The sequence below is a fragment of the Raphanus sativus genome, chromosome 4 (genome assembly GCF_000801105.2).
Source record: "Raphanus sativus cultivar WK10039 chromosome 4, ASM80110v3, whole genome shotgun sequence".
In the NCBI taxonomy this organism is placed as follows: domain Eukaryota; kingdom Viridiplantae; phylum Streptophyta; class Magnoliopsida; order Brassicales; family Brassicaceae; genus Raphanus; species Raphanus sativus.
Genome location: NC_079514.1, coordinates 33,827,858 through 33,882,488, shown reverse-complemented (window position 1 = coordinate 33,882,488; position 54,631 = coordinate 33,827,858). Strand labels below are relative to the sequence as shown.

The window sequence follows — 54,631 nt, the reverse complement described above, 5'->3', positions numbered from 1 at the left end:
CTTCTATACCAATGGATCCTAGCATCAAACTTTCTCTTGAAGATGGTGAGCTTCTCTCTGATGTGGAGTCTTATCGACGTCTTATTGGAAAACTCTTGTATCTCACTTTCACTCGACCCGACATCACGTTTGCGGTACACAAACTGTGTCAGTTCACCTCTGCTCCCCGCGTTCCTCATCAGCAAGCTGCATACAAAGTCCTTCGCTACTTAAAAGGCTCTATTGGTCAAGGCTTGTTCTACTCTGCACAGTCTGACTTAAAGCTCTCCGCTTTTGCTGATGCAGATTGGAGCACTTGTCCTGACACTCGCCGTAGCGTCTCAGGCTTTTGTATGTTCATTGGGACATCTTTGATATCTTGGAAGTCAAACAAACAAGATGTGGTGTCCAACTCTTCTGCTGAGTCCGAGTATCGCGCTATGTCTGATGCAGTACGAGAAATGCTATGGTTTCGCAATCTTCTTGAGGATCTTTGGATCGACATCTCCGAACCAGCTCCTCTCTACTGTGACAACACTGCAGCTCTCCACATAGCCAACAACTCTGTGTTCCATGAACGCACAAAGCATGTGGAAAGAGCTTGCCACATAGTTCGGGAACGAGTGAAGATGGGGCAGATCAAGACCCTGCATGTTCGGTCTGTGAATCAGCTTGCTGACTTGCTTACTAAACCTCTCTATCCTAATCCTTTCCGACATCTCTTAGGCAAGATGGGCATTATTAACATATATGCTCCATCTTGAGGGGGAATATTGATATGTAATAAATTGATTGTCGGTTCTGTAAATTCGGTTTAGTAATTGTACATTGATACCCGGTTTGTTCCGGTTAGGAAGTTACAACTGTATATAGTCATTTGACTACGTTCAATAAAATCAAACAGAAAGTATTCCTATTTTGTCTTTTCTCTCTCTCGTCTCTCTCGCCATTGTTACGCTCAGAGAGGTTTCTGTTCACCCCTTTGTTCACTAATAGTAATCGACGCGAAGAAGATGAAGTGAAGCTCCGAAAGGTATTTCGATTATCTAAACTCCTATAGCTTCATCCATTAATAGAGGAAGGAATCAGTTTCTCTCTTACCGTTACGGAGCTGAGAGCTTTTAGTAGCTCTTAGGGTTTTAGCTCGTCTTCATGTTTCGACACGTGTTTATTATATTTGCAGGAAAGGTTATCACCGTTAAGATGATAACGGCGTTAAATTTGATTTTAGCGGTGATCGTAATCGGAGTCTCCGTCTCTTCTTCTTCTCCGGAACGTTGTGACGGAGCATGCGGCGGATCGATCCTGCCATATCCTTTCGGATTCTCACACGGTTGTCCGATCCGATTCGACTGTTCCTCCGCGGCGGCGGGGAGGAAGCAAGCGAGGATCGGAGGTTTCTCCGTGCAGAACGTGACGGGAGACAGCGTGTTCGTCCGCGTCCCGCACGACTGTCACCGGAGCGTGGAAGACATGGGACCTCTCTTCGGCGAGCATTACGCGCCGACGACGTCGGACAACAGCTTCCTCATGGAGCGGTGCGCGAATGCGACGACCGATGGGTGCTCGATCAAGCAGAGGTTTCTCGAGACGCAGCTGAAGCTGCAGAGCTGCGAAGCTCAGGGAAACGTGAGCTGTTTCTCCTCCGCGGATACGAACAACTCGAGTTCGAGCAAGTTTTTCAGCATGAAGGATTTGAGGAAGAGCTCGTGCGAGCTGTTGTTCTCTTCGATTGCTTTTGAGTCTGTTGGTGCGAGTTTGGGGATAGCGCTTGAGTTTGAGAGGGTTAGGTTGGGTTGGTGGCTGAAGGGAGGATGTGGAGCTGGAAACTCAACTTGCTCGGCTGATGCTGATTGTGAGGAGGTTGATACTCCTGATGGGAGTGCAGGACACCGGTGCTCGTGTCCCGTTGGTTACCATGGGGATGGGTACATTGAATCTCCTTGCAAGAAAGGTTAGTCAACTTCAAGTCTTCTCTGTTGTGTTTAATAACAAGCTAAAGATGTCGTCTTTGAGTCAAGTATGATGTTAATATTATAGATTATTAGTTCTTGGAGTGATTTTCTTGCCTCCACTTAATGAAACTCGCTGGGAACAATCATATGAATTGAGGTGGGAACAATATGTGTATAATGAAGCTTGTTTAGTACTTTGGGACCAAAGTTGGGGTAGCTAGTTAAAGCTGTCGTTTTGAATCAAGTATGATGCTGATATATATAGATTATTAGTTCTTAGAATGATGTTCTTGCGTTCAGTTACCCATATTCTTAGAGATTTTTGTGCTAACTTGCTTCCACTTTACTCTTTGTAGCATTACCGAAGTGCCGTGGTTCGAGGCTTGTCTGGGGACACTGTAGATCTAATCTTGCTATTGTTGTAGGAGGTAACTGTCGCTTTAGTGTTCATTATAATGGTCATTAGTGAATCTTTGACTCTGTTAATTGATTTGGTACATAGGAACTGTCGGTGGGGCATTCTTGCTAGCTGGCTTGGCTCTTTTGTTCGTTTGTAAGCAGAAACGGTCTGCTTCTTTGAGAAGCCACTTAAGTGCAAAGCGGCGTCTTTTGTCTGAAGCTACAGGCAACTCGAATGTCGCTTTCTTCCCTTATAAGGAGGTGGAGAAAGCAACGAATGGTTTCTCTGAAAAGCAGAGGCTAGGAACAGGCGCATATGGTACTGTCTATAAAGGGAAGCTCCAAAACGATGAATGGGTTGCTATCAAAAGACTCAGACACAGAGATTCAGAGAGTGTTGACCAAGTCATGAATGAGATCAAGCTTCTTTCCTCCGTGAGTCACCCGAATCTTGTCCGGCTCTTAGGATGCTGTATTGACCAAGGCGACCCGGTTCTCGTTTATGAGTTCATGCCAAATGGAACTTTATCAGAACATCTTCAGAGAGAGATAGGGGACGGTCTTCCATGGACGGTGCGTCTCACTGTTGCCACTCAAACAGCTAAAGCAATCGCGTATCTCCACTCTGCAATGAACCCGCCAATCTATCACCGTGACATCAAGTCCACCAACATCCTTCTCGACTACGATTACAACTCCAAAGTTGCAGACTTCGGACTCTCTAGGCTTGGCATGACTGAAACTTCCCACATCTCAACGGCTCCTCAAGGGACCCCTGGTTATCTCGACCCGCAGTATCATCAATGCTTCCATCTCTCTGACAAGAGCGACGTCTACAGCTTCGGAGTCGTTCTTGCTGAGATCATAACAGGGTTGAAAGCTGTTGACTTCACTCGTCCGCATACCCAAATCAACTTAGCTGCTCTTGCTGTCGACAAAATCGGGTCAGGCTGTCTCGACGAGATCATAGACCCGATTCTCGACGTGAGTCTAGACGCGTGGACTCTCTCGTCAATACACACCGTGGCTGAGCTTGCTTTCCGGTGCTTAGCCTTCCACAGTGACATGAGACCGACGATGACTGAAGTAGCAGACGAGCTTGAACAGATACGCCTCAGTGGTTGGATTCCAAACATGGGTTTGGATTCGCCGAGTGGGAGCGAAAGATCAGCAACAGTTAAAAAGGCATCAGCAGGAAGCAGAAGACATGTTGTCCCTCCCAAGCAACCGGATATCCTCGCTTTTGTCGAAGAGAAGGACGATAGCTCACCAGTGTCGGTTCAAGATACTTGGTTAAGTGCACAGAGCTCACCTTCTACAAACACATTGCTTGGTAACATTCCCAGGTGATAATGAACTCAACGCACTTTTTACCACTTTATAAATGACCTTTGTGTAGCTTGTCACATCATTCAGTGTTCATAATGGTAAGTAAAAGAGGAGATTAACGGTGGATAATACAGTTTTATACATAAGTAAAAACGATCTTGAAACAGGATCTTTCAGTCAGTTCTTCATAAAGTCTCGTAAGAATGTTATAGTCTGAGATTCTAAAGTGCTAAAGAAAATAGAATGAGAGGATTAAGTGACAAATCGCCAAGAAGAACTAGAACCCGTTCATTTGTCGGATTATCAACAGAGAGGTTCATCATATTTGCTTCCTAAGGTTTTTTCACTCGAGTACCATGCGTTGATGATCACATAATCTTTGATTGGAGAATGAATCTGTTAACTTATATTCGTCAGCTGAGGGTTGCCGGAGATTCAAAATCCGACGGCGTCGTGAGTGATAACATACCCGAGTGCCGAACCCGAAGATAATGCTTCTCTGACTTTGTTATTCAGTTGACATAATGGCTTATGACAATTAATTTATGTTTACTGACTTGAACTAATACTTACCCAAAGAACAAAGAACAAGTAAACTGTTACGTCTTGAACTCTGGATAATCTTGATTGGAGAATGAATCTGTTAACTTTATTTCTTATTTTTTTCAGTAAATAAGTAAACTGCAGTTTAAATTAACTAAATTTCGATGTTAATAAAATGGTAGAACAAGAAACTGACGGTGGATAAGAAGAGACTGATGAGTAAGTTCCTGTTACCATTTGTTTCATAAGAAAAACATGACGTGCAGATACCGCCACTTTCTTCCATACGAAGAAGAGGAAGAAGAACCAAAGAGCAAGGCTTTACAGTTCAGATCTTTGGGTATTACCTTGGTTTTTCAAACTATCTTTTCGTATACACTTCATTTTAGTTGTTATCAAATTAAGATTATATCTATGTGTATCTATATATATATTTTTTTTTGTCAACATGTGTATCTATATATATAAACTTATATTTTTCAGTGTGTGATTTTTTTCTCTGATTCCTCGCAAAAGAATAACAAAAAACTAATAAGAATAAATATAAAATATCATTTCACAAAAACATTATGGTCAGATAATTTGTGCTTCTTTAGCTACTTTATTATTTATTGGTTTTATAGCATTGTTTCAATTAAAAGTAATATATATTCAAGTTTTGGTGTTATCATGAAATTCGTTTAGTCAAACAAAAAACTTTACTAGTACAAAGAGGTTGCTAATTTCAGTACGCAGAGAGTTCGGATACCTGTTCTGATTTGAGTCAGGTATTTTGGATTTTTAAATATTTCAGTATAGAAGTCTAAAACCCATTTGGGTATCTTTTATATATTGGATTGAATTTTGGTATTTTTACTTTAGATACAGTTATTTCGTGTTGGATTCGAATATTTTAGATTTGAAAAATAAAAATTTCCATTACTCAAGTTTATTATACTTAAAATTTTACAATAAACTTAACTAATTTTAAAAAAATTTAACATGTTAAACAATTAAATATGTTTTGAAACAAAATGTTGAAAATAGGAAAAAATGATTTAGTTTGTTTTAGAGAATTTGAATGAGAGTTTTGTTAGTGCACGAAACAAAAAACTTGACATATATTTTAAGTGAATAATGAATCGTTTTGTTCATAGCTATAGCCTATATGTATATTTGATTTCGAACCATGTACAACATCAATAAAAATACAGTAGAAATTCTATACACTAGTATTCGATAAATTAATAAACAACATAAATTAATAAATTATTTTGGTTTTAAATTGGATCGGTTCAAAATTTGACATTAATAGATAACTATATGTATATAAATTTTATATAAATATAAACCAATCATTAAATTGTTAGTTTTATATTCACAATAGAATTATCTTTATATTTTTCTTAACATTTAATATATTTTAATGAGATTTAGTAAAATTATACCTAAAAACTCATGTAAATTCTGTGAAACATATTTTATGTTCCCAAAATAATATAATAAAACTAATAAAAACGTATATTTTCAAATGTTAATTAATGTATATACACCAAAATCAAATATTTTCCTTAATTTATAAAATATATCTTAAAATAGAAAAAAATCTAAAAAGGAAGCTTGATAACTTGATAAATTAATAAAATATCAAAGTTCCAACATTATTAATTTATAGAGTTTTATTTTATTTTGAATAAAATAAGAGAAATAAAGTAGAAATATAAGGTTAAATATACATATATTCGGTTATTTTTGGATATATATTTGGATTTAGATATTATCCATTCGAGTTCATATATCCAATAGAATTCAGATTCATATTCGGCTATCGGGTGAAATGCACATCACTATAAGTACGACACATTTATTGGAACCTTACTTTTAACCAACTTGACAAATATTGTTCAAACTTCAAACTAGTGTAGGTGGTTTTACTTCATCTTATTTATAATTATTCTCTATATATAATGTAAAACCACCTACACTTTTTGTTTGATCAAAAAAAAGTGTAGGTGGTTTTACATTATATATAGAGAATAATTATGATGACAAAAAAAATAGAGAATAATTATAAATTTCACTTCATCTTAAAATATTTCTGATTTTTTTTAAAATTTACATGATTAGACAAAATAAAATTTAAACAATAAAATTAATCAATTGTAACTTGATTTACTGTTCATAACAATTTTTTATTTTATTATATTTAGATTTAATTAATTTTATACTAATATAAAGATATTGTTATATCAAATTCATTTTAGTTAAAAGATATATATATATATATATATATATATATATTTATGTTTATAAATATTTTTTGAAAATCTAGTAAATTTTGTGTATTTATTTTTTTTAGTTAAACTATATAATAATCAAATAGGTTTGATTTAATAAAACAAACCGACTGTTAGTCCTTAAACCAGTATACTAAATCACACTTAAATCCAAATAAATTCAAAAATTTACAAATTCTAGTAGTCATCTTACATAAACTAATCCATTTACGTACAATTGCAAACATTAAAACAAAGGGAACTTTCATTATTGTATAACACACATATACAATTTAGAATATAACCATGCATATAAAGACATAGCAAAAATATGATATATATTTTATGTAATATTACAATATCTGTCTATAATTAATCACAATTTTGATTTATTCTTTTTTTCAAAATGTTTATTTCTTAATTTTCTTCTTTCTCTATCGCTTCATTTGATCTATATTTTTTTACCAATATAATAATCAAAATCCTTATGTAGTCTACACATTTTACATTTTTTGACAAAAAAAGAAAATATATTTTTCTTTCTTTCAAACAACTAAAAGAAACAATTTTATGACAATTTTTTTTACTTTTAAGTTTAGAATTTTTTTTCATGTTAAATTTTTTGTAATATTTGGTTCTGAATTTTATTCGTGTAGGTATACATTTTTTCATAAATCATACTAGATTTGTTTTAATATCTAAGATTTAAACTAGAAATGAAGCAATCATGTATTAGGAAATTTATTTGAGTTTATTATTTTCATAACTTTTTTAATTTTCGGATATTAAATTTTTAAACATAGTTGGTAAAAAATTCGTTAACATAAATTAAAAATTTAATGTAGATTTTTGAATATACTTAGAGTTTGGCCTTTTAGGCATGTAAACCATTAATATTTTATTTTATAATTAGATTTATAATTTCATATAAATAGAGATATGTAGGAATCAAAATAGAATAATCCATTTATTTAATTTAATCTGTCTCAAATTATTTAACATAATTTTAATATTTTATAACTGAAATGATGGACTATAATCTGTATTTTAGGTAGTTTACTAGATTTTTACTTTTGATAGGTCAAAAATAAATGATGACAAAAAGTCAAAGTAAATATTTGAACGTTGATTACTTGAAACAAAAGAAGTTCCATCAAGAACATCTCCAAAAGACATGGTATAACTTTAAATATGAAATTTTGCTCTTTACTTCAAAACTTTAAATTTTTGTTTTCATTTTGGTCTCTAAAATTACAGATCACATTTATAATTCTTAAATAATTTTTTGTTTCTTTTTTAATCCTTGAATTTTTTATATTTCATAAAAAAATCATTTTGTATAAATTTAAATTTTACAAATAAAATTGAATAAAACTTTAAAATAAGGATTGAAATATTTTAAAACTAGATCTAGACAACACTACAAAAGAAACTAAACGAAAAAAATATTTTTGAAAAAAATACATGAAGAAATAACTATTACACAAATCTAAATATTACTACAACAAAAATAATCACGTAAGTTTGATCCAAACCTCAAAAATCTACAAAATATTTTCCAAACAAATTTTATGTAACCGAAGTGGTTGTTGTTGTTGTTTTTGATATTTTTGTACTATTATTTCTTGTTCGATGGAATATATTCACGAGTATTAATATCATCAATAGAAATTAATTCTTTTATGAATATTTTGTTTTCCTCTTTTACTTTCTTGTTCAGATCTAATGCGTTTACAAGCTCATCCGATTGTTGAAATAGGATGATTTTAATACTTATTAAAATCATCCGATTTCAACAACTTTTAGTTTGTAAGCTACAAATTTAAAATAAAGAGAGTTATTTTTTTTTTGCTTTGAAATACACTACTTGATCATATATGCATTATGGAAATATTTTATGGAATAATATAGTATTTTGTTTGAAGTTTAATATGAATTATGTTATTTTTATTTAAAATTTTATATTTTAATATAACATTTATTAATTAATATGTTGTAATATTTTTTATATGTTTTAGTTATATTTACAAAAGTTATGAATTTAAATTAATTATGACAAATATAAGGACTATAATATAAAATATAAATAATTTTGAAATTAAGTTTGAAGTCTTGTTTTTAAATAACATGACCTTTAAACTTTATATATAGAGTTTTGGAAACTTTATAATATAGTGTATTTTGGAGATTGCTCTAAACCTTATAATCTAACTGAAAACTTGACATTGATAGTTGTATTTTTGTATCATTTGTTTATATATCTTAGATAAAATCTTAGAGAAAAAAAGAAAAGTTGGTAATTTACTTTTTAAAAATTAGAAAAAAATAAGTTGGTATCATTCATCAGTCATCACTACACCAGATTGGGATATTAGGTACGATTTCTGGATATTGGTAAAATATAAGTTGGTATCGTCACCGGTCATTTTTTGATAAAGTGTATATGCCACTATCATTAGGCTGAGGTAACATTTTCTGCTGATACTTATCGTAATCTTTTTGAAACACTGATAATCAATCAGAGCGTAGCCCCAAAAATAAACAATAAACATTACCTGTTTACATATATATAGTTTTTTAGTTTACAAAAAAAATATATATATATATATAGTTTTTTAATTATATATATAGTTGCATTGCATGCTACTAGTTAAATACTTAATAGTTATATAAAGTTCAAAAAACTCAATAGTTGTAAACTAATATAAGCCAACTATTCTATGTACAATCTAAAATATAGTCCATTTACCTTGCAATTCCTTCATCCCTTTTGTCAAAAAAAAAATTCCTTCATCCTTGGATACGAACCTCTCGCGTCACCTCATAAGATAATTAAAAGATATAATTTTTTGTAACCACGTTTTGCATTATACATATTTATGTGGGGAGTTGATAATTCCTTTAGCACTAGTCGCAATTGTTCTCAGTATCTACGAAAGGGAAGAGTTTTTTTTTTTCAGCACTAGCCGCAATTGTTCGAAAATCATGAGATATTAACATAGATAAGACATTGTGTGAATGTTTTTATTTAATTTAAATTTTAGTCACATAACAGAATTATATCAACTAAAAGGTGAGATACTCCTTTAAAAAAAATATGCCAATAATGAAAGAAATGAGTTTTCCTAGATCCTTTTAAAACTTGGTTTTCTTTTTCTAAAATAGAACCTCGTGTAACGTTTTACAACAATCTGGCTAAAAGAATAGGGAGCAATAAATCATAAACTACTACACAATTGGTGTATCCACTTGGACCGGTCGTGAACGGTAGCAACCTAACCTGTGCACTTCTAAGATTCTCTATGTTTTGTGTATAACTTTCTCGGAAACTTTAAGAATATATGAGATGTATCTATGTATAATTTCTTTAACCTCGAGTTAGATATTTATATGCTTTTGATATACGCCCTTCTTTTTGTGGATCCTATCAAAGATAACATTTGCAGACAATCAATCATTTTGAGTTGTGTTATTTCAGGTTTGTAAAGCTTTTTTCTTCTTTTTATTGATATTGATTCCTCACTGTTTGTACATATCTTACTAAAAGAAATTGAAATATACCTAATCGTTACCCTTATTCATAATCCAAGGGATTGATGTATGGCTAATGGAAGATATTTTCTTACTAAATAATGAATAAACGATCTGACATATATGAAAATATCTAAGATTAAGTCATCTTAAAGTTGTAACACAGCTAAATGAAATTGACGTCTGTACTAACCTTTAGTTAAGTTCCTAACTCCAATACTATCTATATACGTCAGATAACATCTTGTAGCTACACGAAACTTACAACTCAATTATTAAATTTTTGTAGATTGCATTTCAAAATTTTTATTATGTGTAGAAGTATCGGATAGACATAAGGTTAAACGTAGCTGTGAATCCTCGTTACATATACCCTTTTTTTATTGGTCTTTAACCATTCGATGATTGTAAGAAATTAAATATATCTATACATAAAATATATATATATATATATATATATATATATCTATACATAAGCCCGAGAGAGTATATAGTGATTGAGTTTTTTTTTGTAATTATGTTTTGGCTAATATGAAATAACCCTTGTAACTAATAGAACAATACGCTTTCTCAAAAAAAAAAAAAAATAGAACAATACGCGAGATATATACAATACTGATCGAAAATATAAAATTTAGAAATGGCAGAGAATTGAGACTAAATGCCACAATCTATTTATTTACAAAATGACAAAGAGCAGGAGATATATAGATTACAATAAATCTAGATTAAAGTTCAACAAAAAATCTATATTAAAAGCTTCAAACTTCTCAAGTCTTGATCGAGTGGCCAACACCGGGACTGTTCCCTGGCGCGGTGGGCCGGAAAGCATCAACGCCGTATAGATCATTCCTCTTCCTCGTCTTGATGGTTCGTGGTAGACCCTCTGATTCATTCGAGTTATCATTGTGATAATGATGATGATTATGATGATTATGATGATGGTGGGGATGATGATGGCTATAACGTTTCTTGCATGAATAATCTGGTGGATGATGACACCTCAAACGACTTCCCTGCGCCTCGTCGATGAATTCGCAGAAAAGGAGAATACAAAGGAAAAAGTAAATCAAACGAAGGGTCTTTGCCATATCCAAAATAAATAAAAATATATACTATGGTTACTTAGGTTTAAAAGTGTTTGAACGCAAGAAGTATATGAAAATAATAATGATTATAGTTTTGAGGTTGAAAATGTGGCTATTTAAAGACAAATTAGACTTAGGCGGTTGATTCCGATGTTTCTAAGTTATTGATGGAAAACGACCGTAACTTTACTGTTCTTGGAGCATGCAAGACCCCATGATTGTAACTTTGTAATCGACGACCTATATTATATATATATATACCACCGAAATATTTTATTCTCGCGCGTACTATTACTATCTAATGTCTGATTCATTGGAAACAATAACTAGTGTTTGATTTAATTTGAATGACATATTGTGCTTAGTTATTCGATGTATGAATCTAGATGTTGGTTTACGCATAGTATTTGATGCTATATATATATATATATATATATATTGAATTATACAAACTATTGGATTAGCGTTCCAAAACAAAACTATGGGATTTATGATATCTGATTAAGTAATATTTAAGGACAGAGTGTACTTCAATGTTTTTAACAAACTACTAGACTATAGCCCTTGATTAATGATTGTAATCCAAGAGTTATTTATATACATAGATATTTTATTCTAGTACAATTAGGACAGTATATAAACTACAATATTAATATTTAATTTTATTTAACTTTTAGTAGTATATGATTAATATATGGCATATTGTTCTTAATCTCCTTTGCGATGTTGAAAAATGAAACTGATAAGTTGAGTTTATAATTGTAGGGTTGACGTATTGTAATTCAAAGTTTATGAGTATTGAAGCAGTTTAAACTAGCTAGTCACCAAATGACCTTTGAAAATAGTAAATAATGTTACCTACACGAACAATATACTACACCACACATAATCATATATATACACTAAAATAATATATTGGAAATCATACGGACTATATGAATCACATGATAACATCCGTTTCTTATATGTTCTATCTTTTTAATACCATAATATAGTTTTGATACTATAAAAATGTGTCTGATTTGGAATTTGACATTATCCAACAAAATTTCACTGAGAAACAGACATAAAACATATCTAAATGATCAAAAAACAAAATTAACACATATAGATCAACTATGAAGAAAATGCAATTTTATACATCATAGAACATGGGATAACATGTTAAAGTATATTGAGCATCATGGAAAATTAGCGAGTTACAAATACATTATACTTTTATGATTATCGAAGTTATATGTTGTTACAGTTAGTAAGATAACACATAGTAGTTTACAGATGTTGTTATGTAATTCAGATAATTAGTGTAGTTTTTAATACATTGTTATTTTTAGATGTGTAGTTATGTGATGGCATATTGTTAGTGTAGCTAGTAATTATTTTCTAAGAGAAAAATAAGTTTCAAAATGATCTAGATACATAAGCCCTGAAAAGAAACTATCTCTTCATTTTTTGTAGTAATTCATATACTTTTTCCAAGAAGTTTTAGACCAGAACAGGTTAAGTTAGTTACGTTATCTTACTGTTACATGAGCTCATACCCTTGTTTTTGGACTTTATTTTTAAATGGTCAGTTGCATATGTGAAAAGTGGAATCGAAACTATATGCAAGAATCAAGGCTTAAGCAGAAAGAAAAAAAAAACTATATGTAAGAATATCGTACTGAATGAAATCTAGTGTTCTAAGAAAAGAAGAGACATAAACATGTGAAAACGGAAAATGAATGGTAGTTTTGCAAGTGATGGTTTGAGATGCACACTCTATATATATTTGTTATTTTTATTATATGATTTATGATATTAATTGATGGTTAATATGAATGTTCGCAAGCCCCTCCGCGATAAAGTGTTCGATATTCATGGAAAGTTGTAAGCATTTGCATGTTAGGTTTGCCTCCCTGTAATATTCTCTTTTCCCTTCTTTGCTAAACTAGACTCCCATTAATTTGATTTTGAGGGTTAGTACGTATGTGCTATTATTATTATAATTTTTGCCATCTATTATTTTATTAACGATATTTGGCCCAATTGAACCAAATTCAAACGATACTACAACACATGCCAAAGTAAAAGACCCAAACGACTAAACACCAAACCTGAAAAAGAAACCTAAGAGAAACCCATTACATTAAGAAGTCGACACACCCTCCACGTGTTCGACATCACCGCAATCCAAGAACACACGTCTTTCCGAAAACCCCTTCTTCTTCCTCCAGAACCAGCACATCAACACGACGACACACCATCGACAGCGGAGTCGGATCCGGGACGAGACCATTCAACCCAAACAACCAAACTAAAGCTCGTATACAACAACGTATACGAGATTCATAACCTTGTTGAATCTACGAATTCATCAAAATGATTAAAACGCTTTCAATCGATTCTCCAACTCCACATACTTGCATGCGGTTAGAAATATCAGAACGAGAGGCAGAGTAGCATATGTGTTTTTGATTCGTAGATCAAAGAGTGAGATAACCCGAGAGACAAGCCGGCAATAAGCGGTACTGAGAAAACCACCTCCTTCCGGAAACAAAAGTGGGCGAAGCGCAGACACTGTCGGAGATGCTGTTTCCCGAAGAAAAAATTGGACGACCACTGTATATTAGGTGCGACGCCGAGACCAAACATTTATCTAAAACCAAGACAAAACAAGTAAATAAAACTATAAATAAAAACCGGACCGACGGTGGGTAGGGTAGCTGAAATCGCCAGCCGAAATACACAAATCACGTTGGTAGAAATTTTAGAGAGAAGACGGAGGAAATAAGGAGAGAGGTTTGTTGCCTTTTTTCAAGTACGTATGTGTTATATATTCTTTAGTTTTTAAATTCAAATTTTAAATATTTCCTGAGAGTTTCTCTAGTATTATTAAGAGGTCAAGGTACAAAAGGTATTTTTAAATACAAACGATAGTGCTAGGCTGCTAGCTCAACAGGGAAACAATGCTTCTAGTCTTTGTATATACACATATATACTGTATCAAATGTTTATAATCTTTATATATTCGGATAAATGTGATTCTAAGAAAATGTATAATGGTAAATTCTCACAAGAAATACTCTAAAGATATCCAAGTAATATTTGTCACAAAGCTACTAATTAAAAATAACTAAAATATTAATATTTTTATGTTTTCAAGAGAATGATGCTTCGGTGTTTGTGATCGAATGGTGATTAATTTGATGGTAAAATTTAATATGGTAAAACCACTTGGGTTTAAGTTTTAGTCACTGGAGAACTAAAATTTCAGCATTAACATGGATAGGAGATCGATACATGGACCGAAAACGTAGGTTATTAATAGTACGATGGCCAACATAACAATCAATTTTAATATGTTTTGTTCATTTGTATAAAGCAAGACTAACAACCATGTCAATGACGGCTTTAACTGTCAGTCTGTCACAAACATGTAAATGTTTGCTTGGAGGAACTCAAAGATCCCAAATTAGCTATTTCATCCATTCACATAGGCACGGCCATTGTTGCGTGCAAAGCCGGTCCTAGGAAAACCAGGACTAGAAGCAAAGTAAAAAAATGGCTGCTTTAAGGGAGATACGATCCTGGATTTAGCTAGGAGAGTCTAGAGTTTTTAGATTTTACCACCAGACTGAGAGAAAATTTTTAGAAAAATGTGACCAAAATTGTTTTTATGATAAATGTCAGAAGCAACTGATAGCTTGGCTTGGTCCAAGGACCGGTTCTGGTTGCGTGATACAGACCTCAGTGGAAGAATGTGACATATCGTTTGTTTCTTTGTATTATGTGATCTAGTCTTAAAAAGTTACAAAATGGACAGTAATTTAACCCCCAACGTCTAAAACGTTATATCACAGATTCGGATTCTTATTTAAGCAGTTATGTTACAAATTATAACAATATATTGTAATCTAATAACTAGTATGATTTACAAATAATAAAATTCACATTATTTAATTTCTATGATATATTTAACTAATAATATATTTAATATTTAAAATAATAAATTAATGCTTACTTTATTTGATAAATAATAATGTAACTTTTATAAACAATAAATAATTATTATTTTAATATTTTAATATTTTAAACGGTTTACAAGTAATTATTATGGTTTTGGAAGGTTGAGCACCACCTAATCAACTAGCTCAGACGATTTTATGAAACAGTGAATATAGGAAAGCAGTTGAGGGAATTGTCGTGTTAAATAGACATATATCAACAATCAGATTGTAATAGGAACATCTGACCTTGACACCCTTTTAAATCATTCCACACTCGTAACGCGGGAGTGATTACATTCACATAGCTGAGATAATCCACACAGTAATGAAGCAAGTTTCTCTCCTGGTATTGACACATCAGATTTTTAGAGACATGTGAGAGAGACATGTCAATAACTGAAAAAACTTGAGTATCCAATCAAATTATTTTATTAATACATGTAGATTTTGTTATCGACACATAAGAGATCAAAGAGAACCAATTCATTAAACAATAACTTTCTGGGTATATACTTCTATCGACTTATATAGTTTTCTTATATTTTACAACAGGCTGAGATTTGTCTTCTGCTTTACTTTTTTTTTGATATTGAGAGAGAGATCAGTTTGTCAATGAGGAACGATGCCAAAGATGAAGCATCTTCTTCTGAGGAGGTAGTCGTGTCAGCGGCGGATCCGGAGAGCATCAAAGGTTAGACAAATCGACTACTCACCCACTCCTATTCGTAGCTCATTAGAGACCAAGCCAAGCTTACGAACTTATCTCTTTCAATTGTAGTTTGCAGAGAGACTACCTACCATCTCCGGCGAATCGGGGAAGATAATGGCAGATATAGTGTTCGAGTAGTGGGTGCTGGTCAGATGGGTTCAGGAATCGCACAACTCGCCACTAACGGCCTTGATGTTTGGCTTATGGACGCTCTCGAGTCACCGCAACTATCTCCTCTGTCAATCGTTTCATCTCCAAAGGCCTAATCACCAAGTTAAAGATTCAATCAATAATCTTTAAACAATATACTTTCCTCCTGAGAATCTAGATATACAGTTAGACATGATGCTTTGTTCTGCATCTAAATAGTCTGAGCCAAAGATAGATTAGTTTATACTGTGTTCTCTTTATTTTCCATAAAGTTAGTTTTCTTTATTGATTTAGATCACTTCAGGATCTTGTGGAGACTCTGCAGTTGTTCTTATGATAGTGTTAAGTGTATTTCAGGATTAAGTACAGTGAAAATGGTCAGAGTTTGTGCAATCCATTAACACCAGAGTGATTTGTACATTGCAGGAAGTAGGTGAAGATGCTATGCGTCGTCTACGTTTAACATCCAACCTCATATTTTCATGGATGTTCACCAGATTAAGAAATTCTGTTAAGTTGATCAATGTAAGTGGTATATGTGCTTGATCGCCTACCTCTAGCTAAAGTTTCACTGTCCTTTTGAAAAAGATAGATATCTGCTGCTATGAATTGGTGTTTAACACTGATAGGGTTGATAAATTATACTAAGATATAATACATATAATTTTGCCCAGAAACATTTGGTAATGGAATATATAGTAACTTTTGGGTAACTTTGGTTGTGGATAGGTAATTTGTTCTCGGCATATCGTATACTTGTACTAAAACTATGAGCTCTTATTTATCTCACTAGAATAACATAATTTCTCGATTGTCAAACTGGTCATTTATTATTTTCATTTTTACTACTATTATCATGGTTTAGAGAGTTTTCCCTATGGTTCACAAGAATAGTTTCTGGAACCAACACATCTTTAGAGTAATATGAAATAGAGCTTACAATCGCTTTGTTAATATAACTTCTACCAAATGTTTTTAGAACTTCAAGAATGCATTTTAACTTAATGGATATAGGTGAAAGATTTATGTAGTACATCAAGTCAGTTGAACACGAACCAGGTCTACTACCAATCAACTAAGAAATGCAGATAAAGATTGTTCGTAAGCACGGCGTCCAAAAATGTTTTTTTTTGTTTTTTAGCAATTATTACGACTGGTGAGATATCAATGTAAATGATTTCTGAAATGTGTTTAACAAAGTCAAAAGAAAGAGAGTCCGGTTTAGAGAGCACTAGAGAATACTAATGATAGCGTTACTAGGGCTGGGCGTTCGGGTACCCATTCGGGTTTCGGTTCAGTCCATTCGGGTTTCGGGTTTTCGGGGTTAAATATTTCAGTCCCATTCGGATATTTCTAAATTTTGGTTCGGGTTCGGTTCGGATCTTTGCGGGTTCGGTTCGGGTTCGGATAACCCATTTAAAATGTTTTTAAATTTTCAAAATCCATTATATACTTAAAATTTTCAAAATCTATAAGAGAGATAATATATTACATATAAATTTTCATAACATATATGTCAAAATATCTTAATTTAACATATAAATTGGTTTTCTTTGAATATTTGGATAAAAAATCAATAGATATTTAACTATTTTTGGTGTTTTCAGTATACTTTAGCTATTTAAACAGTTACTTTTGACTATTTGCATATATTTTTCGAGTATCTTGGAAAACTTAAAGGTATCTTATATATTTTTAATATTTTTAATATACATTATATATAAAATAATGTATATATTTAAGTATATAAATTTATTTCGGATACATTCGGGTATCCACAATACTTAGGTTCGGATCGGGTTCGGTTTCGGTTCTTTAAATACCAAAATTTTGAACCCGTTCGGATATTTAATCAATTTCGGTTCGGATTCGGTGCTACTTTTTTGGATCGGGTTTGGTTCGGTTTTTCGGGTTCGGATTTTTTGCCCAGCCCTAAGCGTTACTATCATAAAAACAATGTATGTATAAGTAGGCATAGCCATATTTCCCGGACCCAAAGTTTCGAACAGCTACCGATCCAAAACAGCTACCGATCCAAAAAATCGAGTTTTAGATCAGATCCGAATATTATGAAATACTTGATTGAATATGCTTTCATTTATGTTTCGGATATCAAGTCGGATCGGGTATCACCCGAGATCCGAACGACTACACGAACTTTAGTTCGTAGACTCATTAAATAAAAGGAGATTTTAGTTTGTTCAAGACTGGTTTTATTTTCTTGTGAATTTATTCAAGTCTGCTTTTATTTAATTCTAGAGTTTTGATATTTATAAGTTTTATTTTCTTATAATTGATTCGAGTATTCAAATAAGTCTGGTAAAAACACTCATTTTAGATCTATTCAGATAAAAATAGCTAAAACCAAACTGGAATCGATTTTTCTACGGTTATTTTGGATATATCTGAAATTATTCAGATCCGACAAGTACCGAACCGAAACCGCGCACCCGGGCGGGTTTTGTTTTTACTTTTTTATAAATAAATAATCATTTGTATTAAAGATAATATATATTTTAAAATTTATCCATTTAAGTAATTATTTAATATGATACTTCTAAATACAATAATTTTATAGTTTGCATTGTGATGTCATCCATATTTTTAGAATGTAACATGTATATCCGCACAAATATATTTTTTTGGAACCGTGTAACCGTACAGATGTTTATTTTCATTTTTTACGACTAAGTTATTTTTTATAATTTATTAAAATATATTTATAATTTATATGTATTATATAATTGTTTTATTTTTTAAAACATAAATTTTTATTTGTTACATAAAAAATTATATTTTGTTTTTATACCATCAATTATATCATCTATATTTCTTATCATATTTATTTTATCATATTTATAAATAATTATATTTTATTTATATTAAAATAGACTACCAATAATATATTAACAGATTAATTTGTATTTTATTTATATGTTATAAAATTGATTATTTTAGTTTTTATTTTTATTCATTAAATAATGGGAAATTTAACTACAGATGGTTAAAAAATATTATGCTAAAATTTTAAATGAATAAACTAATTACCAATATATATTATTAAAATTATGAAAATAGATATTACAGAAATCATGGGTACTCTCTGATTTTAATCACATATTTCGTATCTATTTATTATATTAGTTATAAAAAGTTTATAATCAGTCTGAAATTGAAAATATATATTTATATTTCCGTTTATAAAGGAATGTAAAAAAGGAAGATACTAAGGTGTAAACTTAATTAAATTTTATAGTATCATTTATTGGTAAGCTAGATTATAGGAAGTAGTTTGGATTAAAAGAAGAATGAATTCGATTTTTAAATAATTAGTCATTTTTCATAATCAAAGATAATTTATTTAATTTTTTTTGGTATTGAATTGTAAATATTGTGTAAGTTTAAGAGTTAACCTAAACTTAGATAAAATAAACATAGCTACTAAAGAAACACACTCAAAATAGTTTTGGATTTATAGTTCAAGCCTTTTGGTTAATTCAAATTTTCAAAAATCAAAACAGTGCAATTTAGTTAATTCTAACCACAATAGTTATGATGTGAATTCTAGGTTGCATGGAATCGGAAATGAATACGCAGAAACGAGACGTTTTGAAACACGGAAACATGATTTATTTTTTTAAGAATGATAATGTTAATAATTAATATGTATATACATATATAATTAACTGATATATGAGTACAATTATTTTTCTGTTTAGTATATCAAAGAATAAAAATTGACAAATAACAATTTTATGTTAAGTATATAAAAATGAAAAAAATATAATAGTTAAACATCAAAATCATATCAAAATTTTAAAATAGCAGATATCCAATACTTAAATATTGAGTAGCTTAACTCAAAATAAAGATACAAGTTACAAAATTTGTTTTAAAAAGCATTTTTCACATTTCCAAAACAAAATTACAAGCTTCTAAAGTGGAAACGCAAGTCTCCATTCAGTTTTTAAAATACAATTTTCAAAAACGAGTTTCTAATGAGTTTTTACGAGTTTCCAAAAGATTTTGATTCCAAAACTTTTTTGAAACGTATCTATATCTGAATTTTCATGCAACCTATGTGAATGTTTAAGAAATATTATGTTTACAATATCGGGAAATATTTTATTTATTAAAGATCAAAATAAATTGTAGTGATAATTTTAATTTTATAGAAAAACCGCGGCGTAGCGCGGGTGATTATCTAGTTGTATTAAAAATGTGAGATAAGCAAATCCCAAACGATGATATTGTTGGGGATCAAAGAACAAGAGGCTTTTTGTGGGGGCAAGTTTGTGATTATGTTCGATGAAAATATAAGCGGGCTTATGTTCAAAAAAAAAAAAGTATAAGCGGGCTTTCACTTGTGAAGACATGTCTCTACCATGTGTTACTTTGAAGTTTTCCATACATTTTATATGAAAACTTGTATATTAATCATAAAAACTTCTAAATCAATCTTTCAAGCATTCCAATGTAGGTAAATAATAGTCACAAGTAAGAAACTTATCAGCATCTATGAAAATCTTAGTTCCATATCATCTATGGTAAGTGAACAAAGCATATCCTATACTCCCTCGGTTTTATAAAAAGTGTTATTCTGACAATTTTTTTTGTTAAACAAAAAAATCATTTTAGAATTCTAATTTAAACTATACTGATTTTCATCTTAATATTAATTGCAAATTGTATCAATTTTATAAATAATTTTTATTTATCTCAAAACTATTAGTCAAACAAATGTAATTTAATTAAAAACTCTTTAATATGTGTGAAAATGTCAAAGAAACATTTATTAAAAATAGAGTGAATATAAAACAAGTATACAGAAACCAGTTTTTTTCTTTCAAAACCGCTGTTAGTTTAGAAATAAGCAGCATTAATTCAAGAGGAAAGAACTAAACTATACAAAACCAACTTTTTTACAAGAATCAAGAGAAAAGAAATGAGCTGATGGTGTGACTAATCTACTTTGTTTTTGTTTTCTATCTTCAAGAGAATCTGATGTCTTTGTTTTCTATCTTCATTTTGTTTTTACAACTTGAAATCTACTGTGTTTAATTTGGCATGTATTGGCATTTGGTTCGGTGAAATCGACCATTATAACTTATAAGTTTTTTTTTTTTGAAACACAATTATATTAAACCATAAAGATGTTAGGTGACAGCCATAAAAGCTTCAACCTCCACCAAACTGAGTTTTGCTAGTTTATCAGCATTACAATTACGTTTTCTGGAAATCCAGACAAACTTGATAACATCAAAAGAGCTAGCCAGCTCAAGGATATCTGAGACAATACCATAGAGTTCAGGTTGCATTCCTCCTGCATTAACAGCTACAATCAACTGGTTGGAGTCCGATTCACATATCACTTTCTTGACTCCTTTTTCTTTGCATCGCATTAGAGCTTCTCTCAGAGCCAGTCCTTCCGCCACTAGAGCTGATCCCACAAATCTCTCATAGCCTGTGAACGAAGAGGACCCAGTTGAGTCTCGAAGTGTCCAACCAAATCCTGCAAGGTTCGAGCTTGCTCTCCATGCTGCATCTGTGTTTAAAATCGGGCACTGCGCCGGCGTGGAAGAAGGAGTCGTGTTTATCCTCTGTTTTGAGGGTAGCTTCGGGTCCTGAGCATTCTGCCATTCTCGTGCTAAGGTCACAGCTTTTGTCAACGTTTCCTCCTCGGTATAGGACTTGCCATTGAAGATTAATTGATTACGGGCAATCCAAATTTGCCAGATGATCCATGGCGCCAGCTGAGTTGTGACGACACCTGTGGGAGGTAAGCATGACTTTCCACACAGGTCAAGCCAAACATCATTCAAATCTATCAATCCGCTATACTCAAACTCCGTTGCAAATGGGGTAGATGCCCATATTTTCTGTGCAAAAGGACAATGAAGAAACAGATGATCTATAGATTCCAATGCTCCGCAGCGTTTGCAACAAACGTCAGAGGTGATATGTCGAGCTGCAAGGGCTTCTCCTACAGGTATAGCTTTGTGAAACAACTTCCACAGGAACATCTTCACCTTTGGCGAGGTTTGGAGGTTCCACACAGACTTGAACCATTCTATTTCCCCTGCATCTTGAGTATGTTCTTCCATGTTTGAGCGCAACTTAATCGCCGTGTGGTAGCCAGACTTTGTAGTATATTCTCCCGATTTAGTGCCCAACCATATCAGTTTGTCGGGAGCTCCAGAGATACTTGGCTTAATGGTCAGAATGGTATCCTCCCATTCAGGGAAGACTGTTTGGATTCGTTCAATGCTCCAGTCTCTAGTACCTTCACGAAAAAGCTCTGCTACGAGGATGTTGGCTGAGGGTTCCGCAGCGGGACCAATTGGTTGCTTCTGTTCCGATACACTCAGCCACGGTTCCTGCCATGCTTTAATCGAGAGGCCGTTGCCAACCACCCATCCCATGTTTGTGTTAAGCAAATCTCTTCCAAGAAGGACTCCGCGCCATCCGTGGGAGATCGATTTCTTCTCTGTCACGCTTAAGAAGCTCTCCTCATTGCAGTATTTGCCCATAAGCACTCTGGACAGTAAAATCTCCGGGTTATGTTAGATTCTCCAGCTTAACTTACCTAAGAAGGCATCGTTAAAAGCCAAGAAGTCTCGGAACCCAAGTCCTCCAATTGCTTTCGGTTTCGTCATCGTGTCCCAAGAAGTCCATGCCATTTTGTGTTGGCCCTCCTTGTCATCCCACCAAAATCTTGTTACAACAGTTTGGATCTGTTTGCAAAGTGATACCGGGAGTTTAAAACAGGTCATAGCATGAGAAGGAATAGGCGATAAAACACTCTTAACCATCGTTAACTTTCCAGCTTTGGAAAGAAATCGGTTAGTCCAACTCTTCCCTTTTTGCCTGATTTTATCTACTATGGAAGTGAAGAGATCCCTCTTTCTTCTTCCAAAGTGCTCCGGTAACCCAAGATATTTACCTACACCGCCTTCATTTTGGATACCCAACTCGCCCTTCACCATTAGCTTCAGTGATTCCGGAGTTCTTCTCGAGAAAGATATAGACGATTTGGTTGCATTAGTAGTCTGACCGGAGGCTTCTTCATACTGTCGTAGGATCTTGCGTAAGGCTTGGCTGCTCTTCTTATTTGCTTGGATGAAAAACATAGTGTCATCAGCGAAGAGGAGATGGTTGACTCGGGGGCATGCCCTTGCAACTCTGATCCCTTTAAGAGAACCCTCTTCACTTGCTCTATTACATAGTCCCGAGAGCACTTCACTGCACAAAATGAAGATGTACGGTGAAAGAGGGTCTCCTTGACGGATGCCTCTGCTCGGTTGAACCCTTCCCCTAGGCGAGCCGTTGATAAGGAAGGAGTATGTAACAGTCGATATACACTGCATGATTAACCTGATCCACTTGTCATCAAAGCCTAATCGTGTGAGTACTAGCTCAATGAACTCCCATTCTAAGCGGTCATAGGCTTTACTCATGTCCGTTTTGACCGCCATAGCGCAACGTTTCTTTGCATCTGAATTCTTCAGGAAGTGCAGCACCTCATGTGTGATCAACACGTTATCGGAGATAGCTCGGCCTGGAACGAAGGCTGACTGATTCTCTGATATAATAGAGGAGAGGATGGGCTGTAATCGTCGCGTCAGTAGCTTAGAGATGATCTTGTATTGCACATTGCAGAGTGCAATTGGCCGGTAGTCCGCCACTGCTTGCGGGCTCAAAATCTTCGGTATCATCCTAATATTTGTCTCGTTGATTCGCGGAGGGATAATTTCTGAGTCGAAGAAATCTTGTACTTCCTGTACTATATCCGGTCCTATAGTCTCCCAATTTGAGTGGAAGAAACTAGCGGAGAAACCATCTGGCCCCGGGGCCTTATCAGCATGAATTGAGAAAGCTGCATCTCTGATTTCTTGAGGGGTTGGTCGGCTAATGAGCCTACTGTTGTCATCATCTGAGACCATACGCTGAAGAGCATAGGTAACTGTTTTTCCTCTTTCACCCGCCACCGTTGAGAACAGAGAGTGGTAATAATCGACAATGACTTTTGTGATATCGCCTTCTTTATACACCATTTCGCCATTGCAGCTTTCCAGTACCGCAAAAGTATTAGCCCGCCTTCTATTTTTTGACACCGCATGGAAGTATCCCGTGTTACGGTCACCCAGTTTTAACCAAAGTAACCGGCTTCTCTGTCGCCAATATTCCTCCTCCGCCTGATAAGCTTCATTCAAGGCGTCATTTATCTTCTTGATTAGTTCTTGGTCTCCTACTGGGCTTATCATTGCTTGTTCAAGCTCATGTTTCTTCCGATCAATCACAACTCTGCTGTTCCGGTACTGGGTTTTACTCCATTCCACAATTGCTGATCTAGTTGCAGAGATCTTCTCTCTAATGGACGTGTGCCCAGAGTTTTTCCAGGTATACTCCACCAGCGCTTTGACTTCCATATTATCCTTTAGTCTGCGGTCGTAACGAAACATTCCTTTGCGCTTTTTCCTCTCAGGTTCCAAGATGGTAACTAGGGGTCTGTGGTCTGAGCCTTCATAGTCCAAGTATTGACTGCGTGCTGTTGGAAAAAGTTCCGCCCAAGCGCTATTCACTGCTGCTCTGTCCAGCCTGCATCTCACCAAGTGATCACCTCTTTGACCTCTCCAAGAGAGGAAGTCTCCCGAGTGAGGTAAATCGTATAAGTCTCCTTCTGAGTAGAAAGATCTCAGATCAACAAAGGATCCTTCAGGTCTGGCAGGCCCTCCTTCTTTTTCTGCATTATTGAGGATATCATTGAAGTCACCAGTGACAAAATATGAATCATCTCTGGTATTCATAAGGGACACCAATTGGTTCCAAAACAGCCTTCTGGTTACATCATTAGTGTCTGCATAAATAAATGCTCCAAAGAAAGACTTTCCCTCATACTCAATACAAGTGTCAATGAAATTTGCATTGGAGGTAAGTATGTGGAGTTTGATGTTTTGCTTCCAGAATATTGCCAAGCCACCCGCACCGTGACCCGTTGGCGGAATGAGATGATAGTGTTCGTAACCCAACTGTTGCGTTTTGTTGAGTACGAAGAGGTCGGGATTTTTTGTTTCCGAGAGGAAAAAAATGTCTGGAGATACAGTGCGATGAATCTCTTTTAGACGTCGAACTGTCTGGGGATTCCCTAAACCCCGACAGTTCCAGCTCACTATCTTTAAGGACCGGGAATGGATGGAGTTTGAAAATCCATCCTCTTCCTTCGAGATGTTGGTGGGATCATCTTGCAAATAGGTCTGTTCTCTGAGCTTGTGGCAGAAGTTCCTGCTTGATTCTTTCCTCTAGATGGTCCTACGCCTGCCTTAGTCCTCGATGTATTTGGAGATCTTCTCACCGGAGATGGTTTGGGCGCAACTCTGCGCTTACGTGATCCCGAAGCAACTGTTGGGTTTGATTTTGTGTGGACATTTTTACTTCCCGGTGGACGTCCTCGTTTCTTCCGTTCTCCGGAGGATGGGTCCATAGTGTCAGCATCTCTTTGCGTTTCTGCGACTGGTCCTAGACGTCTAGCAACTGGTATACGCTCTGAACTGGGAGGGAGATCACCAGTGGGAGGACTTAACTGTTCGCCATCAGCTCCTGGGGAGAGTAGGGGTCCAAGCCGTTTTGTAGCTGGGATTCTTTCCTGAGAAGCAGCTTTTCCTAAACGCTGAGTCGCTGGGACCCGTTCAGGTGTAACATTGCTCTGTTCCTCAACTTGTCTTTGGGATGCAGCTATGATAGACGCTTGAGCAACTAGAATTGCAGTTTCTTCCACTTCTCCCTGCTCCTCTGCTTGTCTCATTCTTTCTTTTCGTGCTTCCCTTTCAGTGGGGTCAGCGCTTGAGGTGTATTGTAACATAGCATCACGCACTTCTCCTCTTGCCTTTTGAATGGCATCTTCAGGCAGTATAGAAGAGTTTTCTTGTAAGGGAATCCCCTTTTCACAATGACCAGCTTTGTTTCTTATGGAGCTTGATGTATTATCAGGAACTAATGCTGCTTTCCTTGGGATTTCTCTGTAGAAGCTTCTTGTGTGCGAGTTGGAGTGAGACCTTTGGTTATTTGATTCTCGTTGTTGGCGGTAGTAGCGTTCGTCCTTACGGGGCTGATCTTTGGAGTAGTAGGAGCGTCTAGAGGGCTCTCTTTCTTGCCATTCCTTTGGTTGTGCTTTGTAGGTTTTTCGCATTGGTATATCTTTAGGGTGCCTAGGAGGTCGCCTCTCCTGTATGTCAGCTCTATTGGAGGCAGAGAATTGGAAGGCAACACTTTTAGGTTCATTAACCGGTTCATCTCTCGGCTCTTTGACAGAGGGGTATGAGAGTTGTTTACTCTGTTCTGCCTCCACGGAAGCTTTGGAGGCTCTCTGTCTTGCCTTTTCTTCTAAGCAATCGCTTATATCATGATCCAATCGCAGGCATGTAGAGCAGTGCTTCTCAAGCTTTTCATACACTAGAGTTGCAGTAACTTCATCTCCATTGGAGTACTCAATGACCGTCGATTTTATCAGGGGGAGGCGACCATTAACTTGTGCTCGTAGCCTCATGGATAGAGGAGTAATTTCAGAGCATATATAGTTGCCTATATCATCTCCGATACTACGTAAGATTCCTTCCTCCCAGAGGTGGATGGGAACTCCTTGTACTTTGATCCAAAATGGAATCATAGAAGGGAATGAGTTGGAAAGAGTAGGTTCCCATCTCTGGACTATAACCATCCATCTAGCATAATGGTATGGTCTTTTCTCCAGTACTTGTAGTAGATCCTCTTCGCGCTCAAATTGAAACTGAAAAAGGCCATTTCCAAGATCTGCTCCAACTGGTCTTACATCAGACTTCCAGAGGTCTGTGAAGAAAGAGATGAGCGGCCAGATCCGTTGGACTGAGGGATTTGTGATTCTTCCGATCAAAGTAAGTGAACATTTGTCCATTAAAGCGTTGTTTGCCGGAAGTTCTGCTCGAATCCGAGCTGTTCTTGGCGCCTGTTGTTCATCTGAACAGATTTGCTTTCCTTTTTCAGCTGCAGAAATTCTTCGTTGCATAGTGGAAGCAGATTGGTCTCGTGAGACGAGATAAGAGGTAGCTTAGCGTTGTTTCTTTTAGAGGTGAACCACCGGAGAGATTGCCTTCCGTTCTATTACTTGGGAGGCAGTGGTTTCAAAAGAGATAAAGGACATGAACCCCTGTATCAAAATCTGTTGGTAGGCAAGAAACGCCTTTCAGTGTAGCAAAGAAACGCCCGGTTTGACCTGCAAATCTTCATTCCGGTTATCGACAGGAGCTGGAGACGGCCGGCGGCGGTCCCTCCGACCACGGGTCGGGGGAAGAACCCGGTGGTTAATTGGCCAAGCTCGTTGACGGTCTGCTGGATAATACTAAAACAGGGAACAATTTGAACTAGCAGGCGAAAAAGCAGAGGAATCAATCCATAACAGGTAAAGAACTGGCGGGTAAAAGGTTGGAAAGTGACTTTTCAAAACGTGCAGAAAGCCCTTCTCGAGAAGCTCGTCTGAGAGGAAAATCGCCTAGTTATAACTTATAAGTTAAAGCGCTTTATTAAGTCTTTAGTCCACTTTGGAATCAACGTTGGGTCGGACTGTGTTGGTTTGATCGTGTCTTTTCTTCCGTGTGGATCTAAATTTGCAAATTTGCTTCTTACTCTCATGTATCTTCCACTTTAGCCTTTTCGCTTGGTTTATGACCTCTATGTCTTATTAGACCAGAATTTATGGGACAAAATTTACAACACAGCAAACTTGTATATGAAATTATCTTGTAATTATCTTCCAGCTGATGCGATACAATAAACACTATTAATCATTACAATGGATATGTGTCAGAAAAATGTTGTATATGAAGTCATCTTGTAAACATCTTCCAAATGCAATACAACAAACACTCTTACTCATCGAAATGTAATGTATGTAAGAAAAATTTAATTAAAGTTTCCAACCGTGCACCTTCTTTAATTACACTGCATATATGTGAAGCCCCAAGTGTGCAGTCGAATCTAAGCTTTATTCTTTCGTCTCCTGCCTTTTCGGAAGTGTCTTGTATGGATCCACTTGTCTTCTGTACACCACAAATTCTTGATGCCATGCTTAAATTAATAAATTAAATAAAATGTCTCTCTCTAGGTATATATATTGCAAATCCTAATGATTATAACAAGAAAAGAATAAAGAGTGAAAATAAAAACTTGGCTACTCGAAACTAAGAGGAGGCCATAGAGGATGTTGGCGTTAAGCAAGCCCAGGCGCCACCATATAAATAAGCATTAGGTTGATTTTCAAGGCTGTCGTGCATCTATCACCGTTAAATTTTTTAATCAAAAGCAATTAAGTACAAAGTAGAATTTCATAATTCAATAGTAGAGTGTGTATTGTGGAATAAATAAGCATTAAGTTTGTTTTCTTCTCTTCGGATATAGTTCATGTATTCTTTGCCAGTAATAATAAAATAACTCAAGACATAATCTTGAAGTATGTGTGATCTTTGTTTTCAGCAAGATACATATATAGTTACTATGTACGTAGTTGCGACTTGAGACTATATATTGTTCGATTTTGTTGTCACCGTACTATATAGTTAGATAAAAATGTATAAATGAAGAAATACACGATATGAACTGTGTTATTGACATAATTATGTCTCTTTTTTAACCCGCCGACATAATTATGTCTAATATTAGTTAAGACTACTATACCTTTGCCAAATATTGAAAAAGAGTAGTACTAGCATGATGCTAGTTGATTATCCCACTAGTTGTTGCAGCCTACGAAATATTTATAGCGGCTAGTGAGGGAACCTTTTAATCACTATTCGAATCTCACTCACCATCTGAATCACTTTATTTGTCTATCTTATGTTTATTTATTATTAACTTTAACACTTTTTGGTCCAATATAACTTGAGACCAAGTTAATAAATCCCAGGATATTTGGTTTCGTTTTGTAAGGTTAGCTTTCTGAAATTAAATAAAAAATATACTATGATAGAATTAAAATAAGTTTTTTGTTTCAAAATATCACACAAAAAAACACATTAAAAGGTAAAAGACACATATATTTATAGGGTTTATATTTTAGTGCTTGGGGTTTAGGGGTGAGGAATTATGGTTTAGATTTTGGTAGATAGGGTTTGTGAGTTAGGGTCTAGAATTTTTTTTGGGTGGTAAATATATATTCTATTTATTAAAAAAATAAATTTTGAAAAATATATATATTAAAATGTAATGTGTTATAAAACATTTTATATTTAATTAATCTTATTTGTGGTTTTAATCATATTCTATTTTGTGATTAATAAAATTATGCTATTAAAGAAATTATCTTTTATATATATATATATATATAACTTACCAAAAAATTTCAAGCTCAAGTTGAGCCTTCTTATAATAAAGAAAAAGGTCATGATGGAGCTTTCATGTATTTTACTATTTATCTATCATCTTGAAAGACTTCAACATCTTTTTCATCAACAATACCCTTACTTTCTGTTCATTTTCATCAAATATTTAATCAAAGATCATTTCCCAAATTAAAAGAAATATCTTAGTAAGTATTGACATATATATTATGAAGGTCATCACATAAAGTATATTATTTTCTTTTTACTTGTAAGATTACTAAATCAATCACTAATGAGGGCCTACTAATAATTCATCTTTATAAATATTATTGTAAGATACATTTAACTAACTTTCATTAAATCATAGTGAAATTTACTCATCGGTCTGAAAGACGAGTTTGATTATACAAACAGAGTTCAACGCAAAAGTAGATACAATTAAAAAAGTAATATAAGACATAAATATTTTGGAACAATTTTGAAGTTAAACGCACTTGCCACAAGTGTTGAGTAAGAGATGTGAAGTCAGAGAACAAGGTCTCCACTACTAAAGCTGAAACCATAAACTGACGGTTTGATTAGTTATATCTGATGATACCGTTCGTAGTGTCTTTGTTCTTATTTCCTGGTACGAACGTCTTCAGTGACCTTAAGAGTAACTTCCTTCTCGGCGAATCTTTTGTTTTTAAATTGAAACTATTGTCATGTCCAAAGATTTCCGTAGACCCACGGGGATACATAAGTTAAGAAAATTACTGTTGTTTACTTGATAGAAATATCTGACATCATTTACTTAATTTGTGTTTGTGAATACTATTGGATTATGTAGTGGATATAGCAAAGAAACTGCTGAAAATACCAATTTTTATTTGTTTCACTGAAAAAGGATCTAATAGAGATTTGGAGCAGAAACATGAACATCAAAAAGATAAATTGTACATTTGGAATTTACTAAAACATAATGGTTGTTTCTAAGAAAAAATAAACGTGAAAGTTTATACGAAACACACATTTTCTCATTATCATACATGCGTTCATCAATTATTTCAAATTTTATAGTCCGGTATCCATAAGCACATCGTTCAGCTTGTTCTTATTAATATTTATTTTCTAAGCAAATTTTAACTTAGTTGAGATTTCTTTCCAACATATGAACCGTTTATTATAGATTATGGAATCTCCAACAAATTGAAAAGAAAAGTAACGAACACACTTTTGATGTGCCTTCCTTAGCATGTACATTTATGTGTCTTAAGTGTGTATATAGGAAATGTACTGTCATTTTCAAACTTTATAAACGTATATATTACAGAAATGTAGATTGTCATATTCGAGACATGGTGTTCTATGTCGAAAATTAACTATTTTAGAGATTATTTACAACGTAACGGTCGACTTTGAAAAGTAACTAAACTTGGCGCACACATTTTTAGTTTCCTGGTCAACGTTTCGAGAGGAGATGCAATTGAACTTCCCTGCTCGAGGATCTTACAAATGTGACATCACCACTTGCGTTAACAAATCCTTGCAGCGGTTAAGTTATGTTTGGTTACATTTGATTCAGTCATGATTGCAATAACAGAAAATGTCTCGATTAATAGCTTAGGTCTAAAGTTGAAAATATACGAGTTAAATGGGGGTATATTAAAAACACTGATCTTAACTATATATTGCTTTATAGAAAAAAACTAAATATTATTGCAATAACCAGATCACACTTACAAGAAAACTGAATATGAAGAAAAAAAACCTGAATATGATGAAACAGTACATAGATATACATAGATGATCCACATTCCATATTCAGAAAAAAAAAACCAACAACAAGAACAACATCAGCACAATCTTAAGTATGTTCAATAAGGGACCAAATATTTTTTTTTTTTAAAACACTGATTTATAATCACATAAACCATGTTATTGTCCCTCTCCGTTAGTTGTGTACGGAATGTCCAATACCAGGGCTATTTCCAGGTATCGTGGGCCTGAAGGTATCAATCCCGTGGCTAGGTGGTGGCTGCAGTGGCTCAGCCGATGGTAATACCGGCACAGAGCCATCAGCGCCTATTTCTTCAGCCTTCGCAACGGTGGACTTAGCGAGTGTTCGGCCTTCAACGGAACATAACTCTTGTTTGATAGTCAAAAGCAAGATAAATGCAAAAAGGTAAACATTAATTCTCGCCATTGATAAAATATTCCAGACGAGAACTAGAAAAATAAATTTTATAGTTTATAATATATACTCGAAGGTGAGTATGTTTGTGTATTGACGCATGTAACCAGCTTAGGCCATTTGGTCTATTTATAGAGATGAAATTTGCGTATCACATGGGCGCTAACACTTGAGAAGTTAAATTATATTCCCTCCGTTTCATATTATTTGTCGTTCTAAGTTTTTGCACACAGATTAAGAAAACATTTAATTTTATATATTTTCAAAATAAAAATACTATTACCAATACACATCAACCAATATAAAAATAGAATAGAGAATATTTTCAATAAATTTTGCATTGAAAACCGAAAACGACACTTATTTTGAAACAAAAATTTTGCTCTAAAACGACATATAATTTGAAACGGAGGGAGTATTATATATTTTTTTTTTTTTTAACTCAACAACTACTTTCATTAACCAAATCATTAACCAAATCATGATACAAGAACATACTTGACCACAATAGACTTTCACCACAAATGCATTGAGTTGGTCTAGTATCATCCTAGCTCACTTGATTGGAACTAACATTACCTAACCTTAACTCAATGCATATTGGACCACCATGAGAATGAAATCAATACACGACTCGGACTGATTCATCTCTTCTACCACACCTAAATTGACCTCATGGTACATCAAACGTCTACTAACACAACAGAATTACAGACTTCACCGAAATAAGATTGGAACTGCTAAGGATCCTAATGATCGACATTAAAGCTCATGACCCAATAGCCTCTTCACCAAAGTGCATAATCGGGACCTCCTCATTCTCTTGGTCTTCGAACGTTGCGACCCTCAGCCTAAAACGGACACAAGATCCGAATGAAAATCGGGTTTCGGCTCCGTAGAACGCCGGTCGGTATAGCTCTTCGGACTTTCAGAGAAGTGAGACACACACCAAAAGATAAAACTTTCAGCACTAGGGTAATGTGTCACCACCATGAACCACCGCTATAATATCTTCCTGTTGACCATTTTTATCGGCGGGAGTCATTGTTCATGTGTTCTCCAAAATCAGAGAACGATACCCTGTCCATCCGCCGTCGAGTCTTCCTCCGCTCGCCTCACCGTCTTCTGGAGACGTAGAATCAAGGAGCAGAGGGCGTCTCCCGAGCCACGCGCAGAGGGAGTATTATATATTTAGTTAAAGAGTCCGTGTGCTTTACAACTATTAAGTATTATATAATTAAGAATATATTTAATTATTTGTATTTCTTAAATAATAGTTGTCCTTTCGTTATTTAAACTTAGTTGTCCTTCTGGATATCCCCTATAGATCCTATTTGTTGAAGTTTCATAATATATCAGCAAAAATTTACGTTTTGATTACATAACTTTTTTTAAAAAATTAAGTAATCATTGATGACAAAACTGACATATATAATCAGTGACTATCACTGAAAACGTCAAGGCCATGCTGGACTTTGAAGATGGATCATGAACTTCAACAAACCAACTGGCAGTCATCGGATGGTCACTGCATGATGAACGTAAACAAATTATCAAAGATTGGGCGTGTGGGCTCTACGAACGTTGGCGGGTCGGGACATTACTAGGTTAGTGTTACACATTAGCTCAGATATGGACACTTCTGTCTCTATTTATGCTTCCTCTCAAACTCGTTGTTTATAGGTACCATAAATTATCGCTTAGTATCTAAATTTCTATTTCTTACTGTTGTATGATTTTCATCTGGGTTGCTCTATAGGAAATAAATAATATTTTTTTTTGTTTTCCTCTGAGGTTTGCTCTATAGAGATGAATAAACGACCTAACTGCTATTGGTTTACATATACCATAACTGATTGCTTCATATTTTAAACCATTTAACAACTTAATTATATTCTCTACATCATTTGGCAGTGTTATCAGTAAGAGAATTAACACGAACTTTGCGTCAGCTCAACGCTCACCAAGTTCCCTTAGTTTGATCTTCTCGTCAGTAATTTACATACCTTGACCAACTCTCAAATTAATTCTCATTAGAATGCAATGATAATCCAGAAATGTACAACACTTCTGTCAAAATAAAAATTAAAACTGAAGCATCATGTCATAAAATGAAAGAAAAGGAACTGAAAATCCGACGAGAAAAACTTTTCTTTAGACTCAGCAAAATGTATGGATTTGTAAGTGTTCTTCCAAGGAGTAGATAACAAAAGATTAATGATGTGTGTGTTTTTTTTTGACGAGTTCAATGTTGGTTACTGCAAGCCTCTGCAACTAAGCAACCTTCTTGGGTCTACCAACAGAAGGTGTAACATTCTCATCTTTCTTGGAACCTGAAGCTTCAGGTTTTCTGGCCCAAGCAGGAGCTCGATCTGGCTCATACCTATAATCATAAAACAGTTCTTCTCCAGCCAATATCCTCTCCTTTGCAAAAATACCCACTCTATGATCTCCAGCAACCATAATGACCTTAACACAGATATAGAGAGACTCTCCAGTAAGATTTTGAACTCATCATGAGATAACCAAACCAGGTTTTTTAACTTGCTTTTTTTTACCTTTGCGTAACAATTAGGTTCAGGGGAATGATTGGCAAATTTCAGTTTGTCTCCTTTCCTATAAGCATCTAGCACAAACTGCAAGCAAAACCAAAATAAATGTTATGTGGTTTATGGCAGAGTTGGTTTTGAAGAGACAACCTAGACAGAGAGAGAGAGAGAGACGTGCCTGATCATTTAGATTGAAGAGAAACGAGGAATTCTCGCGATCATATATTTTCCCTCGTTTATCTGCTTCTTTATGTGAGATCAGCTCTCCTGTGTATTCCCCTAGATATTCGTGCTTACTTACACTGTTCTGTAAAAAGAAACAAGATTTGTTCTTAAACAAGTCCAAACTCCAAACATAGTTCCCATCTCAAGATGACTTCTATTCTATATAACAAGTTTTTCATCTAAATTTACCTTTAAGAAAGCTCCCCAACCAGAAACATCAGATATTCCAAGTAAAACCTGAAGTCACAAATAAAAGAAGAAGCAAACTCAGCAATTTCATAATTTGATGGATCCTCCTAGTTGTGCACTTGCAGCGCAATAGATATTTACTCTTTGTTGTTGTTTCAGGAGTAATTTCATATTCCTGCATTCATAATTATCGCCTCTTTGGCTAGGGACCCCAAGCGTACCATCCCCACCACTGCATATTCAGATTTATTCAAACACTGTATTAGCGCCATCTACATATATCTAACAGAATAAGCAGCAATCTGTTCTTCTAAGCAACCAATCAGCAACAAAAAAAACACAAAGCGTTAACATTCACCACTAGACTTACATGACCCAGCAGTTCCTACAAACATCAGGATCACATTCCCGATCTGCAGCAAAGCATGGACATTGACGGCTCCGACACTGGCTTTTGGCACAATGACAACCTCTAAACCTGTTCTTGCAGCTCTTTGGGCAACTACACAGGAAACAAAAGGATGTGGGTGATGAAAATGAAACTCAAGGCTACGAAATATATAGATGTGGATTTAACATTTTACCCGCAGTACTTCTCGCAGCAAGTCCCGTTAAGCAAACAAGTACACTCCTTCCCGCAAGCAGTTTTGCAGTTGCATGGATTAAATTGACGGCACGGCTGGTCTTTCTTATCAGTACTCTTTTTCCTAATTGAATGATATGCTGCAGACTTCCACGTATACTTCAACCGGCGCACTTTGCCTCTTCTACGTAGAAATCTTGACCTTCTCCTCACTTGGTTATTAGTCTGGTTCGTCCGACAAAACTAAAGTATTAGTTTCTGACGAGAACTAAATGCATTATAATAGGAACTTATGTACAACAATAGCACTATACCATATTTCCATTGATATCAAACTTGGAAGAGCCGTCGGGATTCAACGCATCACCTCCGAAGAAGGAAGCTTTATTCTCCGAGCAAGTCATGTATTGGAAGACCTCCCAACACGACTTGAGACCACACAGAAGGTTCCTAGCAATCATGCAGCTACAAAGAAACAAATAATTAATAATGACTATCCTCTTGCACATTTAGAAACCTGGCATATGTTACTCACCTATTCATTCCAAAAATCTCAACACCTTTTTGGAAAAGGCTTTTCTCAAGTGGTCTCCACGATTTATCTTCAGATACTCCTCCAGGACATACATTTTCACCCATAAACTCGTCTTTCCTTAAACTCCCATCGCTACAAGGTTCAGATGCAACCGCATTTAACTGAGAAACAGGATCGTCACTCTTCACAGAATTCTTGGAGTCTTCTACAGGAGTGTCGTTCTTTCTTGAATTCTTAGAGCTCCCAGATTTCACATGCTTCTGAGAAGAGGATGTAGCATCTTCATTTTCTTTATGTTTTGCATCGCTTGCTGAACGACTCCCAGTGGCGATGGAGTCGGTATCGGAAGCTTCTGACTTCTTTTGCCTCTTTTGAGTCCTACGAGAAACTCGCTCAGCAACTCTGTTGTTGTTGTTCCTCTTACGACCTCCACGTCTCCCACTAGCTTTGACCTTTGATGATGATGAAACTTTCTCAGGATTGGTATCCTGCTGAACGCCGTTCTCTGAGTCGCTTGTTTCCGGCGTGCATTTTTCATTAGAAGACGCACTTTCGCTAGGGAAGGTCTTTGGTTTCTTCCTATTAGGTTTGCCGGAGAACTTGGATGTGGTTTTAGTACCCGCACCATCTGATGAAGTGCCAGTTTTATCTTCAGTGGTGCCATTTGCTGGAATTCTATTAGATTTGAGAAGCTGAAAGATCGAAAACAATGATTATCATCAAGTCAGCATTTCTAGGAGATGAGCTTAGCTACGTGGATAACGCAATTTTTACCGTTTTATAGCAGTTTGCGCCACAGGTTAGATTTTCATCCACAGGAGGAGTCCATGGAGCTGGTTTCTCAGCCTAAACATCCACAAAATAACAAATAAGTTACAATAAAGTTATAAATAAATATCAATCATTTGGCACTAACTCACAGGAAATATAAGATCCTGCGAACACCCGTGCAGCCGGCAATCAAACACCTGCATAGACGCATAACACTGTCAAAAGGAGACAAATTCTTGCTAAGGTATCAAAGTAATAACCACTCCAGAACTTAGCCCCGACTAACAAGGCATCGACGGCAGAACAGGTTGTCGAAAGAATCCAATGCTCCATCCATATCTTTGTTAAGAAGAGAACTCTCTGCTTGATTATCGCCACTCTCTGATACTTCTTTTTCCTTCATAAGGACTTCATATCTTGCCTGTACAAGATGTTTGGTGTTCATATCTCTGCAAAAAGCCAATTGGGAAAAGGCTGGAAGAAAACTAAATGGATTTTCTTTAAACGATGCATCACTCACTCTGTTGCCAAATCCTACAAATCGAAGTGCCATGGATTCTAAAAGAAAATAGGACGTGATAGTTCGTACCAGGAATATACAGGGAAAAGTTGCTGATACCTTTATTTCACTAGAGCTTCTGGACAAGAAATTTGCTAGTTCCTCCAAGACAGAGTCTGAAAGACCTAGTTGGTCAAGGGTCATGCTGAACATAACATTAAGAGATTAAAATGCTAGTACACAGCAATGACGAACGATTAGACCGATGTTATTCTATACTATAGACTAACCGAATAATAAAATCTTCAGGCTCCACAAAAGCTCTTTTCTCATCTTCCTCGTCAATCGCCTCCTCTTCACTATCACTGCAAATGAGTGCTTCCCCGCCGGTTTGGTCATAATAGATCCTCCGTCGACCCACTACAGACTGGTCTTCAGTCATTCTTTGATTCCTGCATCATTTCAAAACGTAATATTAAACGTCAAGATATACCACAACAAGAGCTTGTGTCTAAAAGTACATACACACCTATCAAGAAAAACCCATGTGGTATAAGGCGACAAACGCTTAACATCAGGCATCTTAATCGGCCGCAAGGAGATTTTAACAGGGACACTGGACCCTTGAACCATGGTGGTTGAACTGGCGTTTCCATCTTCCAAGAAACTGCTATGGTTGTTGTTGTTGTTGTTCTTATCAGCAGCATCACTCGCACTGAATCCGCTTTTCATACCAGGGGAATCTCTCTGCCTCTTAACCAAGAGATCACTACCGTCTTTATTATAGCTACCACCTCCTCCTCCTCTTTCCATACACGACCTCATGGTGGATTGAGTAACACCACGCAGATTCTTCTTGTTCTCATCAATCCTTTTCTGGTTCAAAGACGAATCATTCAAATCAGTAATAGAGAAACACAAAAAAAATGAACATTCAATTTAAAACAGTGACCTTAATTGAGAAGCAACGATCAGCTGAAAGCTTCTTCTTAAGCGAATCTATGACTGCTGCTACTTCCTTAGACGCTGGAGCTCTCTTCTCCGCCTGAGATTTCTACAAAATGTGAGAAACGGAATCTAACAATCTAACAATCAAATGCAGCAATCTCTAGATCTCACAGTCAATGCATCAAATAACAGAAAGAGTAAGTTTCTATTTCGAGAAAGAGAGAAGAGGCACCACCGTAGAGTGCTTGTGCGGGTCCGATCTGGTGGCGGAGGAAGAAGGCGAAGCTCCCGACGCCATTGTCGAGGAGCCAGATCGGAACCGAGGAGAATGCGGGTTCGCCGGGTCAGGATCCGCGGGAGAGGAGGAGCTAAACCCTAAGGAAGGTTATCTTCGATTTTTATTTAATTTTTTTTATTTATCTTCTTGGTCGGATTAGAAAAATGAGATTGAAATTGTTTTCAGATGCTTTCAAAAGAAGATTATTAATAAGTTGTTTTGAATCGGGAAGCGTGTAAATTATAAACTTTTTTTTTTGTTTGTTTGATTTAAAAAAAAAAGTAAATGAATAAAATATAGTTGGTGGGAAAATAGTGACGTGGTAGGTCGATTTGAAATATCTACTGTACATCGGGTAAGTGGTTCGCCGGCGACGGGACGGTGCGGATTTTTATTTTTGCTTTTATCAAAAGAAGACGCTGCCCATTTTTAAACAAGAAGAAAGAAGCATAACCTCTCTTTACGTTACTGGGCTCAGAACTTTCATGGGCTTTTCAAATCCTACTTACTAGGCTTCATTATGGGCCTACACTTTTATTGGGCTTTTAGTCAAACCATTCTACTTTGTGACTTGGAATGAAGCAAGGTTTGCTACCTCATTGGATCAAAGATTACTTAAGTGTATTTTTTATACACTAGGTGTTTTGCCCGCATTTGCGGGCTTAATAATTTTCTAAATTACTAAATAAATATATTATCAATTCGAGAACCATTAAAATAAGTTATTTTCATGCTTTTTATATATTTAATAATTAATTAAATATTAATTTTATATAAAATAAAGTTTTCTTATTTTAATAAGATATTTTTAAAACTATACATATGTATTTATATTTATTTTTAAAATATTTTGATGTAAAATATTTTGGATCACATAATATATAATTTTTTAGATAATGATGAGAATCAAATTAATGAAATTCATTTTTAATTTGTGAGCAATTTTATATTAACAAATCTAATCTAATTATTTATTAAGGGTAATGAAGATTTTAAATGCTTTAAATTTTACCGTGAAAAAAGGAAAATCGTTTTGAAAATAGTAATATAAACTACTTGTTTTTCAGTTATTTAAAATTAATATTTTTTTGGATCACATAATATATAACTTTTTAGATAATAATGAGAATCAAATTAATGAAATTCATTTTTTTAGATTTTGGATAAATCTTACTATTATTAATTTTAATCAGTTACTAATCAAATAAATTTTTTATTTTTTATTTTTAGCTTAATTATATATTTTAAGTCACTTAATATTCTCTTTTCAATTATTTAAAACTAAGAATTTTATTTGATTAATATTTGGTTATATACTTTATGTTTTCAACTTTACATTTTTAAAAAAATTCAGATAACAACACAACATTAATATATGAATTATATTTATATTTAAAAATATTTTTAGATTTTGGATAAATCTTACTATTATTAATTTTAATCAATTATTAATCAAAAATAATAATTTTCGTTTTTATTTTTAGCTTAATTATATATTTTAAGTCACTTAATATTCTCTTTTCAATTATATAAATTAAGAATTTTATTTTATTAATATTTAGTTATATACTTTATGTTTTCAACTTTATATTTATGTTTTCAACTTTATATTCAAAGAAATTCAGATAACAACACAACATACATATAAGAATTATGTTTATATTTTAAAATATTTTTAGATTTTGGATAAATCTTACTATTATTAATTTTAATCAATTATTAATCAAATAAATTAATTTTCGTTTTTATTTTTAGCTTAATTATATATTTTTAGTCACTTAATATTATCTTTTTCAATTAAATAAAATTAATAATATCATTTAATTATATTTAGTTATATACTTTATGTTTTCAACTTTATTTTAAAAAAATTCAGATAACAACACAACATACATATAGGAATTATATTTATATTTTAAAATATTTTTAGATTTTGGATAAATCTTACTATTACTAAATTTAATCAATTATATAATCAAATAAAGTAATTTTCATTTTTATTTTTACCTTAATTATATATTTTATTCATTAAGGGTAATATCGATATTAACCACTCTAACTTTTAACGTGAGAGCTCCGTCGCGAAAAATTACTTCGCAAATAATAGTATAGATAAGCTGCCAAAAAAATCTACGAAAATGACAGTTTAGTTTTCATAGTACGAGGAACATAAAAAGAAACATATGATCAAATGGATTAAGGTGACATATAATCGTGTTACAGGTGACACCCATCTTCTTAGGTGGCAAATGGATTAGGAAGCTTGATGGTCTTACTTCTCTTTTTCCTCCCCAACAGCTTTCTCCACAGGCTCTTACCTCCTCCGCTGCTCTTTTTCTGAGGAACAACCGCGAAGCAGTTCGATTCAGAGCCTTTGCTTTTCTTGTCAGAGAGAAGAATATGTTCCAACGCCTCGATGGTTTCACTGTAAACAGAAGAACTGCCTCCCTTTCCCATTTTATCTGCTGCTTGAGGTTTCTTCTCCTCCTTCTTGGATTCTTCTCCATTGTCCTCATCCTCTGCCTTCATCTGATCCAGAAGAGATGATCTTTGAGTGGTCAGTCTCTTCTCTGGTTTTGTCTCCATTTGTGTCAGGTTGTCTGTTTCTTTTGAGTTAGTCAGTGCTTTGAGCTGCTTCCCCAGGTTCAGAATCGTCTCTTGACACTCTGCTAACTTCTCAGAAGCAGCAGTGATCTCCAGTTCCTGAATCATCAAAGACAATCAACCTCTCATTTGTCAAACATGTAAGAATCTGGAGATCTTGTGCTGGTTTACTTACAGTTCGCATGTTTTGTTTTTCCTCCAGCTTGGGCTCGTTCTCTGAAGCACTGCAACAAGAGAATAACATCAGAGAAGATTTATAATCTATGATTGATCAAAGTCTTCAAACGTTTGCAGACTTACCTTGCTGTCTTGTCCTCCTTTGCCTCTTCTTCAACCATCTTGTGATTGTCTTCAGAGATCTGACCAAGTAGTCCAATATCAACTTCACTTCCACTCCGGGACTCATCCCATTCAAACTGCTTCTTCATCTCTTCTCTCATGCTTGAAACATCTTGTAGAGAGAAACAATGGTTCACCATCCATTCCACCACACAGCTCAACTCTTCTGCAAACTTCTTCATGTCTGCTTTTCTCTCTATCAGATCATAACAACTCTGAAGAAATCTCTGCAATACGCTACTCAGCTCTGTAGTCTTCCATTGCAAGACACGAGCTGTGTAGCCTGAGACATGCCTCTCATCTTTTAAGCTGACTCCTTCGATAACTTCAACAATTCTGCGAACTGACTTGCTGATCTCACACTCTGTCTCTGGTGCACCACCCTCCACAGCGAGAGTCTCGGTCTGTTTCACACCTGACAGAGCTTCTTTGATCTCTTCAAGTACTTCATCAGTGCTCCTCTGCGTAACGCTCTTATGCTCCACGATGGCTTTCAAGACGGTATGAAGAGATGGATGTAGCTTGCTCGTTGAATTTGACTTGATGTCTTCATTAGATTCGTTCTCTACCGGACCTCCAGTAGCTGAAACTGAATCAGAAGAGAAGATAGGAGAGCTTCCAGGAGGTAGTGTGCTTGCAAGTTTCTCCATTTCAGAAAAGTCATCCATCAGTTTCATCTCCGAAGCTTTAGGTGTTCTAACCAAACTCAAACCCCTTTGCTTCTTGTTCTTCTTGACATTCTCCACCTCTGAAGCCCAAGAATCAGAACAGCTAACTTTATCATCATTCTCAAACTCTGAGAACACTTCATGGGAGACATTGCTGCTCCTGCTCGGCTCAACGTTCGTTGTTCCTTTAGAAGATTCCTCGAACTCTAGTAGCCTAGAAGCTGTCCGAGAATACATACTTCTTGAGAACTGAAGCTCGTTGACTTTCTTGTTCAAAGCATCCCTCAGAGTCTTGTTCTCTTCTTCCAGTAAGAACAACTGCTCAGTTAAGTTATTATTGATCATCATGGTGCTGTTAGAGCTTCCGTTGACTCTTCCCCTTCCCAACATCTCTACCTCACTCCTCATCTTGGACAGAGCGGCAGGTCCCGGTAACCGTTTCCTGACGAGCACACGCAACCTCTGACACTCTTGTTCCAGCTTTGCAACTTTCTTCACATTCTCCAAGTGAAGTTTATGTGACGCTTCAGCAGTTCGACGACTAAACTCTCTCTCTTCGTTCCGAAGCTCGAGCTCTTTCTCCACCACTCTGACTTCATATCTCAGAGAAACGTTTTCTTTCTCCTTTGACTCTAAACTACTCACCAGACCACTGACATCAGCCTGGATGCGTTCTCTCTCTCTGTTTAGATCCTCAACGGTTTTGCTCTTTGCTAACAAAGCCTTTGAGAGCTGAGTCTTCTCCCCTTCTGCTTCTGCGAGCTTCTTGCTAGTATCCGCCAGTTCCGTCTTGATAACCATTAGTCTTCGTTCGTGTTCATGCGATGCTTTTGTCAAAGCATCATGCATCCTTCGCTCCTGCTCGTCTCGGACAAAGCGAAGCTGCTGCATACATTCTTTTAGACCAGCGTCCGTGTGGCTAGTCCTCTCGTCGCTCCTGTGTTTCTCGTTCAGAGCTTCTTCTAGCTTCTTCTTGAGAGATACTGCTTCAGCTTTTGTCTTCTCCCAGCCTGGTCACACACAAAATTGCAAATGTAAAAAAAATAAAATAAGAGGTATGTAGATTGATATATTTAGAACAGCATAAGATTCATAAAGTTACCAGCGATTGCTTCTTGTGTCTCAGTCTTATGCTTATTGTTCTCAGCTTCAACAGAGGTAAGCTTATCATTTAGACTTTTAAGGCGATTCTCAAGCTCTATCTTGTCAGCAACAAGCTTCTCAATCTAAATTTAAAGAACACAATCAAAGCTCATGATCAGACAAAACACCTAAGAAGATTCTCAATCAAAGTTGTTTCAAATTTTACATTACATCTTATCAAAAAAGCTTGGAGGGCTTTACAAAGATCACCAATAAATCAAAACCTAGTGGTACAGATCACACTATGATTACCTAAGTGTACTAATAGTAGAAAGAAACATGTCTCTATAAGATAAATAAATGTGATCATCAACATACACTTACCTCTCCATTGGAGTAGATGCCATTGCTTTCAACAACTGTTTTCTCCATTGATTTCTTCTTCCAAGGCCATGCTTTGTGATCCATCTCTTATTACCCACCCACAAGCCACACAACTACTCTTGAATCTTTGACAATATAACACATTAAAAATAAAAAATAAAAAGATTTTTAGAAACCCATTTGCATAACCCAATGAAATCCCAAATTAAAATAACAAAACTCCCTAAATGCTCCAGCAAGCTCAATCAATGGATTCTACATGCACTACATACACTAGAAGAAGAAAAAAAACAGTTGATAAAGGTGAAGACTTTAATAGAAACACATGTGGAATCACATAAAGTAAAGATCTTTTTTACCCACATTAAGAAGATTTTGAAGGGGGAAAAAAACAAAACTTTACTCACCTTTTAAGTGAAAGTACACTCACATCACACTCCTCCGATCGTCTTGAGGATACAACAATGGAGATTTAATAGCAGAGAGAAGAGACAAAGAAAGAGACAAACGAGAGAGGTTGAGGAAGAAAAGGGACTGTTTGGCAAAGTTTAAGATTAACTTCCAAAACAATTATAGAGTGAGAAAGACTGTAGAGTGAGACAGGATGTGTCGGGTACGATCTGATCGAAGTGAGCCACGTACGCTTAATGAACGTTGGACTCCTTCGAGATTAGTTTAATGGTGGTAACACACAAACATGTTTAGGAATTTCATGGACCTTGGAAATCTAATATTTTAAAAATTTAAGCTGAGATAGTTTATTAGTTATTTCTTACTTTTTCTTTTTATCCAAAGAGTGATGATTAGTAGGAGATGTTTTTAATCTTTATACAGATGGACCTTGGAGTTTAAGCTTATAGTTTATTAATTCTTTTCTAATTGAAAGAGTGATTAGTAATTAACTAATCTGTAGGAATGCTTTTTGCTTAGTGAATAATTAATTGAGTTCAGTGTGCAGTCTAATCAAATTTTATGATGTGCTTTTGTTTTGTAGAATTTACCTTACCATCGCTTATCTTAAAACTTAGAGGTTGGTATCTTTCTAAATGGAAATTAATTATAAATTAACAAATAGCTTGTCGAATAAAAAACAATTCATTTTGTTTTAAATTTACCCATCAATAAAATAATATCTGTCACATGAATCATATTACACAAATTTCAAACTGTGTTATTATTATTATTATTACTATTATTATTATTATTATTACTATTATTATTATTATTATTATTATTATTATTATTATTATTATCTTGAGTTCATGTTTTATATATATTTGAGTGTTATTAGACTGGTCACCTGAATCCATAGATTGATAATAATAATAATAATATTTATTATTATTATTATTATTATTATTATTATTATTATTATTATTATTATTATTATTATTATTATTATCAGTTTTTGTTTGGACATTTTTTAGATCATAGAAACTACTTTGGTCAATGTTATACAAAATATACATGCTAGTTAACTTCTTAATGCTTCATTTCAAAATCATCACCATTATGAATAAAGAAAAAAATATAATCAATTTTAATATGTAGATTAGTTCGGTTTTAGAGGAGGGAAATCACCTTATTTGTTTTTCCTTTTACATTTTGGATTTAAGAGTGCTTTTTGTAGGTTTTCTGTTTACGTAGCAGACTCTTCTTGTTATGAAAGATGCCTTAACTTTAACCAACATTGCTTAACTTTTCCATAAACATACTACTTTTTGCTAATCACTTCATTAACAAGCATACGCCTTTCGTTGTTTAGAAATGACTTTATCATGGGTTCTATTAAGATGTAATTAGCCAACTAAGCTTTAGGTGATCAGTCTTTGTATGTTCAATAACACAACTCAGAAACTTGCGCTCGGTCTCTAAGATTCTCACTCATCAGTTTGAAATTAGTGTCACTTCAATCTAATTTAGTTTTTAATCAAATTTTCTTACCAAATTCTCTTGTAAGTCTTATTTTAAAGTTATAAAGTTAGATAGAAATTCATATCTATGAATTATTTGGTATCTTTGGAAAACCTAAAATAATAAACTGTTTAAAGAATCACAAGAGATCCGTTCGAATTAATTATACATGCTAAAAGTGAATGTCATGTTTGGTTTGACACAAATTGAAAGACCTCAAATGATGCACATTCACCACATCAGTCACAGAATATACAAATCTTATGTTTGCAGAGTATTTTTTTGGTAGATAGGTCATGAATTTCAGAGTGGATATGGTTGGATATGGCTAAATTAAGTTTGAAACTATAATTTATATGTTTGAGAAACAAAGAGAGCCGAGTGACTCCTCTGCATTTAGAGTTAGATGTTCTGATTTGGTCCATAGAGAATATGTTTCAACATAAAATATGGCGGACTGCAAAAATGTCTTTGCAATGATCGGCCAAGTTTTTCTACAGAGCTAGCATCTATTAAACAATGATTCCACGACTTCAAGATCATGCACGTTCCAAAGACCCAAAACTGGATAGCAGACACTTTAGCCAAGACTATCTGAGCTTTACATAGGAGTTTAGTTTTTGTTGGTGTTTCTATTTCAGTCTAGATTCTCAGACCACATTTAGATTGAAAAATAAAATAGTGTTTTGATGTAAAAAAAAGTTTTGATTTATAGCAGACTTTTCAAAATAAATTAGTCATGAGTTAAACTCTTTCTTATAATATTAGCTTACAATGGTCATAGATAATGGTCTATTGTAAAACGTAAATAATACGCAGGTCTGGCCCCGAACAACTCTAAAAAGAAAAGCGTTGGAAACACAAAAAAAAAAAAAAAAAGAGCTGTCAAACAGTTTCGGTCCTGCTACCTTTGAGTGGATTGCTAGATAGTTTGACTATTTGAACTACTGATACTATTTAGTAATGGCCGGAAAATATACGTGTTATCAACGGCCGGATGCAGATGCTTCTACTGATAGTACATTCAAGAATTGGCTTTTCGCCATATTAAATATTTTTCATTTGTATGTTCTTTACCTGTTTGCTGTTATTTTCCAGGTCAATGGACAAACGGATATGGTGATTAGTAAAGCTGAAGCTGGACAAAATGTGAAAGTTGGATGATGATGATGAAGTGGTAAGCATCTTTGCACTAACCCGTTCTGTTTTATAGCATAAACTCTTCAAAGAAAATCATTCAGTTCCCTTTTTGATCAAAAAAAAGAATTATTTAGTTCCCTCTTATCCTATTAGCTTGATTACAATGGTCATAGATAATGGTCTATTGCAAAACTAGATAGTACGTACAAGAATTGTCTTATCGGCCTCGCCATATTGAACATTTTTTTCATTTGCGTGTCTTGACTTGTTTGCTGTTATTTTCATCAAAGTCAATGGAGAAACGGACATGGTGACTACATTGAAGCTGGACAAAAAAGTTGTTTGTTTGGCAGATGCAGCCTTTTTTATCACAATAAAAGGGTACAAAGAAAATCTTAATAGGAATCCGTGAAGGACTCTAAACGCGTGTCTATCCAGTAAGGCACCTACGTGTTGTTAACATATGAGAAAACATGATTCCTTGTTTGAGTTTGTCTTGACAGGAAGTCCGCTTGAGTATTACTAGATCTAGGTTGATAAACCACTTTTCCGTTTTGGTAGGATGCCCATAGAGATTTAGACTCAGGAAGTTCAGAAAGATGGTAAATCTTCAGATGTAGAGATCATTTTGACTAACTCTTGTGAATCGGTAACAAAATAATCACAGAACCGCTGGTGGTAAGATAAACATTTCAATGCCCATACTAAGCTCTTTGGTTCAGTATGTAATGGCGAAATTTGCTTGAGGCATCCTTGGAGACCAAGTAAGTCTATTGATCCATATCTTGAAGTTGTAAGATCCATCCTACTCCACTCGTGGTACCATCATTCTCCCATGATCGATCCACTCGACAGGTGAAAGTAGGTAGATTTGGAGGGTTCCTTGGTATGAGCTATGTGGTACTAATATATGGATCGGTCTCCTCGTTAATTAGGAACAAAGCATTACATTCTCGTAGTGCTAGATCTGTTGTATCTACTGGTGAGAAGTCACGACTATTGTAAAAAATTTCATTTCTTGCTTTTCATATATATCAAATTAGCCAAAGGAAGACTTTAGTTAATTCCTCCATATCTCCACCGACATTAGCCTTTGAAAGGAGGTAGTTTATATTGGTGTAGAGATTGTGTGAAGAAAAAATCCCTGGAACTGTTGGGATCGTTGATAGAGTCCGGATATGTAAAAATCATATGATTAATTGTTTCTTCCGTTTGGCCACATCTTGGACAGCTAGGATTGTTTCCATTGTGTTTCTTAAAGAGCCTTTCATTGACGGAATTTTATGTGGCAGATGCAGCTTTATGTGGTTGTGGCTGCATCATATTTGTTTGGTTATTGTTCGTTTTGTATAAACGCGGCCGTAGCCGTAAATTATTATTTGTTTCAAAGATGTTGGATGTAAATGTTGATGAAGAGCGCTGATGACAATGCAGATATTTTTATTTAATTCATATTTTATTTTTATAAATTTGTATAACTATATCTTAAATAAATAATATGTAGTTGCGATTATATATGAAAAAAATCGGAAAATTACAAACTATAACACATGGCTAATTTGTTTAAGATTTGAGCTTCTAAATTATCGAGAAAATCCTGCACATTTCATTTTCTCTTATCCATCTCAACTTAAATAATGAGGGACTATTACATATAAATTTAATTTGACGAAAAAAAAACTGAATAGAATTTTCTCCTTTTTAATATAAAATTTTGTGTGGAATATTTTTTTTTCTAGGGCTTATTGCAAAAGTGACTCAAAACTTGAATTCAAACAGAAAACTAACCTTTTCTTTTGACTCATTTTTTTTTTGAGTTTTTAACCCCACATCTGCATTTTATCTACGAAAATGCCATTAACCCTTTTTTTTTTTTTTTTTCGAAAATGGCTTCTTTACTGTCTCAACCTCATTTTCTTCAAGTATTTACAATATTGCCACTGCCATGAATAGTGGGAACAACCTTGTACGAACTGTTTGGAGCTTTTAATGCCCTTTAATGCACGTAAATCTCTTTACACTCTCTCTGTTTCAATTGTTATGAACTAAAAACAACATTTCTTTCACTTTCTCTCCATATTCATCCAAAAAACTGAAGCTTTTGATTCAAAATTGTTTGGAGCCATATTTCTTTCGTTTTGACTTACGGTTGCTTTCGTTTGAGGTTCTGGGTGGTTGGAGAAGACCCTGTGTGCAAACAAAGTCATCTCACCTAGTTGAAGGTACGAATTTGAATTTTTTTCAAAATCTGTTCGCGTAGAAGACTTACAAGTAAGTCATCTGTATGTAGAAGACTTACTGATGAGTCTTCTGGTCAAACGGACGACTTAAACTAAGTCGTCCAGCTTTGTTTGGTGAAAAAAACAGTCCAGACGACTTATATATAAGTCGTCTACGAGAAACAGGCTAGTTTTGCATTTGACCGAATCGTGTCAGATCTTTGACTATTTCTGGACGACTTATAATTCAGTCGTCTCTCGGAAAGTTAAAATTTCAATATTTTATTAAACTAGACGACTTACGTGTAAGTCGTCTTAGGTTAGTTTTGTAGTTGAAAAATAAAACTTCATATTTTAATTTTTACCAGACGACATAATATAAAGTCGTCCCGTCAGAAGACTAATTTAAAGTCGTCCGGGGAAAGCAAAGTCGTCCAGAATTTTTCCCAATTAAGTCGTCCAAACCTTGCTTATCCCGGACGACCTTAAATTAAGTCGTCTAGCTGGACGACTTTTAGTTAAGTCGTCTGGAGAAAGTTAAATTTCAAGTTTTATTTTTCAATTACAAAACTAACCTGGGACGACTTACGTGTAAGTCGTCTAGTTTGAATAAAATATTGAAATTTTTACTTTCCAGAGACGACTGATTTATAAGTCGTCCAGAAATAGTCAAAGATCTGACACGATTCGGTCAAATGCAAAACTAGCCCCGTTTTTCGTAGACGACTTATATATAAGTCGTCTGAATTTTTTTTTTAACAAACAAAGCCGGACGACTTAGAATTAAGTCGTCCCTTTTAATTTTCAATTGCAAAAGTGACCTCTTTAGACGACTTACCTTTAAGTCTTCTGGACGACTTAAATCTAAGTCGTCTGCGATAATGTTTGTTGAACTTCTTCATTTTCTCTATGTTTACTAATGTGTTTTATTTTGAATATTTGCAGATGATTTTTAAGTTACATGCAGTGTATGGAGAATGGTTGTTGAGAGATTTCCGTTGGGATTTTGTGGTTGATGATCTCAAAGGAGCAAGATTGTTTTTATTGAATGAAGATTCAACACATGCTGAACTTGTTGCAATGGCTCAAGAAGATTATAACCTGGACATGAGATCAGTGACTGTGGAGATTAGCTACTCATTACCAGCAGAAATGATGATGACTCCAAGCAGTCCTCCCATTCATGTTACAAGTGATAGACAAGTTCGAAACTTGCTCGAGATGCTCAAACTGCAAGGAAACTGGCCATACGAAACCACAAATGTACACACCAGTTGACTAGTTGTCCAGACGACCTAAATATAAGTCGTCCAGTCTTGATTACCCGTCCAGACGACTAATTTCTAAGTCGTCCAGTGTTTCGTCTACCTTCTACGAAGTCGTCCAGTGTATTAGACTACCTTCTACTATCCCTTCAAGTGTATTTTTTTAGACGACCTTTTACGAAGTCGTCCAGTGTATTTAAGTCGTCCAGTGTATTTAAGTCGTCCAGTGTTTAGACTACCTTCTACTATCCCTTCAAGTGTATTTTTGTAAGTCGTCCAGCTGGAAAACCTTCCAGACGACTTATTTGTAAGTCGTCCAGCTGGAAACCTTCCAGACGACTTATTTGTAAGTCGTCCAGCTGGGAAACCTTCCAGACGACTTATTTGTAAGTCGTCCAGCTGGAAAACCTTCCAGACGACTTATTTGTAAGTCGTCCAGCTGGAAAACCTTCCAGACGACTTATTTGTAAGTCGTCCAGCTGGAAAACCTTCCAGACGACTTATTTGTAAGTTAGAAAATCTATACAAGTTAGAAAATCAAATAAATCATACATGCCCACAAACATACAAATAGATTTGTGTAAACAAATAGTTCAAATATACAAATAGATTTGTGTATACAAATAGTTCAAATATACAAATTGATTTGTGTATCTATACAAGTTAAAAAATCTATACAAGTTAAAAAATCTATACAAGTTAAAAAATCTATACAAATTGATTTGTGTATCTAATCATACATGCCTACAAACATACCACCATCCTCATTATCTTTCAGATGCTGATCAACAAGCTCCGTCCATATAGCCAAAGCCATAGTATCCCTCATAGTCTTCGCATTGGACCTAGCAAAGTCTTTAGGGCTAAAGGGGACCCCAAGAGCATGACATTCAATGTACTTTGCAGCGTACACGCCACAATCACCATTGTTGGCCGTGGGTACATCTTTGAGGAGTCTCTCATAAGTGTATCGCTCCAACCCATGCATCTGGTCTCCGCACTCCACAATCAGATAAGGGACCATCTCGAGAAAAGGCTCCATTATCTCATCCCATCTTTCTGGTATGGTAGTTGAAGGTATGCTGTCCCAGACGACTATGTGCCTCTTAGGGATCGATATCCAAATAGCCACCCAATGTTTGTTGTCCAAGTTCAGTGGCGCATAGATATCATCAATGTCCTCCCCCCACTTCTTGTTTGATTGGCAAAATGAAGGCATTGATCCGTCATACAAACTCGCCGCCCCACTAGGTAGCATTTTTCCTAAACCATTGTGATCAGACGACGATGTTTTGAAGACCAGATACTGTTCTCTCCAGACTGGGTAAAGTTGTGATCCAGGAAGCACATTCGCTCGCTCCGGAAACATTGTGGGTTCTCCTTATACCTCTGCCTCAGCACATTCATCCAAGCATCTATATGCTGCATATAAAATAATACAAGTTAGAACTTACCAGACGACTTACAAATAAGTCGTCTGGAAGGTTTTCCAGCTGGACGACTTACAAATAAGTCGTCTGGAAGGTTTTCCAGCTCGAAAACCTTCCAGACGACTTATTTGTAAGTCGTCCAGCTGGAAAACCTTCCAGACGACTTATATATTTACAAATCTATACAAAGACAAGTTACCAGACGACTTATTTGTAAGTCTTCTGGAAGGTTTTCCAGCTGGACGACTTACAAATAAGTCGTCCAGCTGGAAAACCTTCCAGACGACTTATATATTTACAAATCTATACAAAGACAAGTTACCAGACGACTTAAAGATAAGCAGAAGACTTACTACGTCTTCCAGCCATGCTTTGGATGTCCGGAGTTTTTGATACCACCAAGTTGGTGATGTACGTGGTTTGTCCTCTTCCTTAGTGAAATAATCACTGCAAACAAAAAAGCAATCAGTTTTGGTAGACTAAATCAAGCTATTATGGGTAAAGCAATCACTTACGGATCAGTTTTCAACCAATCAGCGAGCTCCTTCATCTTAGGTCTGTTTAGTGTGGGAAATGGATTATACTTTCCCACTTAAGGAGTTTCCTTCTCTCTGCCGTATAAGGAGATATCTGCGTGGGAGCAGGTTTCTTCGTTCGTTCACTCCTTGCACGCACAGAAGCAGTGGGAGCTGTTTGGTCCAATACAACCAGGCTCGGTTCTGAAGCTGAAGCTGGATCGGTGGAAGCGAAGCTCGGTTGTTGATCGTTGGAAGCGAAGCTCGGTTGGTCAGTGGAAGTGAGAGGAACAATCTCTTTGGAGGTGACACCATCTGCTTTATCCTCCGGCAAGATCTTATATACCGAGATCGCCTCATCTGCTGTATCCTCCGGCAACAATCTCTGCAATAAAAGAGAACAAGTTAACCCTGGACGACTTAAATAAAAGTTGGGAGAGGATTTGGTTCCAGCTGGAGTTCAGACGACTTATTTGTAAGTCTTCTGGAAGGTTTTCCAGCTGGACGACTTTACAAATAAGTCGTCTGGAAGGTTTTCCAGCTGGAAAACCTTCCAGACGACTTATTTGTAAGTCGTCCAGCTGGAAAACCTTCCAGACGACTTATATATTTACAAATCTATACAAAGACCAGACGACTTAAAGATTTGATATTAACCTCTTTGGGCAGAGGAGAAGGCTGTTTCTTTTGTGGAGAAGGCTTTTTCGTTTGAGGAGCAGGGCTGTTTCGTCTGAGGAGCAGGCTGTTTAGTTTGAGGAGCAGGCTGTTTCGTTTGAGGAGCAGGCTGTTTAGTTTGAGGAGCAGGCTGTTTAGTTTGAGGAGCAGGCTGTTTCGTTTGAGGAGTAGGCTTTGCCTTTTGAGGAGCAGGCTGTCTGGTGGGAGGAGTAGGATGATTGGTTTGAAGTGGAGGCTGATCCTTTTGAGGAGTAGTCTGTTTGTTACTAGCCCCGGTTTCTGGGGCTTGTGGGGTAGGGTGTTTTTTACTAACCCCGGTTTCTGGGGCTTGAGGGGTAGCCTGATTGGTGACACCAACCTTCTTCTCCACAGCTTCCAATCTATCGGAGATCTTCCTAATCTCCCTGATGCACTTCTTAAACCCCTCTTTCATCATGTCACCTAAGTCCTTGAACATGTTTTCTAACTCCTCTCTGGTCACCCAACTAGCCTCTTCTCTAGCCTCTTCTGTAGCCTCTTCTGTAGCCTCTGTAGGAGCCTCTTCTCTAGCCTCTTTAGGAGCCTCTTTAGGAGCCTCTTTACGAGCTTTCTTCCGAGGTCTCTGATTGTCTTCCTCCACCTCCTCCACAACCATCTCTTTGGCTCTTTTCGATGGAGTCACAAACTTGGGTTTTGTACCAGTGACTTCCCAGCAATCCATGGTCCACTTCCACGGTCTCCGATCATACATCACTTTAATGATGTTCTCCGCGGGCACGTCATCAACCTCAGAGTCCCATTTTGGCCACATTTCACTAATGTCCTTCTCAACAAAGTTGATCACGCGGGTCTGCAGTAAATAGAAGAAGAATCGAGTTAGATATTTGAAACAAAATACTAATAGACGACTTAATTATAAGTCGTCAACTAAGTCGTCCAGCTGGACGACCTTCCAGACGACTTATTATAAGTCGTCTACTAAGTCGTCCAGCTGGACGACCTTCCAGACGACTTATAATAAGTCGTCTACTAAGTCGTCCAGCTGGAAGACCTTCCAGACGACTTATAATAAGTCGTCTACTAAGTCGTCCAGCTGGAAGACCTTCCAGACGACTTATAATAAGTCGTCTACTAAGTCGTCCAGCTGGAAGACCTTCCAGACGACTTATAATAAGTCGTCTACTAAGTCGTCCAGCTGGAAGACCTTCCAGACGACTTATAATAAGTCGTCTACTAAGTCGTCCAGCTGGAAGACCTTCCGGACGACTTAATTAAGTGAAGATGGAAAGGTACCTGACTCAAGATAGCAGCTTTCATGAATCTGCGGCCTCTGCTGCCGTCGTAAGCCAGAATCGGTGGAGACGGACTGTTTGCTCTGGGTAGACCAATACTAGCACCCAATCCCGGAATAGCTTCGTACGCCCAGACCTGAAGAACTTGTATAAAGCCATCCACGGTGTAACAGCCAGTAATATCTTTGTTCCACAAAGAGTCCATCAGCACCTTAAACGCGACTCTCCCCCATGGATAATTCTCAAACCTTTCTAAATCCATCACTAGCCTTGCGAGAGTAGCTCGTGTAGCGCTTGAGAACTTTTTCCCTTCAATGAATCCAGTGAAGATGGAAAGGTACGCGAGTCGCTTGCGATCTTCCCTGGACCAATCCCCGCATCTCTTCAGTGCTGCTATTATCTGATCAGTACTTGGCCCAGCTTCCCGATGAACTCCCATCATCTCCCAGAAAGAAACCATCTGTGGGATAACTTCACATTCTGGTGTCTCAAGGTCCTCGATGTAGTCGCAGTTTAGACCAGTGATGTTTTCAAACTCTAACAGTGAAAACCTCGCAGGTTCTGGACCAACGAGACACCACATCTCGTACTTCTTCTTAATGTCCAGCTTTAAACCGAGCAAGTGGTGAACCAGCCTTGAAGCCCAACCAATCCCTGCTCCTTGAACTTGATGAAACTCCCAATCTCGACTCCTTGAGCTCTTCAAATTCAGCATCAGTGAGAGCTTCCCTAAGAGCAGTATGCAACTTCGTGTTATCCGTATGATACGAAATGCTATTGTGGGGTTCTGGCTCTTCCCCTAATGTGTATAAACCTACGGGGAGTTCTGGAATATCCATCCTTTTTGTCTGCAAAATAATCAAAGACAACAATAGAATCAGAACAACAAAGCTAAATCAAATCACGCCTTAATTGTTACTCCAGACGACTTTTTAGTAGACGACTTAAATATAAGTCGTCTAGAAAGTCGTCCAACTGGACGACTTAGTTGACGACTTATATTTAAGTCGTCTGGAAAGTCTTCAAATGGACGTACTAAGTCGTCCAGGTTGAAGACTTTCCAGACGACTTACTTACAAGTCTTCCAGTAGAAAAATTTCAA

The 54,631-nt window shown here is 35.5% G+C and overlaps 5 protein-coding genes across 6 annotated transcripts; 1 reads left to right on the top strand and 4 right to left on the bottom strand.

Annotated features, from left to right (window-relative positions):
- The first annotated feature begins 888 nt into the window (after positions 1-888).
- Positions 889-3,842, top strand: LOC108851373 (wall-associated receptor kinase-like 14). The gene is made up of 4 exons (XM_018624794.2): positions 889-1,012; positions 1,163-1,933; positions 2,291-2,362; positions 2,437-3,842. Exons 2-4 carry the CDS (start codon positions 1,183-1,185, stop codon positions 3,681-3,683), a joined length of 2,070 nt encoding a protein of 689 aa, XP_018480296.2. The 5' UTR covers positions 889-1,012; positions 1,163-1,182; the 3' UTR covers positions 3,684-3,842.
- Positions 3,843-10,521: 6,679 nt separating this feature from the next.
- LOC108839215 (precursor of CEP11) lies at positions 10,522-11,150 on the bottom strand. The gene has a single exon (XM_018612026.2). It carries the CDS (start codon positions 11,080-11,082, stop codon positions 10,762-10,764), a length of 321 nt encoding a protein of 106 aa, XP_018467528.2. The 5' UTR covers positions 11,083-11,150; the 3' UTR covers positions 10,522-10,761.
- A 19,977-nt stretch (positions 11,151-31,127) lies between these two features.
- Positions 31,128-31,458, bottom strand: LOC108851383 (precursor of CEP3). The gene has a single exon (XM_018624803.2). It carries the CDS (start codon positions 31,456-31,458, stop codon positions 31,207-31,209), a length of 252 nt encoding a protein of 83 aa, XP_018480305.2. The 3' UTR covers positions 31,128-31,206.
- A 2,004-nt stretch (positions 31,459-33,462) lies between these two features.
- LOC108851366 (histone-lysine N-methyltransferase CLF) lies at positions 33,463-38,237 on the bottom strand. Its single transcript, XM_018624784.2, has 17 exons — positions 37,981-38,237; positions 37,750-37,842; positions 37,327-37,673; positions 37,088-37,249; positions 36,918-37,002; positions 36,585-36,719; positions 36,448-36,495; positions 36,302-36,373; positions 35,528-36,219; positions 35,307-35,457; positions 34,994-35,217; positions 34,780-34,911; positions 34,551-34,641; positions 34,410-34,457; positions 34,174-34,302; positions 34,005-34,082; positions 33,463-33,915 (listed from the first exon to the last, which is right to left on the bottom strand). Exons 1-17 carry the CDS (start codon positions 38,041-38,043, stop codon positions 33,721-33,723), a joined length of 2,745 nt encoding a protein of 914 aa, XP_018480286.2. The 5' UTR covers positions 38,044-38,237; the 3' UTR covers positions 33,463-33,720.
- Positions 38,238-40,115: 1,878 nt separating this feature from the next.
- On the bottom strand, positions 40,116-43,704 carry LOC108851371 (filament-like plant protein 7). Of its 2 annotated transcripts, none has more exons than XM_018624792.2 (6): positions 43,508-43,704; positions 43,101-43,225; positions 42,736-42,859; positions 40,927-42,643; positions 40,802-40,850; positions 40,116-40,725 (listed from the first exon to the last, which is right to left on the bottom strand). In XM_018624792.2, exons 2-6 carry the CDS (start codon positions 43,182-43,184, stop codon positions 40,261-40,263), a joined length of 2,439 nt encoding a protein of 812 aa, XP_018480294.2. In that variant the 5' UTR covers positions 43,185-43,225; positions 43,508-43,704; the 3' UTR covers positions 40,116-40,260. The 2 variants fall into 2 exon arrangements, with proteins under 2 accessions (XP_018480294.2, XP_018480293.2); XM_018624791.2 differs by having other exon boundaries at positions 43,101-43,238; positions 43,508-43,703.
- Between the last annotated feature and the right edge of the window lie 10,927 nt (positions 43,705-54,631).

Coding starts and splice junctions, on each gene's coding strand:
- LOC108851373 (XM_018624794.2), top strand. CDS start 1,183: ATGATAACGGCGTTAAATTTGATTTTAGCGGTGATCGTAATCGGAGTC. Junction 1,934..2,290: donor TGAATCTCCTTGCAAGAAAG/GTTAGTCAACTT, acceptor TACTCTTTGTAG/CATTACCGAAGTGCCGTGGT. Junction 2,363..2,436: donor TCTTGCTATTGTTGTAGGAG/GTAACTGTCGCT, acceptor TTTGGTACATAG/GAACTGTCGGTGGGGCATTC.
- LOC108851383 (XM_018624803.2), bottom strand. CDS start 31,458: ATGGCGAGAATTAATGTTTACCTTTTTGCATTTATCTTGCTTTTGACT.
- LOC108839215 (XM_018612026.2), bottom strand. CDS start 11,082: ATGGCAAAGACCCTTCGTTTGATTTACTTTTTCCTTTGTATTCTCCTT.
- LOC108851366 (XM_018624784.2), bottom strand. CDS start 38,043: ATGGCGTCGGGAGCTTCGCCTTCTTCCTCCGCCACCAGATCGGACCCG. Junction 36,720..36,917: donor GAAGCTCTAGTGAAATAAAG/GTATCAGCAACT, acceptor CATCTTGTACAG/GCAAGATATGAAGTCCTTAT. Junction 36,220..36,301: donor GCGCAAACTGCTATAAAACG/GTAAAAATTGCG, acceptor TCGATCTTTCAG/CTTCTCAAATCTAATAGAAT.
- LOC108851371 (XM_018624792.2), bottom strand. CDS start 43,184: ATGGATCACAAAGCATGGCCTTGGAAGAAGAAATCAATGGAGAAAACA. Junction 42,644..42,735: donor GACACAAGAAGCAATCGCTG/GTAACTTTATGA, acceptor GTGTGTGACCAG/GCTGGGAGAAGACAAAAGCT. Junction 40,726..40,801: donor AAAAACAAAACATGCGAACT/GTAAGTAAACCA, acceptor TTGATGATTCAG/GAACTGGAGATCACTGCTGC.